A 72,089-nucleotide genomic window follows, 5' to 3' on the forward strand; every position below is an offset into this window, starting at 1 on the left:
GACCCATAAATAACTTTTTAAAAATTTTAGCAGATAGCAAACAGAATATAAACCTTATACTGGGGCATAACAATGAAGACCATGTAATGAAAGCTTACTACGTACCAGGTACTAATGTAGGTGCTTCCCATGTATTATCTCATTTGCTTCCCCTAACAACACTATTTTAAAGATGATGAAATGGAAGGTAAATGAAATTAAACCATTTGCCCAAAGTCACCCCACTATTAAGTTGAACTAAGACTTCAGCCCAGGCTATCTTTCAAACCAAACTCTTAACCACAAGGCTATCTCCTTCCCAATGTTGCTTTAAAACATATACAGGATGGGGCTTCCCTGGTGGCGCAGTTGAGAGTCCGCCTGCCGATGCAGGGGACACGGGTTCCTGCCCCGGTCCGGGAGGATCCCACATGCCGTGGAGCGGCTGGGCCCGTGAGCGATGGACGCCGAGCCTGCGCATCCGGAGCCTGTGCTCCGCAACGGGAGAGGCCACAACAGTGAGAGGCCCGCGTACCGCAAAAACAAAAACAAAAAAACAAAAGCAACAACAACAAAAAAAACATATACAGGAATATGGTAGCCAGAACTACCCTTTGTTTGTCAACTCTCCTTAAGTTTGAAGAATCCATTTTAACTCCAGAGAACATCTATAAACCTGGTTATTATTAACTGACACAAAATCTGCACCACAGAGAACTGTGTTTTAACACTAACTTCATTCTTATGTTCTCATCCTTATTATTCTTCTAGGTACCTGATTACTAAATGCTTCTGGAGGAAATCACGATGTCTGACAGACTGCTATCACAGAAATTCGAGGTCACCAACTTCTACCAGATCCTGTTGATGCTACTGTGATATTATTATATTCAAGATCCATTTGAACTCTTTCCATTCTGTGGTAGGCAGCTTCTAAGATTTCTCCCAAAGATCATGCTAGGACAAGCATACTGCACTTTTTAAAAATTTATTTATTTTTGTTTATTTATTTTTGGCTGCATTGGGTCTTTGTTGCAGTGCGCGGGCTTCTCACTGTGGTGACTTCTCTTGTTGCAGAGCACAGGCTCTAGGCGTGCGGGCTTCAGTAGCTGTGGCATGCGGGCTCAGTAGTTGTGGCTCATGGGCTCTAGAGCGCAGGCTCAGTAGTTGTGACTCACGGGCTTAGTTGCTCCGTGGCATGTGGGATCTTCCCAGACCGGGGCTCGAACCCATGTCCCCTGCATTGGCAGGTGGATTCTTAACCACTGTGCCACCAGGGAAGCCCTGCACTTTGTTTTATTGCACTTCGCAGACACTGTGTTTTTTAAATAACTTGAGGGTTTGTGGCAACCCTGTGTTGTCAGATGATGGTTAGTATTTTTAAAGCAATAGTTATTTTTAAATTAAGGTATGTACATTATTTTCTTAGACATAATGCTATTGCGCACTTAGTAGACTACAGTATAGTGTAAACATAACTTTTGTTTGCATTGGGAAAGCAAAAAATTCATGTGACTCACTTTACTGTGATATTCACTTAATTGCGGTAGTCTAGAACTGAATCTGCAATATCTCCGAGGTGTGCCTGTAGTTCCACCACTGTATGATTACTTTCCTTTGACTGTGGGCTGCACCTGGTGACTTGCTTCTAACAAATAGGATACAGAAAAGTGATGGAATGTCACTTCTGAGATTAGGTTACAAAAAGACTTTGGCTTCAGGCTTCCCTGGTGGCACAGTGGTTAAGAATCCACCTGCCAATGCAGGGGACGTGGGTTCGAGCCTTGGTCCGGGAAGATCCCACATGCCACAGAGCAACTAAGCCTGTGCACCACAACTACTGAGCCTGCACTCTAGAGCCCGCAAGCCACAACTACTGAGTCCACGTGCCACAACTACTGAAGCCTGCGTGCCTACAGCCCGTGCTCCGCAACAAGAAAAGCCACTGCAATGAGAAGCCCTCACACCACCATGAAGAGTAGCCCCTGCTCGGCGCTACTAGAGAAAGCCCGCCTGCAGCAATGAAGACCTAATGCAGCCAAAAATAAATAAATAAATATTTTTAAAAATCTATTAAAAAAAAAAGACTTCGGCTTCTGTCTCACTTGTTCTCTCTTGCTCTGATGGAATCTAGCTGTCAGTCCCTATTGTGAGACCCAAATGGAGGGAGGTGGTATAAAGAAAATTGAAGTCCTCTGTCTAATAGCCCAGGGGAAACTGACCTCTATCAACAACCACTTAAGAGAACTTGGAAGCAGATTCTGCCCTAGCCAAGCGTTGAGATGAGAGCAGCCCCAGCAAACATCTTGATTAGAAACTTGTGAGATACCCTGAAAATCCAGCTAAGTGATATCCTCAGACCCACAGAAATTGTGAAATAACAATATTATTTTAAGCCACTACATTTTGGGGCAATTTGTTACACAGCCTTAAATAACTAATACATCTCCCAATCTCAAACTTTTCCTCCCCAACACACACACACACACACACACACACACACACACACACACCTTTCTTCTCGTAATCTTGGCTTTTAGCAGATGACCTGGCCACCTATTTCATAGAGAAAATAGAGGTTTTCAGTTAGACGGGAATTTTCTCAACCTCCTGGAAGCAAATCTACACTCCTAAGAACACCAAATCTATTAATCCTTCCAGTGTTAACAGATCTTCTTCTTCTTATCTAAAGCTGATTCATTCACCTATCCTCTCAACTTCATCTTCTTCAGTCTCTTCCTCTCTTGCACAATTATCCCCTTTTACTCCTGTATTTTTATCATCTTCCACTGCTGGATTCTTCTCTATCAGCATTTAAGTTGTTTAAGTCTCTCCCATACCAAAACACAAAAACTAAAACTGGCTTGACCTATCACCCTCTACAGGTACTCCTTTCTTTCCTCCCTTATTTTTTAATGAGAGTTCTGTCATTGTCAACTCAACTTATTTTCCTAGTTATTCCTTAACCTACTTATTTATTCCTAGACTCCCCCACCCCCCATGGAACATTCCTAATCCTTATTTAACTTGAGCACTTTGGAGCATTTCGCACTGCTGATCATATCCTGTCTTTTGAAACATTGACCTCCTTGAAGTCATACTCCTCTGGTTTTCCTCCTTTCTCCAGCTGCCATACTGTCCTTTCAGGTTCTTTTTTTCCTACTAAACCCATAAACGTTGATACTTCTCAGGGATAAAGTTCTACACCTTCTTCCATTCTGACTCTGTAAGGCCAAGAGAGTCCAAATTCAAATGCTTTCAGAAAAAGGCAAGTAAAAATGAATGATATGTACTGGGTCTAAGACACTAAAAAGTGATGGGGGCTATGGTGAACTAGATAGTTCAAATCCCATTTAGAGAAGGCAATCTCTATTTGGCTTAATCCAATTGTTATTTTATAGGCAAGTAGCCGTATAGACTGGAATTTCCAAAATGCCTATTTCTAGGTGGAATTTCTTAGTCTTAAAAACATTCTGTGAGGGCTTCCCTGGTGGCGCAGTGGTTGAGAGTCCGCCTTTCGATGCAGGGGACACGGGTTCGTGCCCCAGTCCGGGAAGATCCCACATGCCGCGGACCGGCTGGGCCTGTGAGCCACAGCCGCTGAGCCTGCACGTCCAGAGCCTGTGATCTGCAACGGGAGAGGCCACAACAGTGAGAGGCCCGTGTACCGCAAAACAAAAAACAAAAAACACTCTGTGAATAATAATGATAATATTAAACCACCAGCAGTCCAATTTAACCTACAAGCTGCTAGTCTCTCATCCCTGCAGATTCTCCTAAAACAATCTCATCTATTTCCATGGCTTCAATATCCACTTTATGCTAAATTTTTCCAAATCTCTAAGGTTAGCTCTCTCCTCCATGCTCTATACGGATCCATATATAGTTGCCTTTTTTTTTTTTTGACTGCACCACACGGCTTGTAGGATCTTAGTTCCCTGGACCAGGGACTGAACCCCTGCAGCGGAAGCGCAGAGTCCTAACCACTGGACCACCAGGCAATTCCCTCTATCAGTTTTCTAATCCCATTCGCCACCATGGTTTCATCTAAATTACTAATAGCCTCCCAACTGGTCTCTACTTCTATTTTGTCCCATTTAATCTATTATCCGTAGAATTCTCTTTAAAAAGTAAAATTTACTATGTCACTATCCTGTTCAACCTCCAAGACTTTCCTTTGTGATAAGAAAATCTAACATCTTTAACACTGTTTCCAAGGCCCCTGTGGGTCTGCCCAGCAACATTCCTTCAGTTCTCGGAATGCTATAATCTTGGTGTCTCTGCAGGTTCTTGGCTAAGAACACTCAGACTTCATATTGCTTCTTATACGTCACTAGTTTTCCTTGACCTCCAGATTGTCCTGTTCTTCACATCTCATAACACTCAGCAGTCAGCACCGAGTCAATTCACTGTTCAGAATGTCTATTTACTCCATCATACTAAGATTGGGAAGGCAGAAAGCACATATGCCTTGTTCACCATCGGAATTCCCAGTCCCTTAAACAGCGCCTAGCACAACGTTGGCGCTCAATAAATGTCGGTTGAAATAATGATTACATTTACTCTTACAGACAGCTATTTAAATCCTTCCCTAATCCCTAATCCTGGGATTCCGGGAAGATGGCGGAAGAGTAAGACGCGGAGATCACCTTCCTCCCCACAGATACACCAGAAATACATCTACACGTGGAACAACTCCTACAGAACACCTACTGAACACTGGCAGAAAACCTCAGACCTCCCAAAAGGCAAGAAACCCCCCCCCCCCCACCACGTACCTGGGTAGGGCAAAAGAAAAAAGAATAAACAGAGACAGAAGGATAGGGACGGGACCTGCACCAGTGGGAGGGAGCTGTGAAGGAGGAAAGGTTTCCACACACTAGGAAGCCCCTTCGCGGGCGAAGACTGCGGGTGGCGGAGGGGGGAGACTCAAAGCCGCGGAGGAGAGCGCAGCAACAGGGTGCGGAGGGCAAAGCGGAGAGATTCCCTCACAGAGGATCAGGGCCGACCGGCACTCACCAGCCTGAGAGGCTTGTCTGCTCACCCGCTGGGGCGGGCGGGGCTGGGAGCTGAGGCTCGGGCTTCGGTCGGAGCGCAAGGAGAGGACTGGGGTTGGTGGAGTGAACACAGCCTGCAGGGGGTTAGTGCGCCACGGCTAGCCGGGAGGGAGTCCGGGGAAAAGTCTGGACCTGCCGAAGAGGCAGGAGACTTCTTCCCTCTTTGTTTCCTGGTGCGCGAGGAGAGGGGATTAAGAGCGCCGCTTAAAGGAACTCCAGAGACGGGCGCGAGCCGCGGCTAACAGCGCAGACCCCAGAGACGGGCATGAGACGCTAAGGCTGCTGCTGCCGCCACCAAGAAGCCTGTGTGCGAGCACAGGTCACTATCCACACCCCGCTTCCGGGGAGCCTGTGCAGCCCGCCACTGCCAGGGTCCGGGGATCCAGGGACAACTTCCCAGGGAGAATTCACGGCGCGCCTCAGGCTGGTGTAACGTCATGCTGGCCTCTGCTGCCGCAGGCTCGTCCTGCGTGAGCCAGAGTCCCCGAATCAGCGGCTCCTTTAACCCCTTCCTGTCTGAGGGAAGAACAGACGCCCTCTGGGGACCTACACGCAGAGGCGGGGCCAAATCCAAAGCTGAGCCCCTGGGAGCTGTGAGAACAAAGAAGAGAAAGGGAAATCTCTCCCAGCAGCCTCAGAAGCAGTGGATTAAAGCTCCACAATCAACTTGATGTACCCTGCATCTGTGGAATACCTGAATAGACAACGAATCATCCCAAATTAAGGAGGTGGACTTTGAGAGCAAAATTTGTGATTTTTTTCCCCTTTTCCTCTTTTTGTGAGTGTGTATGTGTATGCTTCTGTGTGAGATTTTGTCTGTATAGCTTTGCTTCCACCATTGGTCCTAGGGTTCTATCCGTCCGTTTTTGTTTTTAACTTTTTTTCTTAATAATTATTTTTTATTTTAATAACTTTATTATATTTTATCTTACTTTATTTTATTTTACTTTATTTTCTTTTTTCCTTCCTTCCTTCCTCCCTCCCTCCCTACTTTCTTTCTTCCTTTCTTTCTTTCTTTCTTCTTCTACTGATTCTTTCTTTCTACTTTTTCTCCCTTTTATTCTGAGCCATGTGGATGAAAGGCTCTTGGTGCTGCAGCCAGGAGTCACTGCTGTGCCTCTGAGGTGGGAGAGCCGACTTCAGGACACTGGTCCACAAGAGACCTCCCAGCTCCACATAATATCAAACGGCGAAAATCTCTCAGAGATCTCCATCTCAACACCAGCACCCAGCTTCACTCAACGACCAGCAAGCTACAGTGCTGGACATCCTATGCCAAACAACTAGCAAGACAGGGAAACTACCCACCCATTAGCAGAGAGGCTGCCTAAAATCATAATAAGTCCACAGACACCCCAAAACACACCACCAGACATGGACCTGCCCACCAGAAAGACAAGATCCAACCTCATCCATCAGAACACAGGCACTAGTCCCCTCCACCAGGAAGCCTACACAACCCACTGAACCAAACTTAGCCACTGGGGACAGACACCAAAAACAACGGGAAGTACGAACCTGCAGCCTGCAAAAAGGAGACCCCAAACACAGTAAGATAAGCAAAATGAGAAGACAGAAAAACACACAGCAGATGAAGGAGCAAGATAAAAACCCACCAGACCTAACAAATGAAGAGGAAATAGGCAGTCTACCTGAAAGAGAATTCAGAATAATGATAGTAAAGATGATCCAAAATCTTGGAAATAGAATAGAGAAAATGCAAGAAACATTTAACAAGGACCTAGAAGAACTAAAGATGAAACAAACAATGATGAACAACACAATAAATGAAATTAAAAATACTCTAGATGGGATCAATAGCAGAATAACTGAGGCAGAAGAACGGATAAGTGACCTGGAAGATAAAATAGTGGAAATAACTACTGCAGAGCAGAATAAAGAAAAAAGAATGAAAAGAACTGAGGACAGTTTCAGGGACCTCTGGGACAACATCAAACGCACCAACATTCAAATTATAGAGGTTCCAGAAGAAGAAGAGAAAAAGAAAGGGACTACTGAGAAAATATTTGAAGAGATTATAGTTGAAAACTTCCCTAATATGTTAAAGGAACTAGTTAATCAAGTCCAGGAAGCACAGAGAGTCCCATACAGGATAAATCCAAGGAGAAATATGCCAAGTATTTGTCAAACTGTCAAAAATTAAATACAAAGAAAACATATTAAAAGCAGCAAGGGAAAAACAACAAATAACACACAAGGGAATCCCCATAAGGTTAACCGCTGATCTTTCAGCAGAAACTTTGCAAGCCAGAAGGGACTGGCAGGACATATTTAAAGTGATGAAGGAGAAAAACCTGCAACCAAGATTACTCCACCCAGCAAGGATCTCATTCAGATTTGATGGAGAAATTAAAACCTTTACAGACAAGTAAAAGCTGAGAGAGTTCAGCACCACCAAACCACCTTTACAACAACTGCTAAAGGAACTTCTCTAGGCAAGAAACACAAGAGAAGGAAAAGACCTACAATAACGAACCCAAAACAATTAAGAAAATGGGAATAGGAATATACATATTGATAATTACCTTAAATGTAAATGGACTAAATGCTCCCACCAAAAGATACAGATTGGCTGAATGGATACAAAAACAAGACCCATATATTTGCTGTCTACAAGAGACCCACTTCAGACCTAGAGACACATACAGACTGAAAGTAAGGGGATGGAAAAAGATATTTCATGCAAATGGAAACCAAAAGAAAGCTGGAGTAGCAATTCTCATATCAGACAAAATAGACTTTAAAATAAAGACTATTAGAAGAGACAAAGAAGGACACTACATAATGATCAAGGTACTGATCCAAGAAGATATAACAATTGTAAATATTTATGCACCCAACATAGGAGAACCTCAATACAGAAGGCAAATACTAACAGCCATAAAAGGGAAAATCGACAGTAACACATTCATAGTAGAGGACTTTAACACCCCACTTTCACCAATGGACAGATCATCCAAAATGAAACTAAATAAGGAAACACAAGCTTTAAATGATACATTAAACAAGATAGACTTAATTGATATTTATAGGACATTCCATCCAAAAACAGCAGAATACACATTTTTCTCAAGTGCTCATGGAACATTCTCCAGGATAGATCATATCTTGGGTCACAAATCAAGCCTTGGTAAATTTAAGAAAATTGAAATTGTATCAAGTATATTTTCTGACCACAACGCTATGAGACTAGATATCAATTACAGGAAAAGATCTGTAAAAAATACAAACACATGGAGGCTAAACAATACACTACTTAATAACGAAGTGATCACTGAAGAAATCAAAGAGGAAATCAAAACATACCTAGAAACAAATGACAATGGAGACATGATGACCCAAAATCTATGGGATGCAGCAAAAGCAGTTCTAAGAGGGAAGTTTATAGCAATACAATCCTACCTTAAGAAACAGGGAACATCTCGAATAAACAACCTAACCTTGCACCTAAAGCAATTAGAGAAAGAAGAACAAAAAAAACCCCAAAGTTAGCAGAAGGAAAGAAATCATAAAAATCAGATCAGAAATAAATGAAAAAGAAATGAAGCAAACGACAGCAAAAATCAATAAAACTAAAAGCTGGTTCTTTGAGAAGATAAACAAAATGGATAAACCATTAGCCAGACTCATCAAGAAAAAGAGGGAGAAGACTCAAATCAATAGAATTAGAAATGAAAAAGGAGAAGTAACAGCTGACACTGCAGAAATACAAAAGATCATGAGAGATTACTACAAGCAACTCTATGCCAATAAAATGGACAACCTGGAAGAAATGGACAAATTCTTAGAAATGCACAACCTGCCAAGACCGAATCAGGAAGAAGTAGAAAATATGAACAGACCAATCACAAGCACTGAAATTGAAACTGTGATTAAAAATCTTCCAACAAACAAAAGCCCAGGACCAGATAGCTTCACAGGCGAATTCTATCAAACATTTAGAGAAGAGCTAACACCTATCCTTCTCAAACTCTTCCAAAATATAGCAGAGGGAGGAACACTCCCAAACTCATTCTACGAGGCCACCATCACCCTGATACCAAAACCAGACAAGGATGTCACAAAGAAAGAAAACTACAGGCCAATATCACTGATGAACATAGATGCAAAAATCCTCAACAAAATACTAGGAAACAGAATCCAACAGCACATTAAACAGATCATATACCATGATCAAGTGGGGTTTATTCCAGGAATGCAAGGATTCTTCAATATACGCAAATCAATCAACGTGATACACCATATTAACAAATTGAAGGAGAAAAACCATATGATCATCTCAATAGATGCAGAGGAAGCTTTCGACAAAATTCAACACCCATTTATGATAAAAACCCTGCAGAAAGTAGGCATAGAGGGAACTTTCCTCAACATAATAAAGGCCATATATGACAAACCCACAGCCAATATCGTCCTCAGTGGTGAAAAACTGAAAGCATTTCCACTAAGATCAGGAACAAGACTAGGTTGCCCACTCTCACCACTCTTATTCAACATAGTTTTGGAAGTTTTAGCCACAGCAATCAGAGAAGAAAAGGAAATAAAAGGAATCCAAATCAGAAAAGAAGAAGTAAAGCTGTCACTGTTTTCAGATTACATGATACTACACATAGAGAATCCTAAAGATGCTACCAGAAAACTACTAGAGCTAATCAATGAATTTGGTAAAGTAGCAGGATACAAAATTAATGCACAGAAATCTCTGGCATTCCTATACACTAATGATGAAAAATCTGAAAGTGAAATCAAGAAAACACTCCCATTTACCATTGCAACAAAAAGAATAAAATATCTAGGAATAAACCTACCTAAGGAGACAAAAGACCTGTATGCAGAAAATAATAAGACACTGATGAAAGAAATTAAAGATGATACAAATAGATGGAGAGATATACCATGTTCTTGGATTGGAAGAATCAACATTGTGAAAATGACTCTACTACCCAAAGCAATCTACAGAGTCAACGCAATCCCTATCAAACTACCACTGGCATTTTTCACAGAACTAGAACAAAAAATTTCACAATTTGTATGGAAACACAAAAGACCCCAAATAGCCAAAGCAATCTTGAGAAAGAAAAACGGAGCTGGAGGAATCAGGCCTCCAACTTCAGACTATACTACGAAGCTACAGTAATCAAGACAGTACGGTACTGGCACAAAAACAGAAATATAGATCAATGGAACAGGATAGAAAGCCCAGAGATAAACCCACGCACATATGGTCACCTTATTTTTGATAAAGGAGGCAGGAATGTACAGTGGGAAAGGACAGCCTCTTCAATAAGTGGTGCTGGGAAAACTGGACAGGTACATGTAAAAGTATGAGATTAGATCACTCCCTAACACCATACACAAAAGTAAGCTCAAAATGGATTAAAGACCTAAATGTAAGGCCAGAAACTATCAAACTCTTAGAGGAAAACATAGGCAGAACACTCTATGACATAAATCACAGCAAGATCCTTTTTGACCCACCTCCTAGAGAAATGGAAATAAAAACAAAAATAAACAAATGGGACCTAATGAAACTTCAAAGCTTTTGCGCAGCAAAGGAAACCATAAACGAGACCAAAAGACAACCCTCAGAATGGGAGAAAATATTTGCAAATGAAGCAACTGACAAAGGATTAATCTCCAAAATTTATAAGCAGCTCATGCAGCTCAATAACAAACAAACAACCCAATCCAAAAATGGGCAGAAGGCCTAAATAGACATTTCTCCAAAGAAGGTATGCAGACTGCCAACAAACACATGAAAGAATGCTCAACATCATTAATCATTAGAGAAATGCAAATCAAAACTACAATGAGATATCATCTCACACCAGTCAGAATGGCCATCATCAAAAAATCTAGAAACAATAAATGCTGGAGAGGGTGTGGAGAAAAGGGAACACTCTTGCACTGCTGGTGGGAATGTGAATTGGTTCAGCCACTATGGAGAACTGTATGGAGGTTCCTTAAAAAACTACAAATAGAACTACCATATGACCCAGCAATCCCACTACTGGGCATATACCCTGAGAAAACCAAAATTCAAAAAGAGTCAAGTACCAAAATGTTCATTGCAGCTCTATTTACAATAGCCCGGAGATGGAAACAACCTAAGTGCCCATCATCGGATGAATGGATAAAGAAGATGTGGCACATATATACAATGGAATATTACTCAGCCATAAAAAGAAACGAAATTGAGCTATTTGTAATGAGGTGGATAGACCTAGAGTCTGTCATACAGAGTGAAGTAAGTCAGAAAGAAAAAGACAAATACCGTATGCTAACACATATATATGGAATTTAAGAAAAAAAAATGTCATGAAGAACCTAGGGGTAAGACAGGAATAAAGACGCAGTCCTACTGGAGAAGGGACTTGAGGATATGGGGAGGGGGAAGGGTGAGCTGTGACAGGGCGAGAGAGAGTCATGGACATATACACAGTAACAAACGTAAGGTAGATAGCTAGTGGGAAGCAGCCGCATGGCACAAGGATATTGACTCGGTGCTTTGTGACTGCCTGGAGGGGTGGGATAGGGAGGGTGGGAAGGAGGGAGACACAAGAGGGAAGAGATATGGGAACATACGTATATGTATAACTGATTCACTTTGTTATAAAGCAGAAACTAACACACCATTGTAAAGCAATTATACTCCAATAAAGATGTAAAAAAAAAATTCCCTAATCCTAATGTTTCTTTTGAGAGACTAGAATAAGTAAGTCTTGACTATCTCATTCTCACAAAGCCAATTTCAGAGGAATGAATGAATGACCCGGTCACGTGAGGCTGATTATGGGTCACTGGCCATTTTAAGCGCGGGGGTTGGGGAATGGAGAGCTGCAGTAATAGCACCATGCGTAAGTAATCTTGCAGCTACAGGTCCTAAGCCCAGCAAACACGTGCTGCCCGCCGAGCACGGAGAGGGCGGGCACCCGGGAGGAAGATCCTAGGCGGCCGGAACGTGCTCGCGCCCGTGGCCGCCGCCGCCCGCGCCGCGGCCGTCCGGGTCTCGGAGGGAGCCCACGTGCGCCGGCCGGACCCAAGCGGAGGGAGCGCCCGGGCACTCGCGAGGAAATGGCGGGCGAGGCGCTGTTCAGGGTTAGGGAAAAGTGTGGGGCGAGTTACGCCCCGACAGGGGAGAGTAGAGAAGGTAAGGCTTTCGGGACGGAAAGGAGAGAGGGAGGATCGTGAGCTAGGTAAGGCGTCCCGACCTAGGCCTTGGGAGGAAAGGGGGCGGGGGGGGGCAGCGGTATAAAGGTACACCTGAAACTGGCTGGGAGTTTATTCTAAGGTCCGGGTCGGAAGTGCTCACACCTGGAGTTTGGCGCGGGTGGGTGGAAGGTGGAGCCCCACCCAGACAAAGGCGGGCCCGCCACCGGCCCAACCCCACCACAGTTCGACTTCCTCCTCCCAGCACGGGCGGCCTGCCCTTCTCGAGCGCCAAATCCCCTCAGCTAGCTCCGCCCCGCCACTAGAGGAGGGCGGGTGGGGGCGTGGCCCACCCGCTCCCTCGTCTGCGCTCAGTCGGCGTCCGCGTCAGCCGGAGCCCGACGCGTTGACGCGGCACGTCGACGTAAGTGACGCGCAGGCCCGGGCCGCTCCTCCTTCCTTGAGTGAGTGCCGGCCCGGTCTGGGCGGGGGAGAAGAGGGCGGGCGGGGGAGGGAGAGGCGACCCGGGAGTCGTAGTGGGCCGCGGGCCGGACCGGGTCCCGGGGCGGCGGGAGCCAGGGCCGGGCCGAAGGGCTTGGCGGGCCGTTAGAGGGCCGCGGCGGCTGTCGGGTCTCCTCCCTTGCCGGACTTGAGCGCCCCGGAGCCCGGAGCCTCCGGCGCTGTGCCCACCCCGCTCCAGCTCGCGTCTCCCGACTCCAATTAGGTCAGGCTCGGAGTCCCGCGGCCGCGGCTCCGGCCCCCAACGCGCGGCGGCCGCCCGGCTCGCCTTTCTTTCTTCCCTCGCCTTCCTCTCCTCTTGTCTCACCCTCCCCCCTTCTTTTCGCGTTGCTGGGGTTTTGTTTTTTGTTGTTTTATGCTTTAGGGGTTTTGTTCCTCAGCCCGAGCTCATGGGTGTACATTATCATGCTCCTCTTTTGTAGAACAACCCGATGGCCATGGAGGCCGAAGAGACGATGGAATGCCTTCAGGAGTTCCCTGAACATCATAAAATGATCCTGGACCGATTGAATGAACAGCGAGAGCAGGACCGGTTTACTGACATCACCCTGATTGTCGACGGTGGGTAGCGTGGTGGGCCGAGGAGCGAATTTGTGGCTTCAGATCTTCTCTCCCCTTCCCCCATCCGCCTTTTTTATCCACCTTCTGTGGACTCCCTATCGAAAGTCTGCGGACGGTGTGCTCTGGAACCCGAGGACATTTATCAGTGTCCCTTCACGTAGACCATGCTGCAGAAGGATAGTCACGCTTTCAACATAATCATGGCATTTTAACTTCTTGCAGCCTTTTCAAGTGTTCGCATTGTACACTTGAATGCAAGGTGGCGGGGATAGGGAGGATGTCTCTAAATGTTTGGTTAGTAGACTTCTGCTGCTAAGCTGCTTTGAGTAGTCTTTCACAGGAGTCATTTGGGAAGTGTTCTTTCTAGTTTCCCAAATGGTCTTGGAGGGAAAATGTGAGAGATTCCTTTGCAGCACTGGTACCCCCTTTGGTAACCCCCAAAATATAATGTGGTCTTTACCAGTCTTAGGAGTAGTCATTATAATGGATGCAAACCCAGCTTGGGTATCTTTTCTGTTTAGTGAAAATAGACTTCTTGAGGCAAGCTATACTTTATTATAGCCTACAGCTGGTGTGCTGTAGGTTGAGTTTCCAAATATTAGGCATACTAAAATGTTTTCCATAGCAAACACATCCAGCTTGGTGCTTATTCTGTGGCTTTTTCTTCTCTTTTCAAATGACGTATAACCTTTTGGGTTGTGTTTATATTTAGCAGTTTCAACTGAATAGGATATGCCTTTGACTTAAGTGGTACCTCCTTAAATGTTGTAAGGTGGCCTTTATAAAGCTGACTTAATAAGGCCCTTGAGGTAAAGATCCTGCTTCATGTCAAATTGAGATTTAAATTTGTCAAGATAGCTGTCCAGAATATAGTTTTATAATTATATTACAAAAGACCTATTTTACTTTAATTTCTTAACTTGTTTTATAGTTTTATATTTGATTTTTGTGAATATGATGATTTTATTTTGTTTTTTCTCTAGGACACCATTTTAAGGCCCACAAGGCTGTTTTGGCTGCTTGCAGCAAGTTCTTTTACAAATTCTTTCAGGAGTTTACTCAGGAACCTTTGGTGGAGATAGAAGGTAAATGCTTGTTTTAAATACAATATTTAGCAAGCATTGTAATTTGATGAAGAAGTTTTAGGCAGTTAATTTAGCAAGATACCATGGGAAACAAGCATCAATGGTTTCTATTCGGTGACTGGATAAATTGTTCTTTTGACACCTGAGAATTCTTACTTTTAGTAACGTGCTTCGTAAAATGATCTTCCAGGAAAAACTCTTACGTTAAATGGTTGGTCTCTTAAAGGAGTCTTTTTCATTGCTAATACCAGTGATCACTGTCTTTTGAAAACATGTATTAAAAGTGAATTTCCATCTTATTTAGTGGGCTTATGTTTCAGACTGGTCCAGATGCTGCAGGCCTCTGTATTAGCAGCATGACACACACAGTGTGAAATGGGCTGTCATAATATGGAAAAGGCTAGGAAAGATTAACTGAAGTAGCATTCAGAAGAAGTTCTAGTGGCTATAGAAAGTCTAGGATGGAAGGGGGTCATCTACTAGATACTGTCTTAAAATAGAAATTTTTATACTTGTTTGACTTTTTGTAATAATAGCCCACCAAGTGCCAGGTATTATGCTGTGTAGTTTGTGTGCATTTTCTGAGGTTCACAGCAGTGCTTTGAAGTGGTTTTACTTCCAATTTACGTATCAGGGAGCAGGCTCTAAAAGGTTACTTGTCTGAGGTTGCCCAGCTAGCAAGGGATTCAGTTTGTTCTATTAATTCTGCTGCTACAATACCTAGCCCTCTACCCCTCAATCCAAAACTGTGGGAAATAAATCAGCTTACCTACATAAATACAGGGTTCTTGAGTTTGGGTTTTGTATCTCTCTCAGTGTGTATATATTCTCTGTTATGAATGGGTTGCCTAGAAACAGTATTCCCTTGGAAAAATTTGGTGTCTAGGGGAGTAAAGAAAACGTAGAGTTAAGAGTATTCTCTTATTTTGATAGTTCCAGCTTACCTAGCATTCTGGCTGATAACCATAGATAGATTATCTTTGATTATCTGTGATGGACAGAGCACAGGCATGATGGAAATCCTCAAAGCTTACTAAAGTGAGAATCCATCAGCCTAGACGTATTTCTGTTACAAGCCAAAGTTTTGTGCATTTATTCACCTGAGGTACTGAGACCCCAGGCAGGTTACTTTATCTCAATTGCATATTTGCCTCTTCATCTGAAAAGTGGGTTAATAGGCTTGTACTGTTGTGCTAATGATTAATTGAAATGGCATCTGCAGAGTGCCTGGCGTAGTGTTTGGCGCACTGTCAAAGCTTAATAGATTGGGGTTGTTTATCAGATTTAATACCTATTATAATATACCATGCCAGACCCAGGAAATGAGAAATTGATTAATAAGACAGCCCTTAGAGAATTTGCAAATTTAATCATGGATAAGCAACAGTTAAGGAGTGCAAAAAATGTTGCAGAGAATTTTGTTGCAGAATGGTGTCACTAAGGAGGGAGGATGAGTGGTTTAGTTTACTTTAGAGAGAAGGAGGATTTCAAAGATGAGTCAACTTCTGGGCAGAATCTTAAGTCAAAAAATAAGTGGCCCAGGCTAGAATATGCATTGCTGGTGGAGTGTGGAGTACTGACTTACCTGGAGAAGTAGGGTCTTTTCTTCTGAAGACTAATCACCTTGGGATTATCTCTTGTACTTCTGATGTGCTCTGTCCATTATAGTACAGGACACACAACTTTCAGTATTTAAATTGTAGAAGGTAAGAAAGAAAAATGTAAAAACATTCTTTCTGTTTTTGTTATTTGCCAGATTCAGGTTTAAAGAATCAATTTGGCTCAATGTCTTCTTAAGCCCTTAACTTTGGAATTGCTGTACTATCTGGCTAGGTCACCTGGCTGTAGAGAAAGCCCTGGGCATGCATTTAGAAAACCTGACTTGTAGTCCCAGCTTTACTGTTTGTCAGTTGTGTAACATTGGACATCTTAGCTTCCTTTTTTCTCTTTTAATCTGCAGAAAATGTCAAGTAATTTTGGATTATGTCATGGGCATTATTTTTTTCCTTTTTTTTTTTTGGTCTGTGTCAGGTTGTTGAGGCATGCGGGATCTTTCGTTACGGTGCAAGGTTTCTTTGTTGCGTGTTTGGGCTTCTCTCTAGTTGTGGCGTGTGGGTTTTTCTCTCTCTAGTTGTGGCACATGGTCTCTGTAGCTTGCGGCACGTGGGCTTAGTTGCCCCGCAGCACGTGGGATCTTAGTTCCCCAACCAGGGATCGAACCCGCATCCCTTGCATTGGAAGGTGGATTCTTTACCACTGGACCACCAGGGAAGTCCCTGTCACGGGCATTTTGAATATTATGTTTTGACCCTCTGTGTGCTGTTAGAATCATCTGGAGAATGCTTTTGGTTTTTGTTGTTGTTTTGATTTTGTTTTGTTTTTAGCAGACAATCAACCTGATTAGGTTCAGACTGCCTTGTGCGGACTGTGGATCCAATTCCAATTTAGTTTTCAAAACCTTTGTTGTTTTGTTCAGGTCCCAGGTGTGCCGACCTGGGTGGTAGTCCACACCACAGTGTAATTCTCAAAGCCTTTGCTGTGCTGCCTCACGTCATTTTTGCACACGTGCAGCTGGGTGGTGAGCTCAAGACTGCATACACAGATTTAAAGGACCTCTCTCCAGCTCCCTTCTGATGGCCTCTGTACTTAGCTCCCCTGAGCTCCCTTTCCTGGTCCTCTGGCTGGAAGACTAGGAGGTTAGCCTCCCTGTGCTGTCGTACATTTTCTGCAGTGGAATCCATTTCCTGGATAATAACATGGTGAGAGAAGAAAATAACAAGAATTCTCTCCATGCTCTTCAGATGATAATCTCTTTCCTAGTTCTCAGCCAGAGAGAACTTTCTCTTAGGGTTGAGTTGCCTGCTTGGTGGCAACTAGCCATAGATGTGCAGCGTCACACTGGGGCTTGTCTTGAGGGAGGGCTGAGAGAGAAATAAAAACCAGCTATTTTTCCCCACCCCCACACACTCTCCATCCCCTTTGCTGGTTCTCTAGCCGGAAAGAGTTTCTCCTGGAGCTTTTTCTGTCTGCACCTGCTACCCAGTTACGGGAGTTGGGCTGTCCTCAAGCTGGGTTATGTGGGAGGAAAAATATAAAACCAGGGAACTTACTGCTGTTCTTTGAGTTTTGATTTCTCTCCCCAGTCTCTTTGCTTCTGTTTTTTCTTCACAGTCCTTGTATATTTGCTTTATGTATTCTTTTCAGAATTTTTAGTTATAATCAGTGGACAAGATAGGGTGGCGTATGCATTCTTCATCTTAGCTAGAACTAGAACTCCCATCTGTAAAATAGGGATGGTTCTTGTCTTTAGCCGCTCACTAGAAACACCAGGGGAGCTTTTGCAAGTACTAATACCCAGGCTTTTTCTCCAGATCAATTAAATCGGTCTTTGAGGGGTGAGATCCAAGCATCTGTATTTAAAAGTTCTCTAGGTCCTTATTATTCAAGGTGTGGTCTGAGGATCAGTAATGCGTGGGCATCACCTGTGAGCTTGTCAGAACTGTAGACTCTCAGGCTCCCCCCTAGACCTACTGAATCAGAACAGAATCCTCAGATGATTCCTTTGTACAGCAAAGTTAGGGCAGCACTGCCTTAAGACAAGTGCAGTATGCAGCCAGTGTTGAGAACCACTGCCTTATAGGGTTTTGTAAAAGCAAATGTATGTAAAGAGAATTTAAATTGAAATATGCTCTATGAGTATAAACTGTCATTAGATGCAAGCTGAGCCAGCTCTCTCCCTGTTTTCTGGGTCCCTGGTGAAGTAAGTTATCTTTGATTAGGACTGCAGGTTCACCTTTGATTTAAGTCAAAATTGTTGTCCTTGAAGCCAGTTGCATCCCACCTCAGCTTTGTGACTTGGATTCACACCATATAAAATCTTCAGCAGACATTTCACTCCCTTGTTCAGAACACAACAGCCTTCTCCTAACCCGAGCCTCCAATTTTCCAAATCCATTCTTTACTTCTCCTGAAACCAGATCCATAAGCACCTAGTTTCTCTCAAACAGCAACTCTACCATCGCGTCCAAAATCTTAGCCCCTAATAACAAGGACAAAGCATCCAAGCACATATTCATACATCCTATTTGAGTAGGAGTTTTCCACCAGTTGAGGAATTCTGTAAGACTAGAGAAATTCCAGAATGCCCACCCCCCACTTTTGCCTCTTCCTAAGGGGAAAAATGACTCAGGTCAAGGTGTTTATATTAACATTTTTCTTAGATACTTCCTGAGAAAAATTGTATATTATGAAAGGAGTAAGGAATTGAGAAAATGGGCTGAAATTTGAAAGTTACTAAACTAGTCCTAATAGAGTATAAAATATTTTTGCAGCTGTACATCATCTACCAACCCTTCACTTACCTGGGCAGGTGTTATGAGTTTGGTTCCTGTTAGCTAATTAAGTCAGTGGCTTATTCCTAGGACCAGTGTTGGACTGGCCACATAAGAAGCACTTAGGGTGGGCTTCCCTGGTGGCTCAGTGGTTAAGAATCCGCCTGCCAATGCAGGGGACAAGGGATTGATCCCTGATCTGGGAAGATCCCCAGTGCCACGGAGCAACTAAGCCTGTGCGCTACAACTACTGAGCCTGCGCTCTAGAGCCTGCGAGCCACAACTACTGAGCCCGTGCGCCTAGAGCTTGTGCTCTGCAACAAGAGAAGCCACCGCAATGAGAAGCCCGTGCACTGCCACGGAGAGTAGCCCCCGCCCGCCGCAATTAGAGAAAGCCTGTGCGCAGCAATGAAGACCCAGCGCAGCCAAAAATAAAACAAACAAATAAATAAATTTATTTTAAAAAAGAAGCACTCAGGGTGCTTATAAAAAGGAGTTCCCTATCCCAGTTTTGATTCTGGAGATCAGGGACCCATGCTTAAGTCTACAGGTGATTCTGATTAACCAAGATTGGGAACTAAGTCCACAAATTCTTGGAGGCCAGTTGCTTCTTGAAATTACTAATTTTTAGAATTTTCTATGGTAATCCACTGTGTGTATTACATAATACTCCCATTGGGGTCTGGGGCAATATCCTATAAGCAAATAATAATCCAGTGTATTATTAATAAGCAGCATAGCTTATTAATATTTACTCTAAGTGGGATAAAGATTATAAATAGCCTCATGTCAGTTCAGATCAAATTTTGCTGCCAAATTTATGGGAAAACTTCTGGTTTTAAGAGATTTGGGGGACTTTGGAAATATGAGTAAAAGATTGCAGTCTTGCAGTGAATGAGACATGGGTATTCAGACGCTTCCAAGCAGGAATGTTTCCTACCATCATCCTATTTAAAAATCTTTATCAGGAATTTGGAGTCAGGCCATCTGGGTTTGCTTCTAGTATTATCACTTAATAACTATGTGACTTTCGCAAGTTACTTCTCTGTGCCTCAATTTCCTCATCTGTAAAATGGGGATTATAATAGTACTTCATAGGGTTGTCAGGAGGATTAAGTCAGTTGATGATTTGTAAAGTTTAGAGTCCTGCCTGATATGTATAGTAGGCATACATATGTGTGTTTGATTAAAAATCAAAATCTCATTCTGCTTCAGGAAAAATTTACACATTGTTTTTAGGAAAGATTTCTGTTGCACTTTTAAATATTTGGTCAAAACACCTTAAAAAAAAAACAGCAAAATCTAGTTGTCTGTTTCTCAGGCTACTCTCATATAATAAAGAACATGGTTAAAAGACAACCAGGAGGGGCTTCCCTGGTGGCGCAGTGGTTGAGAGTCCGCCTGCCGATTCAGGGGACATGGGTTCGTGCCCCGGTCTGGGAAGATCCCACATGCCGCGGAGCGGCTGGGCCCGTGAGCCATGGCCGCTGAACCTGAGCATCTGGAGCCTGTGCTCCGCAACGGGAGAGGCCACAGCAGTGAGAGGCCCGCGTACCGCAAAAAACTAAATAAAAAAGACAACCAGGAGAAAAAAGATTAGGGGACCCAATAAATTAGCCATTAATGAATCCAGTCATTTTTACTTTGCTTATTTGGTAGCTTGTAACTTGGTCATATTACATTATATTTTATGGTGCTTCTCAATATTCAGATTGTTTTCAGGCATTTTGAAGATGAGTTTTCTGAGGCTCAGAGGTTCTGACTTGCCCCAGATTGCACAAGTCATGGAGAGACTGAACTGAAACTTGAAAGTTGGCTTCCTGAACGATATTTTTTCCTAACACATATAGAAGATGGTGGATATTCCACCAGTATTCTTACTGTTGTCCTGAAGGCCACATTCAGGTGTATAAAGTACATGGGAAGAACATAAAAATATTTTTTCTTTTCCTATTTTTTTTTCTTTTTTGGCCACCCAGGGCGGCTTGTGGAATCTTAGTTCCCCAACCAGGGATTGAACCAGCGCCCTTGGCAGTGAAAGCGTGGGGTCCTAACCACTGGACTGCCAGGAAATTCCTGTTTTGTATTTGTAATTGTGCATATTGTGTGCAGCTTGGTCTTGGCCATTTTTTTTAGCATAAAAAAATCTATAAAAACAAGTTTTCTCTTTGTTCCTGTCAATAGCTTTTCATAGCCTTGCATTAGCACACTGAAACAATATTATATAGCATTGAAGAGCACAAAGAAGTAGAGTATCATTTTGGGCCAAAATTTAAACAAACTTGCAAAGAAAGCTTGGAATTGTGGAAGCTTAATTCTGAAAGTGACTTTGGCCTTTATCCATTTATACCTACTTTGTGTGCCTGCATTTTAGGAAGCATTGTGTTAGATACTGTGAGGTGGGTGTAGAGGCAAATTTCCGTAAAGTAGCTTACAGTCAAGAGTTGTCCATGAATTTTAACTATAAGACCAGGTACAGAGTTCAGCCTGAGGGAACTATTAAAGAGGTTCATTAAAGATGTGGCATTAAAATTGGTCCTTCAAGGGTGGTAGGATTTGTCGAGGTAAGGTGATAAAGCATTCAGGATGGAGGGTGTTAAGGAAGGCAAGGAAATTCTTAGAAAGTGAAGGGTTTGTTTGAGGATCAGTATATAGTGTAGGTTTGATATAGTTTAAAATTTGGAAGGAAAAATAGTGGTAAGTAGAAAAATAATGTGAAGGACCTTGAAATAAAGGCAGAATGGTACTGAACTTTATTTGCTAAGCTTTTGAAAGCTATTGATGATTTTGGAGCTGAGTTGACACAGAGCTCCCTGGCAGGCAACATAGCATGTCTGATGTAATAGCCCATTCGTGTATTTGAGTGATAGATTTTACTGTTCTGTAAGAGCCTTAGGAAGTCTTTGGGAAAGATCTTAAAGTAGTTTGCTAGTTAGTGCTGAACTTGGCTACAAAATTATTATACTGTAAATGAGAATTTTGCCAGGAAATTATCTTCCAAAGTGACAAATACTAATCATTTTCCAAACACTGGGCTTCTATTTTTTTCTTTACTAAATGTTACAAGATTTGAATCAATGTGAGTACATGTTAATGCATGTCTTTTTTTTTTTTTTTTTTTTACAGGTGTTAGTAAAATGGCCTTTCGTCATTTGATTGAGTTCACATATACAGCAAAATTAATGATACAAGGAGAAGAAGAAGCCAACGATGTATGGAAAGCAGCAGAGTTTCTACAAATGCTAGAAGCTATCAAAGCCCTTGAAGTCAGGTAATTACTTATTTCCTTAATGAGGAACAAATAGTTATATTCAGTCATGTCCACCCTGACTGTTAGTCAAGAATTTATTATGTCATGCCATAAGGGACTGATTTCCTTAGTGAGGCAGAGATAGTTATATTCAGTCATGTTCACCCTGTTAGTCAAGAATGTGTTGTATGTATCTTGCTGTAAAGAACTGATGTTTTAAAATTAAGAATATGTATTTAAGGATCTATAAAGTTCTACTGGTTATGATTGTTCTTTCCTTCACGCTTGATTTCTTGTCCTTATGTAAAAACTGTGCTAATATTAACTCAAGTAGCATCTTTTGTTTCTAATAAAATAAGGAGGACTAGGCATCTTTTTAGTTCTCTGGGTTCCTATAAACTATTCTGTGGATTCAGGTTGTTAATTGTACCAAGACTTACTCTAAAAGCGGTTTGGCTTACAAAGATTAATATGGTACTGCTTAAAAATAAGTGAGGAGGGGCTTCCCTGGTGGCGCAGTGGTTGGGGGTCCGCTTGCCGATGCAGGGGACACGGGTTCGTGCCCCGGTCTGGGAAGATCCCACATGCCACGGAGCGGCTGGGCCCGTGAGCCATGGCCACTGAGCCTGCGCGTCCGGAGCCTGTGCTCCGCAACGGGAGAGGCCACAACAGTGAGAGGCCCGTGTACTGCCAAAAAAAAAAGTGAGGAAATTGGTGAAGGTATAAGAAATAGGCCAGGTGGAAGTGATAATCAGTGAAGTTAGAAATGTGATGGCAAAAATGCATGCTGTTTAAGTCTGTACACTTGCTAGATGGGCTGAGTCTAGCTCTGAGTTCTGAAGTACGTAGCGAAAAGAAAAAGGGGAAAAAAACACCTCAGTTACATTATTTATAATAAGATGAGAACAAATCAATTGCTTAGGAGCCATTCTTGGTATTAAAACACACAATTTCTCATAGGAAGTTATTAGGAAAACATTAAGTGATATAATGAATAAAGACCTCAGCATCTTACATAATGAATAGTGGCATGGTAGTGTCTAAGAACAAGAGCTCTGGAGTCAGACTGCCTCGGTCTGCTATCAGCTACTCAGTTTCCTTATCTGTCAAATGGGGATAAAAATGGTGCTTTCTACATAGGATTATTTGTGAGGGTTGAATGAATGAATGTAAAGTGGTTAGCATGGAGTCTGGCATGGGGGTTGTTATTATCTCCTGGCTTTGTTTCTTGTGACCCTCAATATAGGTCATTGGTATAACACTAATGTGCAGTTTGGTAAAATCAGTTTCACATGGGACAGAATGATCTAGTCTGACTCACTGATGTGGTTCAGTCAAAAGATATAACTTAGAATAACTAAGAAATAATTGAACTGTAGTCATCCAAAAATACTATTTCTCCTAATGAGCTTTTAATTAGTTTGGTGACAGAGTTCAAGATTAGATTCTTCTGACAAGAGCGTGGTGTGTATATTTTCTCTGATGACTAGTGCTTGGCACATAGTAGGTGTCCAGTAAACATTTATGAATGGATGAATGGGTGCATGCCCATTAAAACCAAGCCAGTATTCTCCTGCAGAGAGAGCTAAGACACGGATAGCAAAATAGAGGTGTGTTGAGGATATATACCTGATTAGGTCATACCTTCTCAATGTGGAGGCAGACTAGGGGAATATATATGCATGGGGCAACATCAGATTTGTGGTTAAATCCTGTATGAGAACTTTTTGGAAACATGTTCTGTGTGGTCCCTTTGCTGCTCATGGTAGCAAGTAGCATCTTACTACAGGGAAAGTCCTGAGTAACAGAACATTGGAATATATTCTGTGACAACGGCCCACGTTTGGTAGGCATTTAATTGAGTTCATGTGTCTAGTCATTGGGTAAGAACAGCTGGATACAGCTGTTTTACTATGCCTATTTAGAACCTTTTAGAAAGTTTATTATTATAAGACTGGGATCCTTATAATAATTATAACCGTCAGCGCTTTACAATATAAATATAGTAGCATGTTGAATTGTTTCATGAACCAGTTAGGCATGCAGTATACTCTGAAGAATTCTTCAGAAAGATAGCAGTATTACATATTGGCTGTTTATAATTGGCTGTGTATAATGTTATACAATTTAGGAATAAAAATTACATAATGTAGTTGTGTTTAAATCAACTGGTGAAGGCAACTCTATATTGAGTAGACTATTGTATAACTGTTTTGCAGGTATGGAAGGTGAATAAGGCTCTTCTCACATTTGCAATATGCAAGTATTTTTGGAATATAGTGTACACTTTTTGAATGGCACTGAAAAAAAAATACTAGGACCTTATTTTGCTGAAATTGCATCATTGTTTATTTAAAACTATAGGAGAAGGTTCCTGTTATTTGTTAGGAAGAAGCATTTGCCTTACAGATTTTTTCCTCCCCAGCCTTTTAAGATGAAATTTACATATAATACAATTCACCCATCTTAATGTAGAGTTTGAATTTTGTTAATTGTACACAGTAGTGTAACCACCACCACAATCAAGACATAAAAACATTCCCATCACCCTAAGTTTTCTTATGACCCTGCAGTCGACCCTGATCCCCAGCCCCAGGCAACCAGTGATCTGATTTTTATCACTGTGGCTTTATCTTATTTAGAATGTCATATAAATGGATTCCTAAGGCATGTAGTCTTTCGTCTTTGACTTTCTTCACTTAGCGTCATGTTTTAGAGGTTTGTCCATGTTGTTGTGGGTTCCTTTTTATTGCCGATTATTATTCCATTGTATGGATATACCATCTGTTACGGACATTTAGGTTGTTTCCAGTTTTTGACTATTACAAATAAAGTGGCTACGAATGTTTGTGTGTAGGTCTTTGGACATATGGTTTTATTTCTCTCAGTAAATACCTAGTATTGGAATAGCTGGGTTGTATGGTAGATGTATTTAATTTTTTTTTTTAAGAAACTGCCAAACTGTTTTCCAAAGTGATACATTCCAACTTGCAGTGTATGAGAGTTGCAACTGCTCCACAGCCTTGCTAATACTTGGTATGATCATACTTTTTCATTTTAGCCAAGTTGGTAGGTATATAGTGGTTTTAATTTGCATTTCCCTAATGATTAATGATGTTGAGCATTTTTTCATGTGCTTTTTTGCCATCTGTTTATCTTTTTTGGTGAAGTATCTTTTGCCCATTTTTAAAATTGGGATATTGTCAAGAACTGACAGGTGGAAGACTTTATCCTATTTGCAAGCTAATAAGTTGGCCTGCCACATTTTTATGGATGCTGGCAGAAAACATGAAACTCATGAGTCAGAAAGGACTTTATTTCTCTCACAGCTTATGGAGCAGCACGAGTTTCATGTTCATATCAACATGAAGCTCATGCTGCTCCCCCCCACCGCCCCGCCCTGAGTCCAGTGGGGAATGATGCAGTGGCCTCGGTGTGTACCGTGCTCACAGTGGTTTACATCACAGTTGAACTCTGGGCTTTAGGAAACCCAAATCTTTTATAATGAGCTGTAAGCAAACCTGCCCAGCTTTTGCCCCAGAGGGGCTGTTATCTTTATTATTCTGTATAATAAATGAACCTGCCCTCCACTCTGGTGGAAGACAGGCTCTATTTTCTAAGGCAATTTGCTGTACAGACAACCTTGAAAAGATAGAACAAAAGACTGCCAGTGTGTTTGTGTATAAGATATGCAGAAACATGAGTGATCCATGGAGCGTTTTCTTCTACACTGTTTTAGCTTCTGGTGAATTTTCCCATGAGCACACTACTCCGTGACCACTCTGATTAATGTGACAAATAGGGGACTGGGACCTAATCCATTCAGTTTTTCTTACACTGGATTTAATTAAAACAACTATCAGCAGCACTCCAAGTAGCAGGATGTGGCCACCCTGCAGTGCTAAGCTTAAGCGTGCACCTACCCCCGCTAAAGTCCTGCACTCAACCAACTGAACAAATCCCTAGAAAGCCAGGTGGCTTTCTCCTTTACTTTGTGTATTGACTTTTCCACTAAGCCCTAAACATTAATCTAAGTATAGCAAGATGTTTTAGCAATTGCACAGTCTGAGCATTGGTCCACAGGGGGGAAGTCTAGGGCAAGTCTAGCCTCCGTTATAACACTGGCCAGTGATTTGAGGCTGACATGAATACCTTCCAGAGCCCAAGTAGTGTCATTGATCACATTGTCTTGAGTCAGGCACGAATTTTGTACCACCTTTTTTTTTTTTTTTCTTGCGCGGTATGCGGGCCTCTCACTGTTGTGGCCTCTCCTGTTGCGGAGCACAGGCTCCAGACGCGCAGGCTCAGCGGCCATGGCTCACGGGCCTAGCCGCTCCGCAGCATGTGGGATCTTCCTGGACCGGGACACGAACCCGTGTCCCCTGCATTGGCAGGCGGACTCTCAAGTCCCCACCTTTTTATTTGGATGACTCCCATTGTAGAGAAAACTGCCCGTAGGGCTTGCATAAATAAGTCAGTTATTCCTCCAGGACACTCCCCCAAGTAACCAAGGGTAGCCTCACTTTTGGCCACCCAGGCGGCATGTGGGATCTTAGCTCCCCGACCAGGGATTGAACCCACGCCCCCTGCATTGGAAGTGCGGAGTCTTAACCACTGGACTGCCAGGGAAGTCCCAAGGGTAGCCTCATTTTGGAGAGACCTCCATGGTCATCTGAGAACTAAAGTGATCTACCAGTGGTGTTTCCCTAAACACTGGATGGTCCCTTCTTCCCACCTCAGAGTTGCAAGGCATATTTTTGGGAGGGAAGGAAGTTAGTACCTGGCTTCCATAGAGGAAGTATAGTTGTTTGTGCCCCCAAAGGGGGACCTTCATCAGTCAGGGGCACAGGTTGACATTGTCACCAACGTTGTCTCCCTCTTTCCCAGCTCAGAATGATTGGGTCTAGGCCTTGTTTTTGGACTGAATGTCTGAGGGCAGCCAGTTCGGTCTGTTCTGTTTATCCTGAGCACCTGGATGCCAGCTGAATGGCAGTCAGCCACCTCGCGAACTGAGCCTCAGCTTTGGGAATGGTAGTGGGCCAACATCTCTTGTTTTGCATGGAGTATGCAGGACGCTTGGCCATCCCCCTGCTGTTTGCAAAATACTTCTCGGTAAAGTTAAGGGAGATGGTGATCCAGTTGTCAGAGCCCTCTGGCGTGGGATGGCAGATCCAGCACGTTGCAACAGTTGGGGAGAGCTGCATGAGAGCCTCTTCCTACCTGAGGAAGGCTCTAAGAGCGGTTCTGAAGAACAAAGATTTTTAATGTCCCTTCTTCCCCCATACCTCCTGGAGTCTAAGAGGTTTCTCTCCAGGTTCCAGGGTGGTGGTTCTCCCTCCACCTCCACAAAATCAGTGTATCCCATTCTAGTAGCTGTAACTCAATCCCTTTTCCAGTCATCTCCTCCCCTTACCCGGACCTTTCATCTGGAATGGTCAGGGACAAGAATATTTTATAAAACTTAAGAGACCCGTTATGTCTCCCACTTTGGCTCACAAGGGCCAATCTGATTGTACTTGGCAAGCAGTATATTCAACCAAGTGGTCTTTATTCTTAGGATCTAAGATGATGTCCATTCAGTAAGAGAATCCAGATGGCTGAACTTGAACTAGGTTTGAATCTGCTAGGCCCACTTTTGACCAGGCTGTCACCTGGAAGTGGTACCAACCAGGCTGTCCCAGGGTTGCCATTAGGCAGAAGGAAAAAGATCGTGTCTGAGAATGGTCGGGACAGATCCTGAACTTCCATTTAGGTTTATGTAACTTCACACCCCATTAGGCTTGATCATTACCCAGGAGGCAGCTAAAAACAGATGATCCTTTTCCGGGTAGAGCTCAGTTTGATGACCAAACTGCCTTACTAGGACTTTTGGACAAGGAGGAAGTGAGGGAAGTAGAGTCTGAAATCTTTTTGAGTCAGTAATTGAGGAAACTATTGTAATTCTCTACAATATCAATATCTGTGGATGGCAGGGAGCTTGGAAGTTTTAACAATACCTTGACTAACAGCCAATTGAATAGCTTTTGGTGCATCATTGTCAGACTGCAGATGGTCCGGAAAGCTAAACATATGACACAGCTTAGTTTCAAGAGCCATCTGGTGTGGCCAGAACCAACTGCTCAGACTGGAACAGCAACAGTGTAACCTGAAAAAGTGTCAGTAGTTGTGAGGCATCAGGGATAGCCCTGAGATGGGGTGAAAGGTCTAGTGTAGTTAGTCTGCCAGGTACAGTTGGACACAATGCCCTGTATGATTTGGCCTCATTCACCATGAAACAAACAGGCCAACTTTGGCAGGTGTCACAAGTCTGACATGCGGTAGCAACTTCTCCATCAGAAGCATAGGGTCTTTGACTTTCTGCTCAGTCTCTGATGGTGGATGTGTCACCATGTTCAGAATAATGTTGGGCCTAGGTGGCAGTGATGGAAGTCTGGGCAGTGTAGGTTGATAAGCAACTTGATTCCAGTTGGTATCAGAGAACAGGCTTTTACCATGAGCGTCTAATCAGTTATCCAGAGAGTTGAATCAATAGCTGCTCTTCGTTTCCACAGTTGTGGAAAGATGGGTGTCTAATCTGCCAAGACTTGCAGGTCTCCCAGACAGCTTGGCCATTGCAACAGCCCAAGAGTCAGTAAAAATACAGCAAGGCTCATAGTGGAGAGTGTCATCCAGAGTGACAAAGACAGCCTTGAGTTCTGCCTTCTGAGCAGAGCAGCCATGTCCACTTTTGGTTTTGCAAAGTTGGTGCTAAGGCTGAGCATCCGCAGCAGCCCAGTGAATACCATCAGCCTTCAGCTTAGCCAAACCATCAGTGAATCAAAGACCCCATCGATCTAGTGGCTTTCTTTGGGCAGCAGCGTGGGGGAGCTACCACTTTCTCATGTAAAGCCGAGAGACCAGCTGCTTTCTTGACTGTCACTGTTTCTTTATGACCAGTGAGACTTGTTGGGCACATCTTACCTTGCTAGTCATGAAATCTTAGTTAACACACTCCCAAACGGCAGTATCAGGCTAGAGAGCCTCAAAGTTTCCATGGATCAGGCTTCACTTTTAACAAGAGTCCAATAGCAAGCTAATCCTTTCTTATCAAAGGGAGTGTACCTTGTAGCCATGTCAGGGAATTGGCAAGTCCAAAATCCAGGGAATACCTTGGGGTGGAGACCACCTCCCTTTGCCAGAAGCTCTAATCTGCAAAAAGCGTCAGTCTCAGAGACTTAACAGCTCAAAGAGGTCGTTAGGGTTTTGGGGCCCGAAGGTAGAGACTGTGCCACAGCTTGATGGAAACTTCCAATTCAGCCTGTTGGGTGGAGCCCCACTTAAAAGATGCTGTTTTGCATATTGACTGATATAATGAAGAAAGTAGAATGCATAGGTGAGGCACATATTGTCTCTAGTACCTAAAAAGTCCAGTAAGATGCTGGGTTTCATTTTTGGTGGGAAGAGGGAGGAGGTGAAAAAACAGGTTTTCTTTTACTGCTGCAGGGGATTGAGTGTTGTGAATCTGCCTGTCTAGTCCCAAGAAACTTTACTTGGTGAGCAGTCCTCTGAATTTTGTTGGGATTTATCAGCAACCTCTGCTGGTAGAGGTGTCATAACACTACGGTCAGGGCCTTTGAGACTGAGACTTCTGGCTTGCCAGTCAGTAGGATATCAACAGTATAGTACAAATTTTAGATATCAAAAGATAAGACACTTGTGCTAAATCCTGACCCAGCTACTGGTGGCTAACGTTAGGGGAGTTTGTTCCAGTAGCTCTTCTCTACATCTGGCTCTTCTCAATTGGGATGTTCCATCTATGGTATTTACGGGATGAGAAGTGGTAAATGCACATGCCATACCAATCCCTGCTGTGCATTCAGATGTCAAACCAACAACAGTATGTAGAATCAGGCCCACCCACAGGGTCAGGACAGCCTCCCTTTCCTGCTGTGAACCTTGCCCAGGCCCCATCAGTTGAATGTAAGCGCCTCCTCTCTGTGGAACCAGGTGGGATGGTGAGTTGGACACCTGCTGGATAAAACAGAGCCACGGAAGTTTGAGCCTCTCCCATTCTTGAGTTTTCCTCAGCATACTTGGATGCATACATCGTGTCTTCACTGTTCACCCTTGGGAACAAGGAGACCTTGGCTCCAACCCTAATTATCTTTTCCAAGCTGGTGAGGTCAAGTTAGAGGCAACGGGAAGGTAGAAGGGGGGGGAAGTGGTATGGAGGGAGAAAGTGATTCTCTGCCAGTGAGCAAGGTACATTTTGGTTTCAAGCAGCACTGGAGCTGCATGTGGCTCAGCCAAACAAACCTCCAGTGTTTTCAGCCCACTCAAAGCCCTCTATCAGGCAGCAGAGTCATCACTACTGACACTATCAGTGTCAGTTTGGGGGACCCCTTGATTCAGTAGCCCCATCCACATTGATTTCTAGTTGGGGCCATGTCATTTATGCCTTTTAGCTGACTCAGACTTCCGCAGTGGTGGCTTTTTTTCAAGAGTGTAGCTTAATCTTGGACATTTGCTGCCCCACTGTCATGATAACATCTCTTACACTTTTTCCTGGTCTAACATAAAAGGGGGCTTTTCAGCAGGCGTGACCAAAGAATTTTATATTACTTTGGATCCTTTTTTCATTCCCCAGTGACTCATCTTCATCAGCATTATAAACCCAGTTGGGCAGGAAGACTCTTGCTAGTCAATGCCTCATCGTAGGAATTTGCTTCAGAGAAGTCTCTCCAAGAGCATCCACAGCACCCTTATGGCAGCCAGGACCCACTGCAAAAAAAAACTCAAGCCTTTTACAATCATCTCCAAATAGATCTCAGGTGGACATGACAAACTGCAGGAGGAGCTGAGCCCTGAGATGGCCCAGGTGTTGCAATTCTTCCTTGCTCTACAAGCATTATGTTGCCCCCTCATCTCCCGTGTGGATCAGCCAAAGTTCTAATGACTCAACTGGTTTCTGCTCATAGCAGTTGTGAATTTCCCTCCTGGCACACTTGGTTTAGGTACATGTGGCAGTAACTTGTCTATAAAGGGGCAGAACCCTCCTACTCCCTTTGAATCTTAGTGTTAATTGTTACTGTGGGCAGACTTCAGGCTGACCACCCAATTGGCAGGGAAGTCCTCCGCTGCCTCCCCCACCCCTAGCAAGTTTGCAGCAACTGGGACACCATTCCAGCAGCTGTCCTTAAACTTACTGCCCAGTACTCATCCTGTAACCACCTTCTCAGTTTTTCCTCATTAATAGGTGTCTTCGTTTCCTGGGGCTACCATAACAAAGTACCATGAACTGCATGTCTTAAAACAACACGAATGTATTCTCTCACAGTTTTCGAGACTAGAAGTCCTAAATCAAAGTGTTGGTAGGGCCATGTTCCCTCAAAAGCCTCTAGGGGAGAATCCTTCCTTGCCCTTTCTAGTTTCTGGTAGCCCCAGGTGTTCCTTGGCTTGTGGCAGCATATCTCCAATCTCTACCTGTATCTTCACATTGCCGTCTTCCTTCAGTGTTTTCATATGGCCTTCTCTTCTTTGGGTCCACATGTCCCTCTTCTTATAAAGACTTAGTTAGAGTAGGGCCTGCTCTAATGACCTCATCTTAACTTGATTGCATCTGCGAAGACAATTCTAAATAAGGTCGCATTCACAGGTATCAGGGGTCAGGACTTCATCATATCTTTTGGGGGCACACAGTTGAACTCAGAGCAATAGGCAAATAAGTAGAGGACCATTTATTGTCCAGTTGACCATACAATTTGGTAAACAGGTTTACTGCCAGCTCTAGTAGGCTTCCTCAAATTCCATTTGCTCTGTGAGGTCTCATCCTTCCTGTTCCAGAAAGCCTTGTCTTTTTCAGCATCCTGTTCTTGGTTGCCAAACTTTGGCAAGATCTGTGAGAGATCTGAGTGTTTATCCTACTTGCAAGCCAAGAAATTATCCTGCCATGGTTTCATGGATGCTGATAGAAGATAACGGGTCTCGTAGGTCAGAAAGAAGGACTTTATTATTCTCTGCACAGCAGGCAGAGATTTGTGCCACTTTTCCCTTCCTTAAGTCCCACAGGGGTAACATAGAGTGGCCCAGGTGAATGCTCTGCATGTGGTCATTTTCATCACAGCTGAAGGATCTCCAGCTTAGGAAACCAAAATCTTTTAGAATGGGCTGCAAACAAACCTGCCTGACCTTTATCCCACAGTGGGGAACATTATTATATTGGACAGTAAGTAAAGGTGTCTTCTTCTCCAGTGGCAGCCACTCTGTCTTCCCAGGCTGTTGGCTCTTCAGCAAACATCCTTGAAAACTAGTCCAGAACCAAAGCTGTCAATTCACAAGATACGCAGAAACACAAGGGACTCACGGGGAATTGTCTCCCGACAGTTGTCTTAAGCTGTTGAGTTTATTGAATTGTACAAATTCTTTTTGTATTCTCTATATAAGACCTTTGACAGATACATGTTTACAGATATTTTCTCCTGGTCTATGGTGTGCCTTTCTGTTAACTGTGTATTTCAAAGGACCAAGTTTTAAATTTTGATGAAATCCATTTTATCAATGTTTGCTGAAAGTCTCTGCTTTCTGTGTGCTATTTAAGAAATCTTTCAATGTTGCAAAGATTTTTATCCTGTTTTCTTCTAGAAGTGTAATAGTTTTAGTTCTTACGTTTAAGTCTATGATTCATTTTTAATTTTTTTGTGTATAATATGAGAGTAAGGGTCAAGGTTTATTTTTCCCATATAGATACCAGTTGTTCCAACACCACTGTTTTATATTTTCCCCATTAAATTACTTTGGAACCTTTTTTCAGAAGTCAGCTGACTATATATATGTAGATCTACTTCTGGACTTTATTCTCTTCCATTAATCTCCATGTGTATTCTTTCACCAATATCACATTGTCTTAATTTTGTAGCTTTATAGTAAGTCTTGAAATCGGGTAGTGTAAGTCTTACAGTCTTGTTTTCTGCCTTTCCATACAAATTTTATTATCAGCTTATCAGTTCTTCCAAAAAGCCTGGTAGGATTTTGATTGATCTTATAGATTTTTTTAATCCATACATTGTGTATTTCAGGAACAAAGAAAACTCAGCTCCACTAGAGGAAACTACCACAGGAAAAAGTGAAGCAAAAAAAAGAAAGATTGCAGAAACTTCAAATGTTATCACTGAGTCATTGCCGTCTGCAGAATCTGAACCTGTTGAAATCGAGGTGGAGATTGCTGAAGGCACAATCGAAGTGGAAGATGAAGGCATTGAAACGTTAGAGGATGTGGCTACTGCCAGGCAGTCCATAAAGTATATTCAGAGCACAGGTTCCTCTGATGATTCCGCTCTGGCATTATTGGCAGATATCACCAGCAAGTACCGTCAAGGTGATAGAAAAGGGCAGATTAAAGATGAAGATGGCTGTGCCTCTGACCCCACAAGCAAACAGGTAGAAGGTATTGAAATTGTGGAACTTCAGCTGTCACATGTGAAGGACTTGTTCCATTGTGAGAAATGTAACCGTTCATTTAAATTGTTTTACCATTTTAAGGAACACATGAAATCACACTCCACTGAGAGTTTCAAGTGTGAAATATGCAATAAAAGGTATCTTCGGGAGAGCGCATGGAAACAGCACCTCAATTGTTACCACCTTGAAGAAGGTGGAGTCAGTAAGAAGCAAAGAACTGGGAAAAAAATTCACATATGTCAGTACTGTGAGAAACAGTTTGACCACTTTGGACATTTTAAAGAGCATCTTCGAAAGCATACAGGTAATTAGCAAATACTTTATGTTAAAAGTATAGATTTTCCACATTCACTTGAAGCTAAGTGTCTAAATCCTTTTTTCTTATTTTAATTATCACCACAGGAACCACTTCCTGTGTTCCCTAATGTGCCGGCTGAGCACACAGTGTTTTTATAATATTCGTTGAAATATTTATGCTTTCAAAGCAAAATCAGTACTAACTTTGAAAGTAATTTTCATTCTTATATCTTGGCAATTTTTATAATTTAAAAAAAAATACATAAAACGGTTGTGATTCTTTATTAACGGTTATAGATTATGAGATTTTAATTACAGTGAAACTTCACTGTTAACTGTTTTTACTTTCCCTGCCTTATGTTAACAGATTACATAGATGGGTACATTCGCAAACAATCCCAAATATGTTTATACCTTTGCATACATTTGGTTATCTGTTTTGACCTGGCAGATAGGAAGGCAGTATTTGTCCATCTCCTTCATCTCTCCAAGGGCAAACATGTCAGGACTGGTGCACAGCCAGGGAGATGAAAAGGGTAAGGTCTCTGTACTCTCCTAAGAGCCATCCCAGACGTGAGGGAGATGTCCAGGGAGTCTGCCTTAGAACCTCTGGCCCTTCTAGTTCTGCATCCATCCCTGAGCCTATTTTTCTCCCTGTCAGAGTCCCTGTCCTTGGTCCCACACACCCCAAGCTTTCTCTGCTAGGTCTCCTGTGCCATACACAGGAGTTACCACCACGAATGACTTGGAATCTTGGGGAGTCCCTAAACCCACTGTGACAAAGGTGTGGGGAAAGCAGTTGCTGCAGAGTGCTAAGTGTCAGACTTCTGGACATTTGTTCCCAAGTTCTTACTCTGTGAGATGGTTAAGGCTGTTGAGACTATTAATACAGTGAATACAATATAGTTATCCCACACCATTCAGAATCTTTCTCTTTGATGCTAGAGTTTGGAGAACTTTGGATGAAATTTTTTCGTAGATCCCTTGCTGTCCAGAGTTGCTTGCTACATACTGCTTGAAACTGAGAAAACATAGATTCAAATAGTGTGGGATCCCTCACTATTCAAACCCTTGTTAGTAATACTCAGGAACTGGATAAATAAGTGAACAGCAAGGGAATCTCCTAATTTACTTAAAGGCTCACTATGAATTTAGAAGGCTTTAACGTAACTAATTTGGGGTAACTAATAGGCATTCATGAAATCTTTGGGGGAAATGCCTTCTGGTTTTACAAACATTATATGTAAAGACCTGTTGTATATTTGGAAACTGCCTAAAGGTATAGTTTTTAGTCCTTAAAAAACAAATAAGCACCTATGTTAACGGTCTTCTGATGAACATGTTTGTAGTAACTGTGGATTAGTTTTGCAAAAGCATTGGTGTACCTGCAGCACAACTTAGTAAATAAATGTTACTTGGTGACTAGCACACTTTGATAGGAGTTTCCAGTACCCCAACAGATAATCACTTCTATATTATTTCCTATCAGTGTGAAAGTAGAAACAATTGTCACTACCTAGTGACTTACCTGTTTGAAAATAGGACAACGCAAACCATTTTGGAAGTTTTTAAATATGCTTTCCAAGCCCTGCACATTGTATTTTGGATTGAGCAGAAAAGTATAGAGCTGAATCACATTATGGTTTTTTTAAAAAATTTATTTATTTTATCCATTTTTGGCTGCGTTGGGTCTTCGTTGCTGCACACGGGCTTTCTCTAGTTGTGGCGAGCGGGGGCTACTCTTCGTTGCGGTGCGCAGGCTTCTCATTGCGGTGGCTTCTCTTGTTGCAGAGCAGGGACTCTAGGCGCACGGGCTTCAGTAGTTGCAGCACACGGGCTCAGTAGTTGTGGCTTACAGGCTCTAGAGCGCAGGCTCAGTAGTTGTGGTGCACGGGCTTAGTTGCTCCACGGCATGTGGCATCTTCCTGGACCAGGACTTGAACCCGTGTCCCCTGCATTGGCAGGCGGATTTTTAACCACTGCGCCACCAGGGAAGCCCCACGTTATGTTTTATGTCTGTGTTTCCCTTCAAAATGATGTGAGATAACTTAAGTAACTTAGTCAAGTAGTTGTTACAAATTACAGAACCAGATGCCCTTTGAAGGAACAGTTTAGTATGTAAAGCAAACTGAACTTTTATTGTCTTTTTTAACCTCGATCAATTATTGTACTAGTAATTAGTCACAAGAGAGTAGCATATGTGATCAGTGATTTAGTAAATTCAAGAGGAACATAAGTTTTTTTGTTTTTTTTTTAATAAATTTATTTATTTTTGGCTGTGTTGGGTCTTCGTTTCTGTGCGAGGGCTTTCTCTAGTTGGCGAGCGGGGGCCACTCTTCATCACGGTGCGCGGGCCTCTCACTATCGCGGCCTCTCTTGTTGCGGAGCACAGGCTCCAGACACGCAGGCTCAGTAGTTATGGCTCACGGGCCCAGTTGCTCTGCGGCATGTGGGATCTTCCCAGACCAGGGCTCGAACCCGTGTCCCCTGCATCAACCACTGCGCCACCAGGGAAGCCCCCAGGAAACAGTTTTTAATTGTGTTTGTGTTAATAAAGGGTGGATCATTTTTCACTTATAACAAACTAAGTGTAAAGATAAATGGTCCCGTTCCTGTTTCCTACTCTCAACATATACATAATACACCCCCCTCAATTTCATATTTTGTATACTTTTATTAGTTTAGTGCTTTGGTTTCTTGTATGTTCTTAAAGCATGCACAGTAATCCACGCTTGATTTGCAAAATTTTGGCTGTTACTTGTCCTGAATTACTTTGTTTCCATTTGGAAAATAGTGATGATAATGCCAGCCTGCTAGGTCATGGAGATAAATTTTAGAGTCCCTGCCTTCAACGAGTTCAAAGTTACGTTAGGGGAGACAAGCAGGCACAATCAGCTAAGTGCTGATAGAGGTAAGCACAGAGTCTTATGGGAATGCCTGCTTGTGCTGTTTATGATGAAAGAGACAAGGATGGCTTCCTAGAGGGTTTACCCTATGACTCCAAAAGGAAAAGGAGTTAGCCAGGAGATAAACGTTCCAGACAAAAGAAATTAAGTGTACACAGACATAGAGGAGAGATAAGTCACTCATTTGGAGTATTTGCTAGCAGGTTGTTATGACTGGAGGATTGGGTCCGAATGCCAGGAGATGCAGCTAAAGAGTTTGGAGGGCTGACCATGTGGCGTGCACTTAGGCATCATGGACGATCTCCCAGTGGTTCAAGGACGAGAGAGAAAGTGATGGGAGATGAGGCTAAGATCATGTAGTTATTTTCATTTAAGTGCTGTAAATGAGTTTGGATTTTTATCTTGAAAGACTCTGGATCACTTTAAAGAAATTTAAGCCAGGGAGTTTTCTGATTAAATTTATGCTTTAGAGAGAGAGAACTGGCAGGATAGATTGGAGTGGGTGAAGCCTACTGGGCCTAATTCGAAGGCTGTTGGAGTAATCTAAACAAGGATGGGGGATTGAATAAAGGCAGTAATAGTGAAAAAGGGTTGGAGATACAACATTAAGTAGGCAGAATCAACAGGGTTTGGTGATTGGTGAGATGTAGGGGTAAAAGAGAAGGTGACTCCCAGCTTTCTGATTTGGGTGGCTACATGATTGGAAGTTTATTAATTTAGAAAGAAAAATATAGAAGGGTAAGATTTGTGGGTGGGGGGAGAGAGCCAGATATATTGACAGATATGCCTGTGGAACACCGCATGTGAAAGAATCCAAAGATGACCTGTAACCATGTTTTCAAGTAATTGTTCTCTAGTTGCCCAGAGAGGTAGTGTGGAATTGTAGGAAAAAATCTGGGTCCAGAAACCATAATTAGATTCAGGCTCCAGTTTTTTTTGTTTTGTTTTTTTTTTTTGGGCCACACTGCACAGCTCGCGGGATCTTAGTTCCCTGACCAGGGATTGAACCCTGGCCCTGGCAGTGAAATTGCCAAGTCCTAACCACTGGACCGCCAGGGAATTCCCAGGCTCCAGTTCTGACATTTGTCAGCTTGATGAACTTTATCTTTGGGCCTCTTTCCTTGTCTGTGTAAATAAGAATAATGACGCCTACTTTACAGGGTTGTGACAAATAAGAGAAAATGATAAAAGCATTTGGAAGACTGTACTTTCTACACATCTAAAGTATAATCAATCTCTTACAATTCCTAGATTTTATTGGGCTTATTAAACTAATTTTTTAAATAGCAGAAGCTCAAAAGATGTGCACTGAAAAGTGAATCTCTTTCCTACTTAAATAGATATCCCCAGAAGCAGTTACTGACATTGTTTTCTTATTTGTCCTTCCAGATATATTCTTTGCATTTTCAAGTAACCATAAACAGACACACACAGACGTTTTGAAACAAACAAACAGGAGCATGCAATACAATGTTACGCCATTTAATTTATCTTGAACTCTTTTTAATGTGTGAAACATTCATGAATCTACTTAATTTTTTTCACTGTGGCTGCGTGTTATTTCAGTGTTTGGGTATGCCATAATTTACTTAACCACTCCTGTGGATACACTTTTAGGTTGTTGCTAGTCTTTTACTATTACACACTGCGCTGCAATAAACACACCTGTACATAATCTTTGTGTACATGTTCAAATAACTTAATTTTTGACAGCAGAATTGCCAAGTCACAGAATATGTGCATTGTAAATCTTGGCAAATATTATCAAGTTGCCCTTTAAAGAGGTTATGAAAATTTTCAGCTGTAGGCTTCATTTATAGTGAAAAATTATACACTATTAAAACTATTCTAGTTAGCAGTATCTCCCAACATTTGGGGAGTTGTAAAGGAGTTTCTATGCCAACAATAATTCTAGGTGATTAGGTCTTCTCTCTCAAATTAATTTTTTCATCTCATGAAAATTATATAAAAAATAAGCTATAATTGTTTTGTCAGGGATAAAACACAGCTCAGAGTTACTTGACTGTGTCTGTTCCACGTGAGTATGAGGGTCATGCTAGGACCAGATCATCACTGAGGTTCCACCTCTGAAATCTTAGTCCTGTTCTCTACAAGCATCATCCTGTCTCTTGAATTCTCACTGCTTTCCTTACTTTGACTGTGGGCGTCTACCTCATTTAGCCTTCCTGTCTTTCCATACCCCTTTCCACATTCAGTATTTTTATTTAATTTTTTAGCGGACAATTTACATACCTCCCCCACCCCTTCCTTTAAGTTAGTGTGAAAATTTTCCATAATAAACTACTTAAAGAGAAGCTTTGGTCAAGAATGGAATGAAATAGCAAAACAAAAAAAACCCAAATCACTGCTGCTCTTTAAAAAGCCAACACTTTCACCAATTATCCTCAAAACACACAACAAGGTTTGCGCCATATGTGTCTTCAGTGTTTCCTGGCGGCCGGCTCTCCTGCCCATGATGCAAATGGCGCAGCTGCCCGGCGCAGCCTGTCCGTCCTCATGGTGGATCTGGGAGGCTCGCTTAGCTTCACATTATCTGAAGGCCCTGGATAGAAGACTCTAAGGTCTTGAAATCCCAAATGGTCATGGCTCCATCGATACCAGTAGTGCAAAATCTGCGACAATCTTGCTTGTCCACCTCATAAATAGACACTTGAGTGATGCTGTTCTGGTGCAGCGTCTCCAGGGCCGTGTTGCGGTCCTCGGTCGTGGCCCGCTTGTCCATGTTGAGGAAGCGCTCCGTGGCCGACATGTTGCGCTGGATGCTCTGTTTCCGGATGTCTAGCTTGGAGGCGAAGGTCAAGCAGCCGCGGTCGGCGCAGCTAAAGAGCATGGGGCAGCAGTCACGGCCGGCGGCCACGACGCTGTTCTCCGAGACGAAGTGCACACTTGGGAGGGGCAGGAACTCTGTCTTCAGAGTTGAGACCGGCACACTTTTTGAGGCATCGGCAACGGACACTGTGCTGTCGTGGCTGACCCACGCCAGGCGGCTCCCGCTGGCGGAGAAGCTGACCCCGTGCACCCAGCCGCCAGTGCCACTGCCACCAAACTCTGACATCAGCTGACCAAAAGGCATCTTGCTGCCCCAGGGTGTACTGGCTGGCTTCTCATCCACTTCTTTAATGTAGGCAGAAAACACTCTGCCTTTGAAATCACAGGATCCTGCTGCCAGCAAGACGTTGTTGGGATGCCAATCCAAGCTGAGGACCGTGGAGCGAATGGGTTTTTTAATGTGCTTGCTTACCCACCGGTCATTTTCGGACTCAAAGTAACAAACAGAAATGAGTCGTGCTCTGCTGCCCACAGCAAATTTGTTCTGTAGCGGGGACCACTTGACAAAAGTGGCTGCACGGTTAATTCTCAGGATCACCAGGGTCGGCTTCCAGGCACCGTCTTTCTGACTCCACACGTAGGCATTGCGGTCAGCCCCACAAGTGACGACACGGTCACTCTTGGGAGCCCAGTCGTTACCTGTGATGTGTCCACTGTGCTCCTTGAGTTCATGAGCTTTCACCCGCTGGCTCCCGTTCTTCTCATAGATGTGGACTTCGTGGTTATTGGGGCTAAGGGCAATCTGGGTACGATCCCTGTTCCAGGCATGACAGGTGATTGGCTCTAGTAAAAACTGACGCAGGGACATTATCCTTAGTGCCTTCGAAGGACAGAAAGCTGGGGGTCGGGGCCGTCCGAACGGGCTCGGAGCGTTGAATTTGCGGACTCTGGTCAGTCAACGCGAACAGGCTCCGGCAGGCGCGGGCGGAGGACCGAGGCCCTGCTCCCTTTGGCTTTTGAACCCTACATCCTGGAATTAATTATTGCAGTCATTTACTTCTGCTCCCTGCTGAGCACTGCTGGAAAAAATTCTTATCAGACCTTAAGTTAGGCCTTTTGGTGTCTGATTTATATCTTTCCTTTCCTAATTGGCATTCCAGACCTTCAGTGCAGCACTCAAGACCTCTGCCCACACCCCACCCCAGCAGGTGACATGTTTATCTGACTTCCTACCCCCAACCTAGCTGTGTTGTAAACTATGTGGTTCCTCGTTGTCTCCTTCTGTTTTATTACAGAGAAAGATATTTCCCTTTTCTTCAAGGCCAATCCTGAATCCCACACCTTGATGTCTCCTCCAAGACCATGTTTCATCTGTCATTCCTACTACTCTCTCCTTCTCCATTGGTTCCTTCTCCTTCAGCAAATAAGTAATGACTCTCTTCTGGCTTAGAGAACCTCTTATTGACATGTCCCCCTCTAGCCACGTCTCCTCTTTACTTCCAAGCCTTCTTGAAAGAATTTCTGTACTGACAGTTTCCATTAACTTGCCTCACTCATGCTCCCTTATCCCACTGTAGTGTGGCTTCTGATTCCACCATACCACTCACAGTGTTCTTGCTAGAGTTATTCCAATCCCCTGTTGTTATCCTACCTGATCTTTCTGTTCAGTTAGGCGCTGTTTATTACCTCATCTTCCTGAAATTTCTTTCTTAATTTTCCTCAGTGTTCTTTCCTTCTACTTCTGGCTATTCTTTTTTTCTTTGCTTGCTTCATCTACCTGCTGTTTTAACTGGATGTTTTATTGGATTCTGTATCTGTATGTCAGTCCACCCTCTGTTTAGCTCCAGATTTGTCTATGTAACTATCTACCAGATTTTCCACTTTGAGTACCTCAGACTCACTGACTCAAAAATGAATTTATAATCTTTCCTAGCACATCCCACTCCAAACCTACTGGGACTTCTCTGTTCTTTATTCTGGTTGGTATTCTAAGCCAGAGATCTGGGAGTCAGTATGACACCTCCCTCCTTACCCCTCACCTGCCATGCTGTTTTACACTTCTGTGCCTCTGCCTAGAATAACCTACTTCTTTCCTGTCCTTCGCTCATTCCATTCCAGGCAGAATTCATCACTCTCCTCCTCTGTACTGCTGCAGTCCCATTTCCCATTGCCCTCTTCTCTGTAACAGGCCTTCTGTGGTGCATTGCATTTGTTTATGTTCCTGTATTTCACCTTCCTGAAATACTCTGGCCTATGATATGAAGTTTTTAAAAACAAGGACAGTTTATCTTCATTACCTAGCACGTGGCCTGGCAACACAATAATTGCTCAAAAAATGCTTGTGGAATGGAGAGGGGTGCATGTCCCCAAAAAGGAAATTGACCTTGATTTTTATCTAAGGGAAAATATACAATTTTTTAAGAAATGCAAAAACGTGGAACAATATTCAGATCCAAATTTTATTTCTTTGCCAGAGCACAGATATAATTACAAGAATCATTAAAAACTTACTATTTCCACCTCTTAGAATAGTTTTTTGGATGTGGTGGAAACATCTGAGTTATAAATTCTGATCCTTCTTTCAAGAAGGTGCTATTAGAATTAACCAAAAAGAAAAAACTTTTTGCATTTTCTGTTTTTCTTAATTTGTCAATATGATTTTTTTTCTATTCTAACAGGTGAAAAACCTTTTGAATGTCCAAATTGTCATGAACGATTTGCTAGAAATAGCACCCTCAAATGTCACCTGACTGCATGCCAAACTGGAGTGGGGGCAAAAAAGGGAAGAAAGAAGCTTTATGAATGTCAGGTATGTGTGGGTGTATTCCGTCCTTAGCAAAGGAGTCTGCGTTTGAAATCATTAGAAGTGAAGGGTGACAGACCTAGAGCAAAGGTATAGAGCTGACAACTTTAGAAAGAAATGAGAGTAAAGAACATCATTGTCCTGCTTTCATAAGGGGGTATAGTAATAGTAGTAGTTGTTGTTTTTACCCAACCCTAGATGATACCGATGTCAATAAAACTATGTCCTAAGTAACATAGTCTGAAACTATGGTTATTCTTAACCATAGAACAATCATTAGAATTCAGGAGTGGGGTGGAGGAGGCAGACCAGCTATAATTGGCGGCTCTTCCATGATTAGTGTGTATTTATCCCACATGGTGAAATTGTTCTTAATGTTGATATCACGGAAGAAATTATAATAGTGTTACTTTATAGTCCTTTAATATAGGCAATATTAAAATGTTTCCCCAAAAGGATTTAAGTTGTTAGCTAATCAGGTAAAAGATCAAATAAACAAAAGAATTATGAAATTCCCTTAGACTATGTTACACGTCATATTTATAACATTTTCAGAAAAATCTTCAACTTTTTTCTTATAGAGAATAAATGCATCCATATTTCCTTCAGTTTGAATATAAGTGTTAACACCAAATGTTTGGTTATTTCAGGTCTGTAATAGTGTGTTTAACAGCTGGGACCAGTTCAAAGATCACTTGGTAATACACACTGGAGATAAACCCAACCATTGCACTTTGTGTGACTTGTGGTTTATGCAAGGAAATGAATTAAGGAGGCATCTCAGTGATGCTCATAATATTTCAGAGCGTCTAGTAACTGAAGAAGTTCTTTCAGTAGAAACACGTGTGCAAACTGAACCTGTGACATCAATGACTATTATAGAACAAGTTGGGAAGGTGCACGTGTTACCATTGCTTCAGGTTCAAGTGGATTCGGCACAAGTGACTGTGGAACAGGTCCACCCAGATCTGCTCCAGGACAGCCAAGTGCACGATTCACATATGAACGAGCTTCCAGAACAGGTCCAGGTAAGTTATCTAGAAGTGGGTCGAATTCAGACTGAAGAAGGTACCGAAGTACATGTAGAGGAGCTGCATGTTGAACGGGTAAATCAGATGCCAATGGAAGTACAAACTGAGCTTCTAGAAGCGGACTTGGATCAAGTGACCCCTGAAATCATGAACCAAGAGGAGAGAGAGCCTACCCAAGCAGATGCTGCGGCGGCGGCCAGAGAAGATCACGAAGATGCTGAGGGTTTAGAGACCAAATCAACAGTGGATTCCCAAGCTGAAAAGTCAGAAAATGAGAACAGAACACCTATGCCAGTTTTAGAATGAAGTAACGAATATATTTTTAAATTTATGTGTTGAGTTTTTGAACTGATGATGGGCAGTGTGACTGTCCTTAAGCTAACAGACATGTGGACCAAAGTTAAGCTCTTTCCTGTTGTGTTGAACTGTTTCTATTGAAACAAACTGATTTTCCCCCACTTGATGCCACAGAGGAGGGATCTTTTCCATAAGTGAATGGGAAGCTTTGAGAAGTATATTTCTGGAAAACTGAAATGGATTATATTCTTATTATACAGTTGGGTACGAATGTATCTATTTTCATTGTGGTAAGGGTTCTCCTTTCTCTCTTTGCCCAGTCATGTCCTTCCTCAAGTTTTTTTTTTCCCCATATTGTAAAATCAAACGTAAAATCATTAGAATACAAGTTTATGTATTCTAATGCATGTTAGAATATTTGAATATATAGGAAACACAAGGCTGCATGAAGAAAAGTGCATTGTTACTGTGCAGTTAAATTTTGGCTTCTGGCTTTCTTTAGCTTGAACAACACTCTTGTCTACCCTGACAGTCACAGATGTCATCTCTGCAACAGAAACGGTGGTGGTGGCGGCAAATTTCTAGAATGTTTAAAAACCAACCACACCCATGTGCCTTTTCAAATTCAACTAAACTTCTGTAAAGCGCCTCTGGGTCTTTCAGAGTTTGTGTTGCAAGGAGCAATGTAGGTCATGCTATAGCACTCGGTATTTTCCTTACAGTGACAGCTACCGGTTCTTTTTCACTTCAGTTAGATTGAGAAATTTCATTCAGTGGCGGCTGAAGGGCCATTTTCAATTGGGAAAATTCACTTATATCTGTGGTAAACTTTATTTTGATGAAAAGTTGCACTAGTATTTTACCACCAGATGAAAAAAAAGATGAGCATCACTTAAAAATTAATGTATTTAAAAGTACAGAGAAAAAACATGTATATATTAGGCTTTGTTTTGAATGAATCTTTTTCCCCAATCCTTAATGTAAAGATCTTGTGCTATAACTTTTAAAGCCATACAAATAAGAGTGCTAAACTGTGGACTTAAAAGTAGGTGTGTAAATATTTTTAATCAGTATTACTTGGAAAATAAAATATAACAACCACATACACCAATATGCTATTTTCTTTACCTGTTAAATATTGGGAGATATTTACATTTTTAAAGTAAACTTTAAAATTATGTGTTCATGACTCTTTTTTCACCTTACCAGTGTGGAAGTTGGTTTGTGGTCAGAGATGTCTTCTCATCTGTATTAACATGACTGATAACACGAATTGAGATATAAAATTCTCAGTACACATCTCCAGTCCCCAAAAATCAGTTCAAAAGAGGAAGGAGGAAGAGGTTGATATTTGCTCTTCTGTATGGTGGAGCACAATAGCCAATGGGATTTTAGTACAGCCTATTTTAAAAATACTTTCTCCACTTACTAGTGTGTTAAATTTAAAAGATCAATTCAACATGACTTTTAGTAATGCTGATGTTAAATGGTATCACATTTTATGAAATTACTGAAGAGGATGGCTTTACACAACTGGAGAAGTCATGGATTTAAAGATAATAGGAATTAGAAGATGGTTTTTATTTTAGGATCAAAGTGTATGAACATTTCCAAGTCTGTTCTCTTTGGCAGTTGGGTATCTGCTACAAAGCTTATATTTTTATTTATATATATATTTTTTCTTTTTTTGAAGTCAGAAAATACTAATGATAGAATTATATCATATTGAATTTTTCAGTTTGCCTTAAGATGTCCATGTTCCTGAGTTAGTTGTAGTTTAAAGAAATGTTTACATTCCTGACATAACAGTGGTCTCAAGTATATAAATTATTAGTTAGTATCTAGTGAATTTTGAATGCTGAAAATAGCTCATGCTGTGCCCTTAAGCCAAGGTATGAAACAAGGTTTATTTTTAAACATAATCTTTCTAGAGCCCTGACCACAAGGTAGAGATCAGGGACAAAGGCACAGCAAAGCATTAAAATTATCATTTGAGTTTTTAGATTTGGCAAGGCCTTTCAGAACAGGTTTGAGGGACAGGTATAGTTCATTTTACTTTTCCCAAAAGTGAAGGCTGTATCAGTGTGCTCCAAATGCCAGTAAATTTGATTGCAGAAGAGAGAAAGCTACCCACTGGTGGTAAACCTTAGGTTGACTAGGACTTGGCAGTTCATAAAGCATTTTACAGTAACAGCTATTAAAAACCATGATGTATATTGAAGTACTGAACTGGGTATTTTGTTCCTCTCACTTTACTCCTACTGGAGTTTTTAGCTAGATCTACAGTGTGACACCTGGGCAGTAGTGCCAGACATTGGTCATCATAGGAATCCCAAGAGCCCTGGAGAATGATAGGAGAGCCTCTTCTATCTCCCCTACTCCACTGTTCAACAGCAGTTCTTTGATTATCTGACACCAACTGGGTTTCCTTCAATTCTGACAGTACCAAGAGTTAACATAGATTCCAGAAGTTAGAAGTACCACAAGATTGCCCCCACTTCAGACACCAGCCGACAATAGAGTCCCCAGGGTACCCACACTTCTGCCTGGCCAACTACAAATTAGGTGTTCCCACCCCTTCCCAGGTTCAATAATGTGCTAGAATGACCCAGAATTCAGGAAAGCACTGTACTTAGGAGTGTAGTTTTATTATAAAGGATACAAACCAGGAACAGATGGGAGGAAGGACATGCATAGGGCAAAGTTGGGGGGAGAAGTGTGCAGCACTTCCCTGTCCTGTCCTGGTGCTGCACCCTCCCAGCACATGGGTGTGTTTACCCAGATGCTCCTTTAACATTGTTTACTTAAGTTTCATTACCTAGACATGATTAAGTTATTGGCCATTGATTATTGAACTCTCTCCAGTCCCTCCTACTTCCCTAGAGATCTTGGGGGTGAGGCTGATAGTTCTAGCCCTCTGATTCATATGGTTGATTCCTCTGGTGACCAGAGCCTAAAGTCACCTCATTACATAAACTCAGGTATGGGCTTGTTAGGAATAACAAAAGACGTAACTCAGGAAATTGCCAGGGTTCTAGGAGCTTAGTGCCAGGAACCAGAGACAAAGACTGAATACATAACTTTTTTATTATACCGTATGTATCATCTGAGATTCAAAGGAAAACTAACTGAACCCTCATGTCAATACATTTAAAATCTAGAAATCTTTTGGATATGTACAAAAACAGAAGGATCTTACAGTCTTACCATTTAAAAAGGCTGCCATCCTCCTACTATTGAAAGTAGAAATATTTTCATGGAAAGGTAAGTGCTTCTCCAACTACATTCAGTTTTGAAGTAATATTTCAAGATTAAAGAAGTCCATGAGAGTCTTCTAATTACCCACTTTATACTTTGAATAAGCAAACAGTATTGACTGAGGCCTAGATGTAGATAAAGTGTCAACCAGTAAATCAAGTGGATTTTAATGCACATCTTCAACATGGGTTGATTGTTCTAAACGAACAAATGAACAATTAAAGACCAAACAAATGGTCTTTAAAGTGTTCACATGGAAACAGTTTTATAACTGTCATGTAAAATTACAAGTAAATGACCTCTTAAAAGTTTAGCCTGATTTTGTTGGAGGTAACATAATAGCTTTGAATTTATTAACACTAACCACTGTGTTTGTTATATCAGGAGAGAGAAACCTAAGCTGAATGTTTTTCATGTGTAATGTGCTGAGCTGTGCCATGGCTCTTAAAGAATTTGTCATAAAGGATTCAAGTGAGAAGCAGAAGGAATTAAAACTATCACCACCAGTTACTGAGATCCATTATATTTGGAGGCCTAGAAGTGTATTGCTTTAGAACCATAAATGTAGAGGCTGTCATTATCATAAATGTATGCTGAATTTACAGAATATCTTAAAACTACTACATGTTCTATAAATGTTACTTCATTAGTTCTGTTGACATGGTACGTAGGAAGGCAGCATGTGAATTCATAATTTTTTTCTCCTTAACTCTCCCACAACCTAATACGACACTAAATATGACACATACAACTGAAGTGATGCCCACCTTGATATTTGTACCAAAATACAGCCTAGGAGAGAAAAATCTTGTAACAATAGCGTCATTTGTGAATCACTTATTATATGCCAAGCACTTTACATTTAATCATCTCAATGCCCTCATGAGGTAATTAACATTATTAGCTATCATTTTACAAATAGAGGAAACTAAGAGGAGGAGATGAGAAATAGCTGGTAGAAAGTGGAGCCAATATTTGAAACCAGGGAGTTAGACTCCACAGACTACACCCTTGATCACTAAAATACAGTTACCTCTGTATGAGATCTGTTTGTGGCTGACAATATTGGATTGTACAGAGCATAAGTCAAACACCCATTTTCCTTTTGTAATTTACATCAGCCCTTGATGGGGTTGGGGTGGGGGAACAGGAGATCGGAAAAGGTGGCAAAACACATGGAGCAAATTGCCTTTTGGTAGCTCCTTGCCAGTCTCCTTGCCTTGAGACCACACCATCTAGGCAATGGTTCTGCAACAACAGCGTGCGTCAGCATTTTGTTAAAACACACAATTCAGTTGGTCTGGGTAAGGACCCAAGAATTTGCATTCCTAACCTTCCCAGGTAATACACTGGGTTTAGTCCTGGAACCACACCTGGAGAATGGCTGACACAGAGTACTTAAAGGAAGCACAAATGACTAGCCAGTGGCACTAACTTGTTTTGAGGGTCTCTTCTTTTTTTGTAGCGTAGTCAGGTGCTACTCAAAATATCTTGTTACTTGTTGTTCATGTTTACTATTCACGTAATGGACTGGACTAAGACAACAGTCTTGGATTTTTTTGTTTCAAGAGCATTCTACGTATTCTCAGTAATGAATTGCCTTTATAATGTTTCTGAAATGAAAATGCCACAAAGACATGAAATGTTAGAGAATAAGAAATTAGAAACTGGAAAATCACAATAATTGAAAAATTTTGCTTCCACTGGGTAACTCAAATATACTTTAGAGACAAAACAATAGCGAATTATCTGCTGAGGAGCAAATGTCAATGTATGAATTCACCTAAGAAGAGCTAGATCATTAACTGGTTGGGAGTTTGGTAGACCACCCATATTAGAGCAGTAACTGTGTCCTCTGAAATAATAGTTATCAATTAGATACAGCTATGAAACACTATGGAGGGAATAATAGGGGTTCAGAACCCTAGTCCAGTTGAAATGGTGCTTATGAAAAACTAAAGACAAAAAAAACAAAAGTAACTATTTGATTCTGACAACTTTTCATGAGATAATTTCACTACAGGATCAATGGGCCCAAAGCCTTCATCTGTTCACTGTCCAACTGTAAATAATACCCAAGTGCTGATTATAAGAAAATGTCACACTTATTGCTATACTTGGCTACATAGTCAAAATTTTGGAGTATAGTTGCTACTATAGGGAATCTCAGCAACTCAAATTTTTTAATGAAAATTACTTTTAAAATGAAAACTTTTTGTATGAAAATATCTCAAGATCACAATTTGGGGTTTTTTTCTCTCCCCCCTCTCCCTCCCACATCTCTCTCTTTTCTCTGTTGTACTTTACCTTTAGAAAGAAAGCTCAATATTGAACATTAATGACTAAATGATGAGGCAGGGAAGTCTAAAGTGAATTAAAGTATGCAGTATATCAATAGAATTTAAGCTGACCGGCAGAAGGAGTAGTGGCACCTCACTCAGCTGCTGAAATTTACAACCTTTTTTTCTACTTTGTTGTTGTTGTTAAATTATACTTGCTCAAGTAGAAGATTCACCTATATTAGAAAAATAAAGTTAAAAACTACTCCAAGACCCATTAATCAGAAATAACTATTGTTAACATTACATGAATATCTGTCCATATACATATGCACGAGAGAGAGAGAGAGAACTTTTAAAAACAGAATTGCCCTGCGAGCCTTAATTCTTTTGGTTTAATTTTGCTTGAATTTAACAGAAATAAGAAGGGAAGCAGGATACATGGATAAACCTCAGATAAATGTTTCTTTACTACTAGTCCTTTAAAGGTTCCTATAAAATCAAGGAAAAAGGGATTTTAATAAATACTAATTGTCAGTGATTCAATTTGATTTGCTAATTATATTTGCATTGTCAAGGCTTATAAAGTCAGTGTGCAGATTAAACAGCTGATTAATTACAGCACAGAGAGAATTTGTGAAATAGAAGACAGAGCTGAAGAAATTACCCAGAATCTGAAAGAAGGTAAAAATCTGGAAAATATGAAAAAAGGCATGAGCTAGAATGAGGGGGTCTGACACACATAATGTTCAACTGGAAAACCTGAAAGGAAGATAAACATGGGACAGGGATCATATTCAAAGAGATATTGTCTGAGAATGTTTCTGAAGTGTCTGTAAGACATGAAGTCTCAGACTCGGGTAGCACACAGAACCTTAACAGCATAAATAAAACAAATTTTCCTGGAACAGGATATACCTTTTGAGTTACAGGTTCAACTCTACAGCAATATGCAGTCTTAGAAAACTTTTGCTCTGTGTCTGCTCCCAAGATATGTCAAATATCCCTACCAGGAGAGAGGAAGGAGAGTGGAGGTAGGAAAACCCCATGAATAGCCCAGGTTCACATTCAACAGGGATGCTATGTATCAGGTAACTTAATGACCAGAAAATAAGAGTAGAATGTCCCTATATGCCCTAGAACAGCACTAAAGGTGGAAAGATCCCTCAAAACCTGAAATAAAAATAATAGCTACCATTTATTAGGCATTTATTAGAGGAGGTTCTGACATTAGGGCCCCAGCTACTTAGAGACTGTGATGAAAGGAGTAGACAGATACATTGTCAGTGGGGGGGTCCTCCTGACTACCACCTGAGCCCATGGACTCCAGATTAAGAAAACCTAGTTTACTGTTTTCCAGAAACGTTGTCTCAATTCTCACAACTCCCAGATTACAGGTGAGGAAACAGACTAGAAGGTGCTTGAAACCAGAGTGTCATATAAGTAGTAAGTAACAGAGCTACGAGTCAAGGTGTAGCTTTATGACTCAAGAATCTACACTTTTAGCCACTGTCAATGTTACTCAAAGTATAGAACAAGGACCTCCTGCATTAGAGTCAGTTGTTCCTAAGAATGTTTTTGACTTCTTTTCCGCTAACACAAGGGAGCAGGGTTTAGCAAACTAAATTTTAATGAACTCTGCAATAACATGAAACTGTCTATACTGTCTTTATAGGTCTTACAGTTTCATCAATTCTTTTGGAAAATAATATTTTTCTGACATTAAAATTTTTCTCTGACATATACACCCATTGTAGAAAATGCAAACAATACTGGAAAGTATTAAGATCGTTTAAATCACCTGAGATTCTGCCACATAACCAAAAACATTTCCAATGTCTGTTGTAGTTCCTTCTAGTTATATATATCACAGATTTCTGTCATTCTGTTTTGTAACTTTTGCTTTCACTTAACATGTTGAAAATATTTCCCCATACTATTCAAAACAAGAAATTTTAACCTCTATATATTACTGTTACATTGTAATCAACCTATTGTTGAATGGCCCTTTCTAGGAGAAAAACAACACTTTTTTCAAATGAAGAGAATTGAACCATGAGATCAGCCCTGTATGGCTGGGTATCCCGGGACTCCCAAGGGAAGGGAAGGCATGAAGGAAGGGTTTATGATTTGAAAGGGAGCAGGCCCTGGCAGCATGTCTGCAAGAGAAATTGGGGTATAGGGGGCTCCTGGAATGGAGTCTGGCCAATGGACTTTAAGAGAAGTGGTTTCTGAGGCTGAGTTTTAAGTTTTCCTTTTCTATGATAGCCTAAAGTTTTCAGTAACCTCTTAATTCTCTAGAATCGAGCATCGGCTTTGCCCTCTGGTGCTGTACGGGTCCGTACACGGTGGGAGGGCCTATGACAGAGTACACGTCAGGTTGGGAGTTTGAGGCTCTTGGTATCTAGGCAGTTTCTTTATGAAATCCTGCTCTGTGTATTGTCATGTTGTAGGATTCAAGGAGTATTTTATATTTTAAAAATATGCAATGATTTATCCTGTATTTTATTGTTTTAGAGAGACTGACGGCATGTATTAAGATTACTCCTTTTAAAAAAAGTCCTTTTGTCTTTTGAGGAGAAGTCCTCCCTTTAAAGTCACACTTTTCTCACAGAGAACCTTTATCCTACACAGGTAGATGACCACTCTTACAAAACAAGGAAGCAATTATTCTAGGTTCTCTTGGTTTTCCTGCCAATCTCAATGGTCAGTCTGTGGAGCTGTCCAAGGTTTTATTTCTTGTCTTTCCTGTTCTGGCCCCTTTAATCATCATACAAAGAGGCAGCAGAGGGTAGTAAGGAAGAGCTGCAGACTCGTGTGACCTTGAGCAAGTCAAATAACGTTTCTGGGCCTCAGTTTCCTCATCTATCAAAACAGGGATGGTAATAAGAGCACCTAACTAAAAAGGTTATTGTGAGGATTTAATCGGTTACTCTTTGTGAAAGTGTCACAGTTCCTGGCAAGTAGTGAAAAAAGGAATCTTTGGATACCCTAATTTCTACCATAAAAGGGTTTTAAACTTAGGTTATTTTTCTCCTCAGCTCTTTCGATTTTGTAAATACACCCTGGTAATCATGAATTGAGGATGCCGCAACAGGAGGAGGAGGAAAGAGTGTTCACTGAGCTGTGACTTAGGGCTCCTAATCATGGCTCTGCCATTAACTAGCTGTGTGGCCCTTGTTAAGTTAATTGACCTCTCCGACTTCGATTTCCTCCTCTGTAAAATGAAGAACTTGAACTTCAATAAATCATCTCTATGCTTCAGTATTCGGTGAATCGCATTCCCTCCTTGTTTGTAGACTGGAAAAATATTTGGCACCTACCATTAGCCAGAGAGTCATAGCTGCGGTGTACACAGGAAGTTAGGGGTCCACTGCCTAAGTGGCACCAAAGGAACAGGGCCTAACATATGCAAGGACTCCACGCTGAGGGTGGCATTAGCGCTTATTTCTGCAGAGCCTAAACCCTGCCAGACTCACCTGAAGGAGCCGTCACTCTGGTTTGCTAGAAAACCCCGTTCTGTTAGGAAGATTACTGGGTCGCTGTCTCCCAAGGACACGGAAACCTTTTTTATCCAGAGGCTGGAGTGGCTCAGTACGAAGCGTGAGTTGGGAGCTGTGTCAACCCTCTTTCGGCTGTGTGGCCACTTCGCATCCGTGCTCTAGGAGGCGTCCTCTCTGCGGCAGGGCCAAACCCCTTCCTCGAGTGTCTGCGACGGGTGTCCCCGCGCCGCGCGCCCCACTCCCTCCATCCCCTCCCGCCTGGCTGCCATAGAAACCGACCTACGAAGTCCAGGCCCGCGTCCCGGTACCCCGCGGGCCTCCCCTTCCCCCACCTCCGCCGGGCCAGCCCCCCGCTCCGGATTGGTCCTTCGGGAAACGCTGCGGGGCGACTGGGTCCCCTCGGAGGAGCCCGGGCCGGGCCGGTGGGCGGGGTTTGCCGCGGCCGCCGTCTGTCAGGTCGGCCACCCCTGACAGCTCCGGGAGCCTACAGCGCGGTCGCGGCGCCCCGACACACACGCACCGCCCGCGCCCGCGCCAACCACCGGGAGCACCTGGCCGGGCGCCGCGCAGCCGACTCCGCGAGAGGAGCTCGCCACCAAGGTAAGCGAGGGCTGCGGGGCTCGCAGCCAGCACCCCACCCGGCAGCCCCTTCCTCCGCCAGGCTGCCGACCTGGGTGCTGAGGAGGGACGCCTCTCCTCCCCGTGACCCGAGGAGAAAGAAAGACACAACTCCTGGCGGGGGTGGGCGACTTGGGGTTAGGAGAAGATTAGGTGCTTTTTAGGGGCGCCCCCTCCCAGGCCCAGCGCGCCTGGGAGGAGAGCGCGTTGGAGGCAGAGACCGGGGTGTGCCGGCGCATGGGGCCCGTGCCCGGGGGCGTGCGCCCGGGGTGCGTGTGCGCCTGTGTCCCGGAGTCCCGGCTTGGTGCGGGCACCCGTGTCTGGGGGCGCGCCCTGAGCCTCGCCCCGCGCACACCAGCTGCGCGCCACCAGCGCTCCCGGGCGCAAGCCCAGAGCTCGAGAGTTTGTATCGAGGGCCGGGGACCTGCGTGACCCCGGCTGGCAGTGGGCAGTGGAGGGAACTGACAGTGAACGGCTGTGGCCCAGAGGAGGGAACCCTCCACCACCACCCACGCCACGACGCGCCCTAAAGGAAAACGCTCCTTTTGAAAGACTGTACAAGTAAGGAAGAACCTGTCTCCTCTTCCCTGAGGTCCCTTCAGGAATATTAGGAGCTCGAGGATTGGGCGATGCGACCCGGAGAGGATAGCAACAGGGTCTTTAAAATGCCGTCTCCGATCAGCTTTGTGTGCCTCACACAATATCGGAGCTGATGGAGAGGTCCAGGCAACAGACAAAGGTGCTCCTAGCCCTAATAAGGGTAGCGGAGGTTCAGCCCTCTGCACTTTTTTTCTTCCTTTCTCTCTCTCCCTCCTCCCGGCGTCCCTCCCGGCCTGTCTCCCCAACCCCTCCCCGTTTTCGTCCTCCCGACTTTATTAGACAAGAGGGCTTTCTGTTAGACCCACCCTCCCCCACCCCATTCCTCACCCCGTTTCAAACCGAGAGCGAAGGAACCACATTCTAAGCTCTCACCCGTGCAATTTCAGACAAGTTTGGAAGTTAAACAAATCGCCTTTGCACTCGAGGCCGCGGGAATCCAAAAGGGAAACAAACAAAACCAGACCGAAAAATCGATTCCAAGTTAAGTCAAGATTGCAAAGGGGAATCTAAAACGAGTATTTGTTCATGGCGATAGGATTTTTTTTTAATGTTTGAAAAATATGTATCACTCAAGTTTGCATCATCAGTATTCAATTTGATTCACAGAAGAGCTTCAAAAGATGGTTTCTGTTAGTGTTGCAAAAGCACTTCTAATTTTGGTTGCCATGGTAACTGAAGAAGTCGCCTGGCACTGTTGAGAGGCTGCCTGGCTGGATCCAGGAAGTGTTCTTGAGGAGATCTCCCCACGTCGCCTCATGTTACCATGGTAATAATAATCGAGCCTGTAAGATACTTGTTTCTTTAAAGTACTAAAAGCCCAAGGCATGCCGTTGTTGTCTAATTTTACCTTTTCAGAGTGTTCAATTTGTGAAACAGATCTTCCCTCTCAGACAACTGAGAGTAAACACTGCCCTCCAGCCAATCAGTCCCACTGGCCCAGCTCCCTTCCCACAGCTCTTCGCACTAAGGACGGAGGCCGAGGAGAGTGTTTGATGCTAAAGGAATCCTGGCCTGTGACCAGATCTCTCTCCCCATTAAGCGTTAAATTTGGAATCCTAATTAGCTTTCTAATTAGAAGAGGGCGGGAATGTGAGTGGGAGGCCCAGAAAGAGGCTAATAGGGAAAAAGCTAAGTCCAGCTCTCCACGGACTGGTGTTTTGTGTGCTGTTGAATTGCCTAGTAAAGTCCTGGTAGGTTTATTTTTGGCTTGACCACTGTTAAGTGGTAAGCCTGTAAAAACCTTCAGAGAGGCCTCATTCTGTGCTAGGAAAAAAATGTGGATTGATATTTAGTTTGAGGTGTGTGCTTTTTTCTAATAACACTGCATTTAAAATAAAGACAGTTTTGTGCGAAATCTCAATTTCCCAGTAATAACTACAGATAGGCCATAGAGCCCTTTATGCTCTTGGTTTGGCCTTAGGTTTTCAGTTAAAAAGGCTAAATTTGGGCGGAGCAATGGTCCCATTCAAATACTTTTATTAGTAAGTGTTGATGTCTTTAAAGGACCATAATATTTTACACATTCACAATTCCTGAGCATTGAATCCTATAAATCAAATTTACATATTGATAGCATATGACTGGAAAATTTGAAAGCCCCTAGACTTACAGTTAAAAAAAAAAAAAAGAATTTGTCTTAGTAGGTTAATGTTTTCAGCCAAGTATCTAGTTCCATTTTAAGAAACTTAAAAATTAAAATATAATGTAAAATCCAACTACATTCTTTGAATCTCATTACAGTATTTCTCTAGGGACTAAAGAGCCTTAATTCATTGGCTGATTTTCTTTCAGTTGTTGAAAGGACAAACTGTTTATAAAATTAGTCTCGTTCTACGGTTGTCACTTCCTATGGTCATTCTAGAAAAAGTTCTCTAGAATTGAAGTTATATATTTCAAGAAAAGAAGAAAATATTCAGATTTCTTATGAAGACAATAGTCTACAATTTGAATTAATCAGATCACAGTTCTTAAATTACTTTTTTCTCAAGAACTTCAAAGATAGCTCAACCATTATCATACAGTATACTGAGGAATATTAACCAGTTTTATGGATGGGCAAGTTGTGTTCTAAAGACTCAAGTCATCTCAGCTAACTACTTGGAAAATTAAGAGATGAAAACTAAAATCAGCTGGCATGTCTATGAACATGAGTATCAGGTAGGACTTAGAGAAAATCTAGGTGAGAAGAGAGACAAGGTAGAGTGGCAGGAAGAATTTAAGATAATGAGAAAAATAAAACAGTAGGGAAAAAGTCTTAAGTGAGAAGAAAACTCACAGATTAAAGGAAAGGGAGTAAAAAGAAAAAATTGAGTGTAAAGAGAGTTGCACAGAAAAACAAAAGAAAAACAAGTTGGAGAACAGGAAGCTAAAAAGAACTCTACTCTTCATCTTCCATGGAGAACAGAGAATCTGATGCTTTTCCAGAAAGCCCCCACTATCCTATTTAGCAAAATCCTCCAACTTAGAGGATCCCTGGGAGGCCTGAGTGGTGGACCAAAAATCTCTCTGGGTCACTGCTTCCTCAGTAGTATGGGCTGAGGCAGCCTTCCATCTGCTTGCTAGACCCCCTTCTTCCCAATCCTTAAGCCACTAAGAAAGCTTTCTACATTTACACTTGTTGGGATCATTTAGTTTGGATAATTTGTAGACACACTTGATTATGTAATTGCAATTTTTAAACTTTAAATTGCAAGTTTCACTTTTAAAAATCAAATTTTTATCAAAGTAAGGCATTCATCTAATTTTGTGAATTAGAGCATGTGAAAAGATTCTAGCAAAACAACAGTCCCCCTCCTTGGGAGACTCTGCTCTTAGCTGTTTGATCACATACCTCCCCATTTCCAAATAATTCACTTGTGTGGCTGGTCCTTGAGTTACCAGTTTTAGACAGGAATCTATTTACTTTCTCTTATTATAGGGGAAGATATAGCTCTCTTACTCCACCTGTCCAACTTCCCCTTCCTCCATTTCTGCAACATAGTTGGTGGAAGAAAATCAGCCAGAGCACCATTCGTATAACCCTTTATTTACAAATACCAGGCAGGGGAGAGCTCCATAGAGCATCAGGCTTAGGGAAGGAGGACTAAATGTTTCCTAGGACTTTAGCCAGAGCAGCCAAAGTTCTGCTAACTTCAGAAATAGTTGGTCAAGGATAGAAAAGGGAGAAATGGCTCTTTTGGATTAGTAGCCATTGTTTGAGTAATTTGGATTTTATACAGGGGAACGGGGAGGAAGATTCAGGGGCTAATGTCTTGTGCTAGGACAGTGAGGAGGAAGAGTGCAGGAGACAAGGACTTGCACACCTCTCCGTGGAAAATCCTGCCCTATCGTGCTTCTCACAAGTGACATTGCAATGTTAATTAAATCAACTTTGTGTTTGCATTGCTATGACTGTGTGATTATTGTTCACTGCAGGGCCAAATCATGAACAATGGTTGTATTTCTTTTTCTCTACAACTATTTTGAGGAAAATAGTTTTTCATTTGTTTACTTTTTAGAACCTATCGCCAGTTCTTCTAGTGGCTCTTTAAAATGCCTTTCCTGGGTATTTTCCACACAATGAAATGCATCGTCCAGTTGTCTTCTTCTGGGACCCACTCCAGCCCTCCAATCAACTGAGACCCCTCAGTTCTCCAGTCTGAGCCAGTTTTCTAATGGCCCTGACACCCACTGGCATTCCAAGATTTCTCTTTACCTTCCTTCTGTGCTCATTCCCTGTTCCCCCTGTTCTCTTGTTTTCTTCTTTCTTGGTTTATGCTTTCATTTTATGGAGCATCCATTTTGCTAGCTTCTTAAGAAAGGGTACAGGAAGTAAATTTGGGGGACCTTGCGTGTCTGGAAAAGTCTGTTTCACTCTCACACTTAATTGATGGTTTGCCTAGGTCTAGGATTCTAGATGGGCAATTCATTCCTGCAAATTTCCAAAGATGGGTTTATTGTTTTCCAATGTTTCTGAAAGTTCATTGCCATTCTGATGCTTGATCCTTGGCATGAAATCTGTTTTTTCTCTTTGGAACCTTGTAGGACTCTCTCATTGTTTTATGAAATTTCAGTAAGTATGGATTCACTTTCTATGGATTATGTTCAGATACTTGGTAGAGCCAGGAAACTCATGTCCTGCAATTATGGGGAATTAATAATGTAGGCATACTTGGGAAATTATTCCATTTTATTGGTTTCTTTTCCTTGTCATGTATTGATTATTGTTAATTGTATCAACTCAGGATTTTTAGCTTTGAATAAATTGGTTGCTGCCCTTTGGAATCATGCATGCTGCCAGACCAGTTTCTCTTTTCTCACCACTTTTGGTCTTTTAAAAACCGATCTCTACTCTCATTCATATAGTATCATATCCTTAGCTCTACTAATAGTTTTGGTACTCCTTGGGCATCTGCGTTACGGTACATATTGGTTGGAAGATGTTAATCTAAGCACAAGGACAGCAGATTTGCTACAGACTAATCAATGACGTGAAGGCCAAGCCTAAAATGATGGTGCAGGTTTCATGACCTTTCACGTCAACTATTGGTAACCTGCAGAGTAAAATACCTCTCTAGAATATAGACTTGTTCACCTTCACATTTTACAGGGGAGGAAACCAATCCTGAGATGTTAAGTGAGGAGTCATTTCTCCTGACTCCTTTCTAAACCATTATTCTTTCACCTTGTCTCCTCTCTCTGCTTGGCTACCTTGTCTTATATTTCTTTTTCTTTTCATTTCTTAATCTTCTTTAGTATAAAGAAATAAAGAAATACTATAGTTCTTTACTGTAAGACATATTATATTCATACATAAAGTATATATTCTAAAATAGTACATATTCCAGAGGCAGCAAGAAGTAAGGGTTGGGCTTCCCTGGTGGCGCAGTGGTTGAGAGTCTGCCTGCCGATGCAGGGGACGCGGGTTCGTGCCCCGGTCCAGGAGGATCCCACATGCCGTGGAGCAGCTGGGCCTGTGAGCCATGGCTGCTGGACCTGCGCGTCCGGAGCCTGTGCTCCGTGTCAGGGGAGGCCACAATGGTGAGAGGCCCGCGTACCACAAAAAAAATAGAAGTAGGGCTTAAGTCTAATTCTGGAACAGCTTGCTGAGTTTGAATCCTGGCTCTGTGACTCACCTACAGTGTGACCTCGGGCACATTATTTTACCTCTTTGTACCTCAATTTTGGGGGCCTATAATAATGGTACCTACCTTCTAGGATAGTTGCGAGAATTAAATGAGTTGATTCATGTAAAGCTCTTAGAACGGTGCCTGGCATACAATAAATATCAATGTCGCTAGTATTCTTGTCAGAAGTACAGAAACAAATGTTAAAATGAAAGAAATAATTATCTTTAATTCTGTCTCTACTACCATCTATAATCCCAACTAGAGAGATGACCATGGTTAACATTTCCGAGGGTTGTTTCTTGGTAGTTAAAAATAAAGCAAAAAAAAAAAAAAAAAAAAAAAAAAGCCATATTGTACATACAGTTTTAATGTTGCTTTTTCCACTTGTCTTTATAGTTTAAGCTTGACTGTTCAATATTCTTCTGTGTGGTATATTTGCTTCCTGTATTGGCCTTGCAAATTAGGTTCTTCATAAGTACTAACTGACTGGGAAGCCAACTCTTCCTCCTGGACCCTTTGGGTTTGGAACAGGTGTAAAGAGGTCTTCCTGTCATGAATTCGAGAAGACTCAGTTACCTTTAAGACAGGTCTTATCTTTCGCTAGACATTGAAAGCATTCTGGCATCTGAAGAATCTGGAGATGGCATCTGAAAAGTGTGGATCAGAACAAAATGAAGGGATACTCACATGAAAAGATGATGGAGGAGGAGAGGGAGGGCTGGGTGACCACCAGAATGGAAGTGGTGGGGTGGGACTCAGTGGGACCATTAAGCATGGAGGTGTGGGTCTCCCCACCCGCACGCCAGAGACCACCTGGAATGTGGATCTGATATTTTGATTTTTTCCTTGGAACCTCAGCAATTAAGTGAGGCTGGGAAGCCAGTGAAAAGGCTTCTGTGGGCAGACACATCCTGAAAGCTGAGGCTGCTTTGATCTCCTGGGAGATCCGACGTGATCTTCCCCAGTGCATGACAGTCACCAGTCTGCTTCACTCACACAGGACCTATGTAGCCAGAAGCAGTCGACTTAGCAGTGTTTCCAGAGTTCTGGAATTAAGCCTTGAGCAGCCCCAGTGAAGATTCGTGCCTCTTGAGAGCACTCCATGTAACACTGAGACAAATTTATGTTAGCGGGTTTGTGTTCTGTCATGTTGCACGTGCTAGAGAATTACTGTCTTCTCGGGAAGCAGAGAAGTTCTTCAGAGGCTTGTGGTCTGGGTGGTGGGTTTTGGATGGAGATATATAGAAGGTGATGTAGAAGGTGAGGAGGAACGCTTCTGTCTTGCCTAAACTCAGGCTTCCTTAAGAGTCACCCTCTCTGTATAGCACATCACATCCATGTGAGAACTAGTCTGTGTGGTTTGGTGACTACTGTCTGCCGAGAAAAGTAAAAAAGATTTAAAACAATAAAACAGGTGACATAGTTAATAGCTATAGGAAACAGGATGCAACATTTTTTTAAAGGTTAGTATATAGCAGTGCTAAGTTAGTATATAGCAGTGCTAAGTAAGTAGACTCTGGGTTTAAAGCTGTTTGTCTCATTGATGGAATGTTCAGTGATAGTTGAAATTTGGTGACTTAAACCTTTTTTGTTCAATGCTAGATTAATTGGTGAAAGTTGCCCATCAGAACAGAGACTAAGATGCAAATACAGACTATTACTCCCATTCTTGGCTAATAAAATACACTCTGATCATATTTAATTATGATTAAGTTTTTTTAAAAAACCTTTTAAACTTTTCTGAACTTCTAGTTTAGACAAATACCCTTTGGACATAATCAACAGCACTAGTTCTTGTAGCAGACAGTGAGGTACAGATTTTCCTACCCTTTACATTGCCTCACATTCAATGGCCATTAAAAAAAACAACAACCCACATTTCACTTTCTGTTTCCCTGACCTACATTTCCTTATCTTAGCACTTGCTTAATCACAGGGGCAAATTCTTTCAGGTTTCATCTCATTCAGGAAGTTTTCCCTCAACATTGACCATACCCCACGTGTTCTCTGGGTGCCCACCCTACCTGCACATATGTCTGGCCCAATGCTTTGAACGTTATATTTAAATTAGCTGTTTTAGGTGTCTACCTTGCCCCACTAGCTGATGATTTAATCGTACCTATGTGGCTCTTGGGGAGGACCTCGTACCCACTGGCTTAAAGTAGGCAGGCACTTAAAAATAGTCTGCTGACCTGGATATTTCATCTTGTTACTGGAGGAGTATCCCACAGCCCTAGCTCTGAGGGAGGAAGAGAAACTGGGCTTTCCAGCCCCTACAGCAGAAGAAGGCAAGGAAGGGAGAGTTAATATAGATGTTGAGTGAGCCAGCCCACGGTGACTGCCACAACATCACTGATTGATAGGGTGACCATGTGTCCCAGTTCATCAGGGAAGGCTCTGGATTACATCTGTTGTCCCAGTGTGATTATTAATAGCACCCCCTTCTACTCTCAAAAGTGTCTTGGTTTGAGTGACAAATTCTGTGTTCACCCTACTTACTGAGCACTTGCTATATATTGTAGGCTCTCATTAAACAGTAGCTATTAATAAGGGAGATAGACCACAACCATAAGATAAATAACAAGCCAAGATTACATGTGATGGTCTAACAGCACTTCATAGGTCTAACCGTTTTGACACAGTCTGTGGCTGGTTGATCATCAGCTCCCACTCCCATGTTTCCTACTGAAACAGGAGGGAAGGGGACAGGGCACAACCTTTAAAAGAATGACATAGCCATAAGACATGACAAAAACTGTTTAGAACCAACTAGGTCCAAGATGGTGGAAGAATCGACTTCCAGTGGACCTTGAGCCTCATTATACACTCATTGTAATACATTAGCATTTAATGACACACCCACCAGTGCCATGACAGTTCTGAGGCTAACCATAACAGGCCAAAAAGTGGGTGGCCCAATTCCTGGAAATCCCCGCCCCTTCCCTGAAATAGTTGGAATAATCCTTCCACTTATTAGCCTATGAAATTACCTAGCCCATAAAAAATAACCACCCCATATTTTGGCACCTCTTGCCTTCTGAGATGGCCCACACTCCATCTGTGGAGTATGTCTCTCTCTAAACAAATCCACTTCTTACCTATCACTTTGTCTCTCACCGAATTCTTTCTGCAACATCAAGAACCTGAGCTTCATTAAATCCTGAGACCAGATGTGTAATCTCAATTAAAAGACCATAGGTTCAGGGACTTCCCTGGTGGCACAGTGGTTAAGAATCCGCCTACCAATACAGGGGACACAGGTTCGATCTCTGGTTCGGGAAGATCCCGCATGCCATGGAGCAACTAAGCCGTGTGCCACAACTACTGAGCCTGCGCTCTAGAGCCCGTGAGCCACAACTACTGAAGCCCGCACTCCTAGAGCCCGTGCTCTGCAATAAGAGAAGCCACAGTGGTGAGAAGCCTGCGCACCGCAACGAAGAGTAGACCCTGCTTGCCACAACTAGAGAAAGCCCGCGCGCGGCAACGAAGACCCAACGCACCCAAAAAAGAAAAATAAAGACCATGGGTTCAAGTCCCAATCTGAGTTGCACGGTTTCACTATGACCTCCTTTCTAAAGAACATCTCTTAGGTTTTGCAACGTGATTTTCCTATCACTTTTATTTTTGAAACGAAAGACTTAGAATGTAGAAAATTTGCATGTTCAATCATCCCGACTAGTTTTTGTTTAGATTTTCCCTTGGGAAATCATGTTATCAAATAGCTGAATATATTAGTATTCCAATGTCACACTGACACTTTAAGGAGTAACCATGTTATAGATTTTGACATTTCAGTTGCCTATTGAAATGGTGATGCTGCACTAATGTCTTAAAGGTACCGAGAGCTCCTATTCCTGACCCATTCCAGGCTTCCACCTCTGACCACCCTTAATGTGGTTTATAATTATTTTGGAATTTTTCTTCCTTGGAAGTTCTCACCTCTACCTTCTCTGCTAACCTCTCTTCCCCATTCTTTTTTTTTTTTTTTGCGGTACGCAGGCCCCTCACTGCTGTGGCCCCTCCCGTTGCGGAGCACAGGCTCCGGACGCGCAGGCTCAGTGGCCATGGCTCACGGACCCAGCCGCTCCGCGGCATGTGGGATCTTCCCGGGCCGGGGCACGAACCCGTGTCCCCTGCACTGGCAGGCAGACTCTCAACCACTGCGCCACCAGGGAAGCCCTCTTCCCCATTCTTAAAAACGCATTTATTTTTATGAAATCTTCCTCAGGTAAGATCTTCATTTTCTCAACTTTTCACTTGTCAGAAGATAGAATCACCTGCTGAGAACTTCCTGATTGAGCTAACTGACGGAAATGTTGAAAAAGTTACCTCCCCCGTTTTTTGCCCAGGACAACTCATTGCCTTCTTGGAAAGTTGCTTAAAACCCTACACTTCTGTGGCTGTTCTAAATGACTCATGTTAACAGTTTTGCTCATACCTCTTTCAGAAGGCATGAAGATGTTTGCTGTTCTGAAATTTGGAGTTGAGAGCAGGTGTACCAATCTAAAGCATGAAATTGGAACAAGGCTGTTCCATGTGTTATGGAATACACGACGAAATATGCCGTTTTAAGCATACTCATACACAAAAACAAAAAACAATTGAGATTTCCATTGAAATTCACTAAGTTTGTATATTCATTTAGGGAAGAGTTTACATCTTTATGATATTGAGTATTCTCTTATTAAACATGGTATGTTTTTTCCATGTATTAGTTCTTCTTTTATGTTCTCCAATAAGCTTTCATAATTTTCATGATTTATGTCTCTCTCATCTCCTTTGTTGCATTTATTCTTAGGTATCTCATGAATTTTTATTGCTACTCATATGAATGGAATATGTTTTATTATTGTTATATTTTCTTATTATTGCCAGATTATCATTGGTGAATACAAATGTTATTGAATTTGCACTGATTTTGTCTTCAGCAACATTGTTAAACTTATTTATTAGTTTTAATCGTTTGTGAGTAAAGTCTCTAGGATTTTCAATGTTTAAAATTCTTTGTCGGGCTTCCCTGGTGGCGCAGTGGTTGAGAGTCTGCCTGTCGATGCAGGGGACGCGGGTTCGTGCCCCGATCTGGAAAGATCCCACATGCCACACAGCGGCTGGGTCCGTGAGCCACGGCTGCTGAGCCTGCGCGTCCGGAGCCTGTGCTCCGCAACGGGAGTGGCCACAACAGTGAGAGGCTCGAGTACCACAAAAAAAAAAAAAAAAAAATTCTTTGTCAGCAAATCAGAACAGTTTTGTTTCTTTTCACTATTTAGTTCTTGTCTTCTTTCATTGGCCAGAGGCTCCAATAAATATTGAATAGAAGCAGTGTTAGCAGACAGCCTTGTCTTCTTCCTGATTTTGTAGAGAATGCTTCTAATATTTCACCATTTAAAAAGATATCTGCTGTAGGTTTTGGCAGATAGACTTAACTTGGTTGAGCCAGTTCCCCTCTATACCTAGTTTGCTAACATTTTTATTAATAATGAGAGTACAGTATTTTGGTTTTTAAATTTATTTTATTATTGATTTTTTATACAGCAGTTCTTATTAGTTACCTATTTTATACATATAAATGTATATATGTCAATCCCAATCTCCCAGTTTATCCCACCACCACCACCCTTCTTCCCACATCTCCCTTAGTGTCCATACGTTTGTTCTCTACATCTGTGTCTCTATTTCTGCCTTGCAAACTCATCTGTACCATTTATCTAGATTCCACATATATGTGTTAATATACGATCTTTCTGACTTACTTCACTCTGTATGACAGTCTGTAGGTCCATCCACGTCTCTACAAATGACCCGATTTTGTTCCTTTTTATGGCTGAGTAATATTCCATTGTATATATGTAGTACATCTCCTTTATCCATTTCTCTGTCGATGGGCATTTAGGTGGCTTCCATGACCTGGCTATTGTAAACAGTGCTGCAGTGAACACTGGGGTGCATGTGTCTTTTTTTTTTTTTTTTTTTTGGCTGTGTTAGGTCTTTGTTGCTGTGCACAGGCTTTCTCTAGTTGCAGTGAGCAGGGGCCTACTCTTCGTTGCAGTGTGTGGGCTTCTCATTGTGGTGGCTTCTCTTGTTGCAGAGCACGAGCTCTAGGCATGAGGGTTTCAGTAGTTGTGGCACGTGGGCTCAATAGTTGTGGTTTACAGGCTCTAGAGCACAGGCTCAGTAGTTGTGGCACATGGGCTTAGTTGCTCCGTGGCATGTGGGATCTTCCCAGACCACGGCTCGAACCCATGTCCCCTGCATTGGCAGGCGGATTTTTAACCACTGCACCACCAGGGAAGTCTGCATGTGTCTTTTTGAATTACAGTTTTCGCTGGGTATATGCCCAGTAGTGGGATTACTGGGTCATATGGTAATTCTATTTTTAGTTTTTTAAGGAACCTCCATACTGTTCTCATAATGGCTGTATCAATTTACATTCCCACCAACAGTGCAAGTGGGTTCCCATTTCTCCACACCCTCTCCAGCATTTGTTGTTTGTAGATTTTCTGATGATGCCCATTCTAACTGGTGTGAGGTGATGCCTCACTGTAGTTTTGATTTGCATTTCTCTAATAATTAGTGATGTTGAGCAGCTTTTCATGTGCCTCTTGTCCATCTGTATGTCTTCTTAGGAGAAATGTCTATTTAGGTCTTCTGCCCATTTTTGATTGGGTTGTTTGTTTTTTTAATATTGAGCTGCATGAGCTGTTTATATATTTTGGAGATTAATCCTTTGTCCGTTGATTCATTTACAAATATTTTCTCCCATTCTGAGGGTTGTCTTTTCATCTTGTTTACAGTTTCTTTTGTTGTGCAAAAGCTTTTAAGTTTCACTAGGTCCCATTTGTTTATTTTTGTTTTTATTTCCATTACTTTAGGAGGTGCGTCAAAAAAGATCTTGCTGTGATTTATGTCAAAGAGTGTTCTCCCTATATTTTCCTCTAAGAGTTTTAGAGTGTCCAGTCTTACATTTAGGTCTTAATTCCACTTTGAATTTATTTTTGTATATGGTGTTAGAGAATGTTCTAATTTCATTCTATTACATGTAGCTGTCCGGTTTTCCCAGCACCACTTATTGAAGAGACTGTCTTTTCTCCATTGTATATCCTTGCCTCCTTTGTCATAGATTAGTTGACCATAGGTGCATGGGTTTATCTCTGGGCTTTCTATCCTGTTCCACTGATCTATATTTCTGTTTTTGTGCAAGTACCATATTGTCTTGATTACTGTAGCTTTGTAATATGGTCTGAAATCAGGGAGTCTGATTCCTCCAGCTCTGTTTATTTCCCTCAAGATTACTTTGGCTATTCGGGGTCTTTTGTGTCTCCATACAGATTTTAAGATTTTTTATTCTAGTTCTGTAAAAATTGCCATTGGTAATTTGATAGGGATTGCATTGAATCTATAGATTGCTTTGGGTAGTATAGTCATTTTCACAATATTGATTCTTCCAATCCACGAACATGTTATATCTCTCCATCTGTTTGTGTCACCTTTGATTTCTTTGATCAGTGTCTTATAGTTTTCTGAGTACAGGTCTTTTGTCTCCTTAGGTAGGTTTATTCCTAGGTATTTTATTCTTTTCATTGCAATGGTGAATGGGATTGTTTCCTTAATTTATCTTTCTGATCTTTCATCGTTAGTGTATAGGAATGCAAGAGATTTCTGTGCATTAATTTTGTATCCTGCAACTTTACCAAATTCATTGATTAGCTCTAGTAGTTTTCTGGTGGCATCTTTAGGATTTTCTATGTATAGTATCATGTCATCTGCAAACAGTGACAGTTGTACTTCTTCTTTTCCAATGTGTATTCCTTTTATTTCTTTTTCTTCTCTGATTGCTGTGGCTAGGTCTTCCAAAACTATGTTGAATAAGAGTGGCGAGAGTGGACATCCTTGTCTTTTCCTGATCTTAGAGGTTTCAGTTTTTCACCATTGAGAATGATGTTTGCTGTGGGTTTGTCGTATATGGCCTTTATTATATTGTGGTAGTTTCCCTCTATGCTCACTCTCTGGAGAGTTTTTATCATAAATGGGTGTTGAATTTTGTCAAAAGCTTTCTCTGCATCTATTGAGATGATCATATGGTTTTTATTCTTCAATTTGTTAATATGGTGTATCACATTGATTGATTTGCGTATATTAAAGAATCCTTGCATCCCTGGGGTAAATCCCACTTGATCATGGTGTATGATCCTTTTAATGTGTTGTTGAATTCTGTTTGCTAGTATTTGTTGAGGATTTTTGCATCTGTATTCTTCAGTGATATTGGTCTGTAATTTTCTTTTTTTGTAGTGTCTCTGACTGGTTTTGCTATCAGGGTGATGGTGGCCTCATAGAATGAGGTTGGGAGTGTTCCTTCCTCTGCAATTTTTTGGAAGAATTTGAGAAGGATGGGTGTTAGCTCTTCTCCAAATGTTTGATAGAATTCACCTGTGAAGCCGTCTGGTCCTGGACTTTTGTTTGTTGGAAGATTTTTAATCACAGTTTCAATTTTATTACTTGTGATTGGTCTGTTCATATTTTCTATTTCTTCCTGATTCAGTCTTGGCAGGTTGTGCATTTCTAAGAATTTGTCCATTTCTTCCAGGTTGTCCATTTTATTGGCATAGAGTTGCTTGTAGTAGTCGCTTATGATGCTTTGTATTTCTGCAGCGTCTGTTGTAACTTCTCCTTTTTCATTTCTCATTTTATTGATTTGAATCCTCTCCCTCTTTTTCTTGATGAGTCTGGCTAAAGGTTTATCAATTTTGTTTATCTTCTCAAAGAACCACCTTTTAGTTTTATTTATCTTTGCTATTGTTTTCTTTGTTTCTATTTCATTTATTTCTGCTCTGATCTTTATGATTTCTTTCCTCCTGTTAACTTTGGGTTTTGTTTGTTCTTCTTTCTCTAGTTCCTTTAGGTGTATGGTTAGATTGTTTATTTGAGATGTTTCTTGTTTCTTGAGGTAAGACTGTATTGCTGTAAACTTCCCTCTTAGAACTGCTTTTGCAGCGTCCCATAGGTTTTGGATCGTGTTTTCACGTCGTGTCATTTGTCTCTAGGTATTTTTTTATTTCTTCAGTGATCTCTTGGTTATTTAGTAATGTATTGTTTAGCCTCCATGTGTTTTTGTTTTTCACGTTGTTTTCCCTGTAATTTATATCTAATCTCATAGCGTTGTGGTCAGAAAAGATGCTTGATATGATTTCAATTTTCTTAAATTTACTGAAGCTTGATTTATGACCTGAGATCTGATCTATCCTGGATAATGTTCCATGTGCACTTGAGAAGAAAGTGTAATCTGCTGTTTTTGGAAGGAATGTCCTAATAATATCAATTAAATCTACCTGGTCTATTGTGTCATTTAAAGCTTGTGTTTCCTTATTAATTTTCTGTCTGGATGATCTGTCCACTGGTGTAAGTGAGGTATTAATCTCCCCCACTATTATTGTGTTACTGAAATTTCCTCTTTTATAGCTGTTAGCATTTGCCTTATGTATTGAGGTGCTCCTATGTTGGCTGCATATATATTTATAATTGTTATATCTTCTTCTTGGATTGATCCCTTGATCAGTATGTAGTGTCCTTCCTTGTCTCTTGTAATAGTCTTTATTTTAAAGTCTATTTTATCTGTTATGAGTATTGCTACTCCAGCTTTCTTTTGATTTCCATTTGCATGGAATATCTTTTTCCATCCCCTCACTTTCAGTTTGTATGTGTCCCTAGGTCTGAAGTGGGTCTCTTGTAGACAGCATATATATGGGCTTTGTTTTTGTTTCCATTCCGCAAGCCTGTATCTTTTGGTTGTAGCATTAAATCCATTCACATTTAAGGTAATTATCAATATTATGCTCCTATTACCATTTTCTTAATTGTTTTGGGTTTGTTTTTGTAGGTCCTTTTCTTCTCTTGTGTTTCCCACTTAGAGAAGTTCCTTTAGCATTTGTTGTAGAGCTGGTTTGGTGGCCCTGAATTCTCTTAGCTTTTGCTTGTCTGTAAAGCTTTTGATTTCTCTGTCAAATCTGAATGAGATCCTTGCCAGGGAGAGTAATCTTGGTTGTAAGTTCTTCCCTTTCATCACTTTAAATATGTCATGCCACTCACTTCTGGCTTGTGGAGTTTTTGCTGAGAAATCAGCTGTTAACCTTATGGGAGTTCCCATGTACGTTATTTGTCTTTTTTCCCTTGCTGCTTTTAATAATTTTTCTTTGTCTTTAATTTTTGTCAGTTTGATTACTATGTGTCTCGGTGTGTTTCTCCTTGGGTTCATCCTGCCTGGGACTCTCTGTGCTTCCTGGACTTGGGTGGCTGTTTCCTTTTCCATGTTAGGGAAGTTTTTGACTATAATGTCTTCAAATATTTTTTTGGGTCCTTTCTCTCTGTCTTCTCCTTCTGGGACGCCTATAATGTGAATGTTGGTGCATTTAATGTTGTCCCAGAGTTCTCATAAGCTGTCTTCATTTCTTTTCGTTCTTTTTTCTTTATTCTGTTCCGCAGCAGTGAATTCCACCATTTTGTCTTCCAGGTCACTTATCCGTTCTTCTGCCTCAGTTATTCTGCTATTGATTCCTTCTAATGTATTTTTCATTTCACTTATTGTATTGTTCATCTCTGTTTGTTCTTTAATTTTTCTAGGTCTTTGTGAAACATTTCTTGCATCTTCTCGATCTTTACCTCCATTCTTTTTCCGAGGTCCTGGATCCTCCTCACCATCATTATTCTAAATTCTTTTTCTTGAAGGTTGCCTATCTCCACTTCATTTAGTTGTTTTTCTGAGGTTTTATCTTGTTCCTTCATCTGGTACATAGTCCTCTGCCTTTTCATTTTGTCTGTCTTTCTGTGAATGTGGTTTTCTTTCCACAGGCTGCAGGATTGTAGTTCTTCTTGCTTCTGCTGTCTGCCCTCCCGTGGATGAGGCTCTCTAAGAGTTTTGTGCAAGCTTCCTGATGGGAGGGACTGGTGGTGGGTAGAGCTGGGTGTTGCTCTGGTGGGCAGAGCTCAGTAAATCTTTAATCTGCTTGTCTGCTGATGGGTGGGGCTGAGTTCCCTGCCTGTTGGTTTTTTGGCCTGAGGTGATCCAGCACTGGAGCCTAGTGGCTCTTTGGTGGGGCTGATGGTGGGCAACGGGAGGGCTTATGCCAAGGGGTACTTCCCAGAACTTCTGCTGCCAGTGTCCTTGTCCCCTCGTTGAGCCACAGCCACCCCCTGCCTCTGCAGGAGACCCTCCAACACTAGCAAATAGGTCTGGTTTAGTCTCCTATGGGGTCACTGCTCCTTCCCCTGGGTCCCGATGCACACAGTACTTTGTGTGTGCCCTGCAAGAGTGGAGTCTCTGTTTCTCCCAATCTTGTTGAAGTCCTGCAATCAAATCCCGCTAGCCTTCAAAGTCTGATTCCCTGCGAATTCCTCCTCCCATTGCCGGACCCCCAGGTTGGAAGCCTGACGGGCTCAGAACCTTCACTCCAGTGGGTGGACTTTTGTGGTATAATTGTCCTCCAGTTTGTGAGTCACCTACCCAGCAGTTATAGGATTTGACTTTATTGTGATTGCGCCCCTCTTAACATCTCATTGCAGCTTCTCCTTTGTCTTTGGATGTGGGGTATCTTTTTTTGTGAGTTCCAGTGTCTGCCTGTCAATGATTGTTTGGCAGTTAGTTGTGATTTTGGTGCTCTTGCAAGAGGGAGTGAGTGCATGTCCTTCTACTCCACCCTCTTGAACCAAATCCTCACAGATTGCTCGAGTGTACAGTTTTATCGAATGCTTTTTCTGCACCTGCTGAGCTGTTCTTTTATTTTTCTCCTTTAATTGATTCACATGTCAAATTAAATATACACATCTTCTATTGTTAAGGCATGCTTACCTTCTTGGGAGAAGTTTTAGCTGGTCATACTTTTATAAATATACTGCCAGATTTCATTTACTACTATGTATTTTACATTTTTTATATTTATGTTAGGGAGCGAAATTGGCATATAATTTCACTTTTTTGTGCAGTCTGCTAAATTTCAACAGGTATTCTATTCCACGATGGCCTGAGCTGTGATCTAGCTTGTTTCTGCTCTGGTGTATACATATACAGCAAGTATTGCTGTGTATTCTTATTTATTTATAACTTCCATTGAGGCATTTGAACTTGTTTAGCAATAATAATAATCATAGTGAACCATTTTGATCTTTCTCTGTGTAGGTTGTCATCCAATAGCATAGGGTTATCTAGAGTTTCATCAAGTCAGGTCGGGTACTTGCAATGGGGAAGGCAAGTCTATTACGTAGTTGTGAATAAAAGATACTTCCATTTGTATATTTACTGTCACTGATATTTATCAGGCCCAGTGGTTTATTAGAAAACAAAGCACTTTAAAGACTCTTCCTTTCTGATTCTCCTGTCTGCCCTTGCTGCTATCTGTAACTCATGCCCAAGCTTGGACCTCAGGGCAACGGCTTGTTCCTTTGAGCGTTATGTTCTACTGTAGTGTAGACCACATGGAGGCAGCCAGTGGAGTCAGGAGGGCCTGGCGTCCATGCTGCCCTGACACTCACTTGCTCTCTGAGTTTGGACAAATTCCTCAGCCTCTATAAACTTTAGTTATTTCATCAGTGCAATGAGAATTTTAATATCTGTCTTACGGGGTTTGTCATAATGACTAATCAATAATATAAAAGCACAGTGTGTGGTATATAGTAATTGCTTATAAAAGTAGCTTTTAGTATACCTTCTCTGTCATATTGAATAAAATGCTAGTAAGACTATGCTAACACCAACTAAAAGCATGACTGCTTGCAGTCGTCCTTCCAAAGGTGCTATTTGTTTGTGGTTTATAGGTTTATGTTACTTCACCTTTCGTATATTGTTTTAATTCTTTATTTTAAAACAAATATTTTTTTGGCGCCTACCATATCCTAGGGCTAGATGCTGGGGAATATTAAGGATACAAGGTAAACAAGCAGCTGAGGTCAGTCTAGAAAGGCCAAACACAATTAGAATATGAGCTGATAGGTTATCAGATATGAGATAGCAAGACAGAATATCAGGATAAGATCTGAGAATATCAAGAAATGAATTTCAGTGGGAGTGATTAGGGTGGAACAGCTAACTCTGTCTGGTCTAACACCAAGAAGGTGATACTTCAGCAGGGTCTTGAAGCCTGAGTGAGACAAGGAGCAAGTGTGCTCCAGTCAGGGCAAGTCGGATATGTCAGGCTACCTGGGCATGAAAGAATATTTTACGATAGGGA

At 41.9% G+C, this 72,089-nt stretch overlaps 1 protein-coding gene and 1 pseudogene across 5 annotated transcripts; one reads left to right on the top strand and one right to left on the bottom strand.

The window, feature by feature from the left end:
- The first annotated feature begins 12,697 nt into the window (after positions 1 to 12,697).
- ZNF131 (zinc finger protein 131) lies at positions 12,698 to 44,694 on the top strand. Of its 5 annotated transcripts, XM_029218978.1 has the most exons (8): positions 12,698 to 12,930; positions 13,148 to 13,286; positions 14,270 to 14,371; positions 21,829 to 21,973; positions 33,007 to 33,367; positions 33,470 to 33,692; positions 42,060 to 42,190; positions 42,835 to 44,611. In XM_029218978.1, the coding sequence occupies exons 2-8, from the start codon at positions 13,157 to 13,159 to the stop codon at positions 43,519 to 43,521; spliced, it is 1,779 nt and encodes a 592-aa protein (XP_029074811.1). In that variant the 5' UTR covers positions 12,698 to 12,930; positions 13,148 to 13,156; the 3' UTR covers positions 43,522 to 44,611. The 5 variants fall into 5 exon arrangements, with proteins under 5 accessions (XP_029074811.1, XP_029074809.1, XP_029074808.1 ...); XM_029218976.1 differs by having other exon boundaries at positions 33,007 to 33,692; positions 42,835 to 44,694; XM_029218980.1 differs by lacking the exon at positions 12,698 to 12,930 and having other exon boundaries at positions 33,007 to 33,374; positions 42,835 to 44,694.
- Positions 38,818 to 40,264, bottom strand: LOC114893270 (annotated as a pseudogene).
- Positions 44,695 to 72,089: the final 27,395 nt, after the last annotated feature.

This window comes from Monodon monoceros, unplaced genomic scaffold (assembly GCF_005190385.1).
Source record: "Monodon monoceros isolate NGI ecotype Baffin Bay Population unplaced genomic scaffold, NGI_Narwhal_1 Super_Scaffold_12, whole genome shotgun sequence".
Taxonomy (NCBI): domain Eukaryota; kingdom Metazoa; phylum Chordata; class Mammalia; order Artiodactyla; family Monodontidae; genus Monodon; species Monodon monoceros.

What these genes read in the sequence shown, in the direction of transcription:
- ZNF131 (XM_029218976.1), top strand. Translation starts at nt 13,157, where the DNA reads ATGGCCATGGAGGCCGAAGAGACGATGGAATGCCTTCAGGAGTTCCCT. An exon ending in ATCAAAGCCCTTGAAGTCAG is followed by an intron (nt 21,974 to 33,006) that starts GTAATTACTTAT and finishes TGTGTATTTCAG; the next exon opens with GAACAAAGAAAACTCAGCTC. An exon ending in GCATCTTCGAAAGCATACAG is followed by an intron (nt 33,693 to 42,059) that starts GTAATTAGCAAA and finishes CTATTCTAACAG; the next exon opens with GTGAAAAACCTTTTGAATGT.